Genomic DNA, 72089 nt, shown 5'->3' on the forward strand with positions numbered 1-72089 from the left:
TCAAACTCTCTCTCTCTCTCTCTCTCTCTCTCTCTCTCTCACGACACTCTCTCCTTCCAGGAACCTCTCAAGGTGGTTTGTGGTGGTCGGTTAGTCCATTAAAGGTGGTGATCGCGATTTTCCTCAATCACTCGACCAATCTAGTATTGGTGGACGGCTCCTTCGAAGCTCATGGACTAAGTAGAGGAGCAACTCTTGGGGCTCTATTCTCTCCTTGATTTGTCAATCAATTGCTACGTGGAATTCACGCTTCAAAGGTATGATTATGTGTCTTGTGTGTTATGCATGCGATCTTGGGATTAGGTGCTTCTATGAATATGATTCATATTTTTCCGCATTATAGTACCTATAAACTCCTACAGCAACTATAAAAAAACGGAAGTATAATAGATGTATAAATCGGGTTTCTAGTTGTTACCCGGACTAGACCAAAAACCCGGAATCTTGTATTAGTCGGGTCTAGTTCGATCAAATTCCGACCCGGGCCCAATTCTGCATAATGGCTAAGGCAATTTAACAAATGTAGCCCAATACCATAAAATGATTAATGGTAAAAGATGTAGGCTATACAAAATTTGAACTGAAAAGTAAAACCATCTATTAGCGGTCGGTGTAGGCGAGAGATTTCCCTAAAAATTGCATAATTGTGAATTAATTCCCTATTTGCGTCGGTCTAAAAACTTAATCCCACAATATTGTCCACATAGGATTAATAGAAGTGTTTTTTAAATTTTTTTTTTAAGGATTAACAAAAAACTGGTAACGTTGTTAGCAGTTCTTGTATTAGGTTCTTTTATTAGAAAACTCACATGTTAAAACCTAATACAAGAACCGCTAACGACGTTAGCGGTTCTATGCTGAACCTAAATAAATAAATAAAAAACAAAGCTCCTACGAATCCTTTGTGGACCATATCATAGGAATAAGGGTTTGAACCGACGTAAATAAAGAATTAATTTACAATTAAACAATTTCTAGGGAAATCGTTCCGGCGTAGGCTATGCAGTCGGTGGCATGAAGGTAATACGAAGTATGAGTTATACGGATGCAATTGGTGTGGGTCGATTGTTGATATGTACTAGATGAAGCCCGTGCGATGCACGGTTTGTTAGTATTTTTCTTACAAAATCTAGTCTGAAAAGATAATATTTGAATTTAATTAGTTTAAACTTTAAAATCTCATTCGTCAATTTTGCTTACGTGACATTTGAATAATGTAATTGTAAAAGAAATTAATAATGTCTTATTTAATTGGCTACAACTTAAATTTATAATCTTACGTGGCGCGCTAAGAAAATTAAATCCTACGTGACTCTCTAAAAACTCAGGAAAAAACTCCCCTTTATATATATATACTAGTATATATATTAGATTTGAGATTGATAAATTAGAGAGAGAAATGAATGCACATCAAAGTGGTTCAAAAAACAGTTGTGTATTGGATTGAATTAACCAACCACTGAACTGAAACCGATCTGGGAAGCCCATGAGCTTGGTCTCACTTTACTGACCCATTAATTAATTATTTATGGCTAGACTCTAGTTTAGCCATTTATCCCTACACCCCCCCTAAACGACGCGTACCACTACCCCCACACATCCCAACCTACCCCACAGTAACTTCCCTCTAAAACCACCAGTAACTTCCCACTACCCCACCCATATATATATATATATATATAATTAAAAAAAAAACTTTTCAAATGATCACATTTACTCTGCATTTTCTCTCTCATCCTCTTTCTCCAATTTCTCACTCAACCTCCATTTTCTCTCTCTACTCCATTTTTGTACATGCAATTAGCAAGTAAAATCGTCTAAAATGTCCGACATTAGAGACGAAATTGCACAATCTCGACAAATTTCAACAAGAACAAACCAAAAATCTAATGAGTAAGTATGTTTTACATGTTTAGTGTAAAATTAATTGAAAATTGCGAAACAAAACCCTAACTTTTTGGTATTTTTTCTTTTTGATGATGTTTCAGGAAAAAAAATTGAAAATCCTGGAGTTCCAGAACAATCAAAGTAAGTATTACTGATTTTTTTTGTAATTATAAGCATAATTTTATTTAAATTTGCTCATATTTAAACAAGTTACTGTTTAATTTCAATATAAACATAATTTTCCTCTATTTCTGAGACGATAATAAAAATTTAAACAAGTTACTGTTAATATTGGAATGTATGCATAATTTTGATTAAATGATCAACCAAAAACTATATAAAATATACAAAAAAACGAACTGTGGAAAAAAAATATAACGTATAGTATTGTGAAATATAATGAACAAATACAAAACAGTATATGTTCAAATTGGATTGTGTGCATATATGTGTGCATATATATGTATACATATGTTCAAATTTGTATAGTATGTGTACAACATGCAATTTATGTTTGTTTCTAAATTGTTCATTTCTAAATTTATGTGTATACATTTACTGACATATTAATTGTTCATTTCTAAATTTCATTTTGTACAAGTAGAAAACATATACTTTATTCATCTGTGTAGTAAAATGAACATTTACAAAACACTATATGGTCAAAATTCATATTATGTTATATATATCCATATATGTGTATACAAATGTTTATTGCTACAACTATACTGATCATTTATATGAACTATTCTGTACATTTGTCTAACATAGAAACATCATGTCAATTTTTATGATTTACAATATAAATTTACATTGTAGTGATGTACCATTTAAAGTGATACACTTGATGCAATTTGACAATGGAATGTTCAATCCTTATCTTATAATTCATGAGAGAAAAGAATGTTCTGAAATAGACAACAAATTGGATAGAAATGAAGTTATAAAAAAGTGGGAACCCTATTTATTAGGAGACAACCTACATCCCAAGTAAGTTGATGTACTTACAAATATTCATATATGTAATATTTAATGTACAATCATTTACTTCAATACTTAATCTCATAATTGAAATAATTTGTAAAATTTTAGTGAACCAAAAAAGTTGAAAGTGAAATTTATAATGTCAAGATCAAGGCCAGAGAAAAATCAATCAATAAGGTATAAATACTTAATAAAAATTCAATAATTTATTTTTATACAGTTACATAATCATACTTTTATGTATTAACATTCAAAAAAATTTTAGTGAACAAGAGAAGGAAACTTCAAAAATAGATGATGCATCAACAAATCAAGGGTATATTCTACCTCAATGTGTTTAATGTTCATTTATTTCTTAGTTGTCATACATAATCTAATGATTTGCATTCTCGGAAAAAAAAAACAACTGAAGAGGAAGCAAAAACTGATCACCTACAACAAGAAAAGGCTGGATCAGAATTAGTGAATACAGGGTATTTGATTCCCATAATGTTCATTTTCATATTACTTAATAAACATTTTTAATCATTTGAAATTAATTGATTTTCAGAAATCAATCACCTAAGAAAGATACAAGAGAGGTTGAACAACTACAACCAAAAAAGGATGCAGCAGGGTATTTGATCAACTAATGTTCATTTTCATATTAGTTGATAAACATTTTTAATCATTTTCAATTTTTAATTTTCAGAAATGAATCAACTGAAGATGAGCCTCCAAAAGAGGCTACAGCAAAGGATCAGCCTGCACCACAAGTGAAGGCTATAACAGAGGATGAGCCTCCAGCAGAGGAAGAGCCTCCAAAAGAGGATGAGCCTCCAAAAGAGGATGAGCCTCCAGCAGCAGTTGAAGAAACACATTCATACATAATGCAAAAGTATGAACATATATAACTTATTAAATGTTTCTATTCCACATTTACAATACTATTGATCATAAATTATCTGTTGCCAGGAAAAAAATAAAAGTGTCAACTCAGGGAATACTAAAAAAACTGACCAAAAACTGGAAAACTGCTCCTATTAGCAAGGTCATTGCTGCTAAAAAGGCCCCTGCTACAACTGTTGATACTGCTGGAAAAGTCACTGCTGCTGAAATGGCCCCAGCTACAACTACTGAAAAGTCCTCTGCTGCAGAAAAATCCCATGCAGCAAGTTCTGCCAATGCACAACAGAAGGCCCCTGCTGAAATTAAAAAAATCCTATTAGGTAATGTACATAATTGTTAAATTAAATATTAAATTTTTTTTATCAATAACACTTATACCGAAAATGTTCATTTACCAATTTGTAAATGATCAAAATGTATAGGTGGTGAAGAAATTGAGATTGAGGATGAAACAGAAGAAGAATTGGAAAGACAAAGACAAGAAGAATTGCAAAGGGATGAGGAGTTGGCAAGAATATTGAGAGGTATAAAACCTGTTGAAGAGTTAAATTTGTCTTAAAAGAGTGAAGAATCTTCACAAAATTCAAAGCAACCAAGAAGGAAAATGGTTGCAAGGAAAAATCAAAAGAAAAAAGAATTGGAAGAAAATCAGAAAAAACAGGAAGATGAACAATCACCAGCAAGAAGAACAAGAAGTAAATCACAAGGTAAATAAAATGTACAATTTCTAATATAACAATGATCATATTAAATAAAATATTACAACTATATTAATATTTATATAACAATGTTTATTTGCAGATGTTAAGTTGCCTAGCATATCAGCTATAGCAACAGTTGCTGCAGCAATTGCTGAAAACCTACCAGCAGCAACAACACCCAAAAAACCTGGGCGTCCAAGGGCTGCAGTTATTGGGAAAGCAGGCCAAAAAGGTAAAAGAACGTATCTAAAACAATAAATGTTCAATTACAATCTTACAATTTGAAAATGTTTATTTTACTTAATATAATTGATCAAATAATTAGGTGGTCAGAAAAGACCTGCTGCATCAGCCAAAGGTCCTGCAAAAAAAAAAGAAAAGTCATAGATCAAGTGCCTTATGATGAACCATCAGAGGATGAAGAACAAGAAGAAGTCCCTGCAACAAGTTCTGCTCCTGCAGAAAAGAAAATTCTTAAAAAAGTAGAACAAAAAGGTAATGTACATATTAATAAAGTTAAATGTTCAAAATACAAACTAGCAATTTACACTTTCATATATATGTTCATTTTACATATTATAATTGATCAAATGTTTAGGTGGCCAGAAGAGGTCTGCTGCATCAGCTAAAGGCCCTTTGAAGAAAACAAAAATCATTGAAGAACAATCAGAGGAGGAAAATGAAGAAGATGAGAAAAGTGATACTGATAGTGGATCAGACAGTGAGGATCCAGCTTTTGATGCTGAAAAAGAAGAAGATGAAGAAAGTGAGGAGGTGGAAGTAGTTCAGGAAAAGAAAACAACATTGAAAAAACCAAAAGCTGAAGAAAAAAGAATGGTTTTGTATGAGAGGGGACCAATAAAAAAGATTGTGAAGAGGAAAACTGAACTTTCAGTGGCTAAAAAGAAAGAAGAGGAGGAAGAAAAGAATGAAGAGGAAGTTGGAAGTTCGACAAGAGGAGGCCATGTCAAATTCATGCATTGGGTTAAGAAAATGAGTGATACACAGAAGAAATTAGTGCATGAAATAGGACTGGGGCCGTTGTTGGATATAGGACTTCCTTAGCTTGACAAACAATTCAGCCATTGGGTTTTAGATAGCTTTGAAGTCAGTAGTTGCAGTTTTGAGCTGCCTAAAGGTGAGAAAATTGAAATTGAGGTGGAAGATGTGAGAATTGTTTATGGTTTTCCAATGGGAGACATTCCCATTGTTGAAACCAAATCAGACAGAGCAAGTGAAGATTTTGGTGTATTTATGAAAAATTGGAGGTCAAAATGGCAAGGCAAAACACCATCTGTAAACCAAATTATTGCTCAATATACGAGTGATAAATTCAAAAACCAAAGGTCAGCAGAAGAAGATTTTCTCACCAACTTTTTGGTAGTTGCTGTGAATTGTTTGATGAAGTGTATTTCAAACAACCAATGCCATTTCAAGTTTCTGTTTTCTATGATGGACAAAGAAAAAATAAAAAACTTGAATTGGTGTCAGTACGTGTTTGACTCTCTCATCAGTTGCCATGTGACATGGAGAAAGAGTGGAGGAAAAGGATTCTATAATGGACCACTGCAATTTCTGATGGTAAGTTTACAAAACACAATAGTAAATTATAAAATGTTCATTTAAGTAACAATGAATGTTCATTAACAAAATGTTAAATATCTATTTCGTCTAAAATTTTAATCTTTTATATTAATTGTTCATTTGTATTATATTATATGTTCATTTATAATAATGGGTTTTGGTGCAGCTGTTCTACTTTGACAGAGTTCAAAGATTGAACAAAAAACAACCAAGAACAATTCCAATAATTTCTTGTTGGACAAGGGATATGTCACTTGAAAGGATAAAAACAGAAAATGATTTGAACTATGGATATGGAAAAGTCCTTCCAAGAATAGAAGAAAAGCCTGAAGACAATCCTAAGGTACAAAATGATCATTTATAAATTATGAAATGTTCAATATCAAAACACATAATGTCTTATATGATTTTTTTTATATGTTCTATAAATGACAGGTCTTTATGAATGAATTTGCATCAATGGTACAAGAAGTTGGTGCATCTTTGGCAAGACTTTCTACCAAATTGGTTAAGGCAAAAGAACTCTTCCCTGGGAATCAGTTGGTGAAGAAGGTAGATGAAGTGTTGGGAAAGATGGCAAGAGAACCATCAATTCTCAGCCAAGATGAAGAAATATTTGGATCAGAGGATTTTTTTAATGCCATTGCACAAATTGAGAAGGAACTGATGGAGGCAAGTGAAGCAGAAAAAAAAAAAAAAAAAAAAAAAAAACAGGAAATGAGAAGGAATATGATATAAGGAAGGCATTCAGTTTGGGTTGCAACTTAACTCCCCCAACTCCAACAACTGGTAAATATGCTTACTTAAAAACTGTCATTAATTTGAATATCCTTACTTAAAGAGTATAATATAATTAAAGAATTAAATTTTAATTTATTTGAACACAGAAGCACAGATTAACGTTGCAGCCACAACGAACTTCAACAACAACTGATGCAAATGTTTCTTCTAAGCCAGAAAAGGGTAAAGCTTTAATATCTATGTACAATTATGAAAAGTATAATGTTCATTTATAAAATAATAAGTTTGTTTAGTCTAAATATTCAAAAAAGTATATATTCAGAATAACAAATGTTCATTTACATTAACAATTTCATATATTTTAAATCAACAGAAAGAGTTGGAGGTTCAAATTCTAAAGAACCACAAGATGGAGGAAATTCAAAAAAAGGTAAAATGTTCACTTATATAGTAATAAATGAACATTTGTGATTGTAAAATATTCTTCTTTAATGATACTAAGTCTATATATGTGTGAATGCAAATTACTACAAAAAGCATTAAACAAAGGTGAAGGTTCAAAATCTGAAGCATTAGAAGAAAATGTTGAAGGAAATTCAAAGAGTGGTACAATGTTCACATATTACAAATAAATGATCAAATTATTAAGTATAATGTTCATTTCTAGTTATATAAAATTTCTTTCATGTATTTTGTTTGCAGCATCTGATTCAAAAGTTGGTGATCCCAAGACACCAACTGAAAATAGGGAAGCTGCTGGAGATATTTCTACATTCTTGAAATCTCCAGCATGTCCAAGTATGGAAGATGTCCTTGATAAATCAAACAAGAAAGGAGGAAGCATGGGGTAAACATGGAAGACCTATCTTGTTAGAAAATATAGAATTTTGAATGGACATGTAGAATAAATTTGGTTATAAAGTGTAATTATTTTGGACAGTTTTTGTTTATGAAGTTAGTAATGGATATGTATTATAAAATCAGAAGGGAATATTTTGCTTTAGGGTTGGAATGCACAATTTAAGATATGTAAATTATGTATTTTAATTTAAATGTCTTAGTAATATTTTAAGTGTTTATGGTTCAAAAAAGGAGAATAATGTTTTTTTTATTTTAATTACTCTTCATTACTAACCATGATTAATATTTCAGAGAAGACAAGAAGAAACGGTTATATGCTTCAAATGTGAAGGAAAGGTAAATGATCATTCCACATATACATGTTCTTTTTCATTAAACTGAATAATCATTTATACTATATTTATATTCAGTGAGACAAAAAAGGATTCAAAAGAAATTGAAGCAGAGAAGATTCAAATTTCCAAAAACACAACAGGACAAAGGTAAATGGTCTTTACATGTGTATAGATTTATAACGTTCATTATCAATATACTAAATGATCATTCATAATTCAATATTTATTCAGTGACAGAGAGAAGACTTTGGAAAGAAAAAAATCAAGAGAAGCTGAGAAGGCAAAAACTGAGATTGCAAAGGAAAAAGAGATAAGGTATTACTATTTGTTCTTTATATAAAGTATTTGTTCATTATTAAAAAATTCATATTTGTATTAATATATGGTCACATTAACTAGGCCACAAAGGGAAATCCCAAATGTTCCTCTTGCTTTCCGATCTCCAAACATGGTCAAGTACAAGGATTTGTTCAAAGATGAAGACACAATGAACAAACTTGTAACAGACTATGCTTATAGTGGAAAAGATCAATGGTATACATCACTTACTTCATTAAAACTTTAACATTATGTTTGTTGTAAACTCATAAAATTTAAAAAATTGATATTTTGCAGTGAGCTACTATACTATGATGGAGTGAATTTGATCAATAGGGCAGAGATGAAAACTCTTGAAGGGGATACATTAGTAGTTAACAATGTGATCGATTCATGGGCAGTCTTTCTGAATCAAAAAAGGTCAAAGAACAAGTTATACTTTTCAACATTTCCACATGTAAGTCTTTATTGAAATTACACATGTATACATTGGTGTACTAAAATGATCAATTCACTTATACTAGATGATCATTATGAATATTAAAATGATCCTGTGCATTATTTGCAGCAAATTATGTATGCAAATACAGTGTGTCCTGAAGGATCATCAATGGAGCTTAGAATTGCATACTTCAGAGAAAGAATAACAAATGAATTGAGGTTATACAAAATCAAGAGTGCAGTTGGATATCAACAAGTATTAATGAACAATATGGAATTATAATATGTTCATTTACATTAATGTGTATATATAATAATATTGTGTACTATGTACAGATTTTTTTTCCAGTGGCCATATATGCACATTTCTATCTTCTATGCATTGATCATGTCAATGAGACAATGCATATAATTGACAACAGGAAACTGCCAAAACATCAAACAATTGCAACAAAGTATGAAAACCAACCCCAATTGGTGGTAAGTATATTGTTTAATAGATATATAAATGATCAGTTTGTTTATACAAAATGATCAATATTGAAAATTAAAATGATCAATATTAATATGATCCTTTGAATTATTTTTTTTCTGTATATGTTGCAGTTAAAAGGATATGCAGAATACTTGAAAGGGTTGGGGTATGAAGATGCAGATTCTATTGAGAAATATAAGGTGGTTTTGCAAAAAATGAAGTGGAGGAGCAACGAAGATTACACCAACTGTGAGTTTTTTTTTTTTTTTTTTTTTTTTTTTTGAAGGAACACCAACTGTGAGTTTACATTATGAAACATATGGAAACTTTCACTGCTGATCCCAATGAAGAATGGGTTTGTGACCTAAAACCAAACAATGTAAGTAAATTTCAACAAAACAAAAAAAATATACTTCATGATCACTTTATAATACATAATGATCATTTATATCCCATTAATGTTCATGTTTATAATAAATTATTTTCCTGAAACAGGTGAACCAAATCAGAAAGCTCAGAGTACAATACACTGCTCAACTAATGCTGAATGAAGGAAACAGGCAGTCACAGAACAATAGAAGAGCGGCAAGAAGATTTGCACAAGCTTAATACAATATGTTCATATATAGGCATATATATGATCATACTTGCTTTCAGTATTTGTATGGACATAAGTTTTTGTTGTTGTTCAAGTAAAGACAAAATTTATTATCTTTTTAATATTTACAAATAGTAAAGTGTTACATTATAATTGCCAGTTTTAAATCATCTAATATAATTATTCCAATTTAATAATGGTTCTTACTATTTAAAATAGTAAATGATCACTTCCAAAAGCAAAAATAATCATTTATAGAACATTTAAGAATAGTTTGAAAAAAAAAAGATTCAAATTACTTAATAAATCAAAATATAAAAAACTTAGAGCACTTGAATCTCTATAAAGTTGAGACAACTAAAAATGTTGATAGTTAAACACCAAAACATAATTGCATATTGATTTACTCTCTTATTTACCATTTGTAGCCAATCTCTTAGCCACACTAGTATAAAAAAACGCTAATAACCTATCATATTTGGTTGAAATATGTGGAGAACCGCCTTGAGTACTTCTTGAAACAGTAGGAGATCCTTGAACATTCCTTGAAACACTAGGAGAAACTAGAACATTCCTTGAAACACTAGGAGAAACTTGCACATTCCTTGAATTTCCTTGAGTACTTCTTGGAACATTAGGAACATCATGCACATTTCTTGAAATACTAGGATCAACTTGAACATTTCGAGAACAGCCTTGAGTACTTCTTGGAACATTAGAAGGAACTTGAACTTTCTTCGGAACACTAGAACGAACTTGAACATTTCTTGGAGCTTTTGGAGGATTTTGAACAATGCTAGAAACTTTAGAAGGAGCTTGAGCATTGATTTGAGCATGCACAACTGTGGGAAATTGTACATTTCTTGGTTTCTTTGGTGGCAATTGAGAACTTGTTGGAACATTATCAACATCATGAGCAATTGCAGCTGTTTTACCCTAATGATCAAATTAAAATAATTAATGATCAAATTCAAAATTCATAATGACCTTATACAAAATTAAAAGGTAGATGATTAATATTTCACCTTAACAATAGAAGATATGTCTGGATCAACAGTAACGTTTGATTGCATAGAGCTATATCCATATTCCTATAATAAAATGAAAATTATAAAAACATTATAATCACAACTTAAACTATTGAAATGAACAACTACAATTACATACATAATCATTTACATAATACCTGTTCAAAGTCATTTGAAACACTATCATCTGAAGGGATATCTTCTACAATGGCAGTCTTTTTATTACCAACCTTGAAAAAAAAATTAAAAGTAAAAATGTTATATTCTAAAGAATTTGATAAAAACAGATAAAAAAAAAGAAAATAAGTTTTTACCTGAGCACTTGGATCTTCAATCACAATTAACTCATTAGGATCAGCCAAAGAATTAGCATAAGATATAGGACACCCATTCTCGTCCAATTCCTAAGGCAAAACAAAAATGTTCAATTCTTGAACATAAATGATCAATAACAAAAACATAAATGTGCATTATTACCTGAACTACTGCTTGACCTTTAGATCTTTTATAAGGAGTGTATACTGACTTTTTCTTCATCCACTGACCCCTGGCTTTGTTATAAGCCTTCTCTAAATTACTCTTAGGCCTATAATTCCTCTCTCCAATAGGTCTTGATTTTGCCGGATTCTTAAGTTCATGATCAACAATTTCAATACCTTCAACCGGTTCATTAAAATCAATAGTACCAGTAACACTCTCAATCTTTTCTTTTAAAAGATTGAAATAACATTCAACCTCTGCTCTAGCATTCAAAGAGTGTTGACAACTTGTTACCAACTTAACAAAATTCCTTAGTGTTTGTGTCCTCCAAACACTTGTAGATACTACATTGGTTTTCATTGTAGGTTCATCAAGGCCATGACTACACATAGCAGCCTTAGTCCACCTCTTACATATATAGTCATCTGGAATCTTATGAACACAATTCATATGAAAAATTCGAAGAGCATGAGAACAAAGCAAACCCATTTCACTAAACAACATGCATGTACAACATATTGCATGTGTTTCTTTATTAAAAACAACCTCGTGCTTGATCATATCTTTCCCAGGTCTCCACAAATGATAATAATATTCAGGAAAATTCACACCAGCATCCTTATGATCACAAGCAGTACCCTTAATGAACTCTTCCTCAAAAAGCACATAAGCTTGAATAGTATACAATGATCTAGCATGAACAAGAATCCCAATGTATGCAAAGGCCAAATGACGATTACCTCTGATTGTATTATAATCTCTCCCTTTTTATTTGCTTCTCCACTCTTGAACCACATCGAGAAACACTTGATAGAAATCACATAGACCTTGTGTCTTGTTAAGCCTTTGAGAAACTGATTTGTTAGTTGTCTCACTACGTTGAGATGAAAGCACACCTCCTAACCAATATTTCTTTGAAAAAGCTGGACACCACATCTCTTTGATTTTATACAAATCATTCAACCAATCAACATTTGCACAGTCATATTTCAGCAACATTCTGTAAATGAAACATGATCATTAAGCATAACAGTTATGATCATTAGAAATAAACATTTATAAAAAAAACTAAATGTTCATTTCTGTAAAAATTATTTAAGAAGCTAAACAAGTATATAGCAGAAGTACCTTTACCAATAATGCTCAAATTCTGGTGGAGTTTCACAATACTTCAGTAAATAACCAAATAAATCAGTGAAACCATCCAAAGCTCTCAACGCCCCAATGTGTTTCTTAGAATTTTGTTCAATATGCCACACACATAATCTATGATGAACACCTTTGGGGAAAATATTTCTTATCCCAGCTGCAATTGCTTGAGCTTGATCAGTCATAATAGTAATAGGACTTCTCCTTCCCATAGAAGTTAGAAAAGTATCAAATAACCTCTCAAATGATTCTATTCTTTCATTAAGTATAAATCCCATGCCAAACATCACATTATTTGCATGATGATTCATACCCACAAATGGAGCACAAATCATACCATATTTGTTAGTCCTATAAGTAGTATCAAAAACTAACAAATCACCAAAGTAATGATAATCTCTCATCATCCTTCCATCTCTCCAAAAGAAATTAACCAATGCACCATTTTCATCTTGTTCAAAATCATAATAGAAATCTGCTTCATCAATTTGTCTCTTAGCAAAAAATTTGATTAGTTGATTGATGTCACCTCCCTCAAGTTTAGCTCTCTTTTCAGCAGAAATAGCATTATAAGCATCAGGAGCTGTAAAACAAAGGTTAGGAGACCCTCCAACCTCCTTCTTCAAAGCTCTCAAAGAATCAGAAACTTTAATACCACTCAATCTAAGTGTAGAAATGAAATTAATATGTTCCTTAGAAATATCCCTTTGAGACCTTATTAAATGTCTCTTGTCAACAGGAATCATTTCATGATTATGAACCATCTCATGTCTTGTACATGTATATACACCTAAATGGTCAATACTAAACTGCACAAAAGCTAAGCAACCAGTCCTTATGTTAAGTCTCTCATACAGCCTATTATTCCTGCACTTATCATCTTTAAAACCCTCATTTGTACAAACAAATCTTTTCATAGAGAATGAATCATCTCTTCGCCTCTTACTTTTTCCAATTCTAATTCCAAAGCCCTTTCTAAATGCATATTCATTAAACATTTCATAAGCCACATCTTCAGAAGGAAATTGTTTCCCATAAAATTCAGAACTAGCTGCTTCCTCAAATACAATAGCATTCTTTTTTTCCACTGCAATATTAAAATGTAACAAATGAACACAAATAATAGCAATAATGTACAATTACAATATTGATTTTAATAAATTACAGTACAATAACCACATGTAAACTGTTAATGATCATTTATCATTACATAAATGAACATATATCAAAATGATAATAAAACATATAAATGAACATTTATGATTACATAGATAAATATAAATTACAGTAATTACACCTATGTAAGCGTAAATGTACATATAATCTAACATACATGAGCATTAATTGAATGTCAAATTTTATAAAACTATAGCCAATCATTAAAATGCAGAAATCTGGAAAAAACATCAATCGAATAACAACATTACAAAGAAAAACAATAAAATCACAACAATACATCACAAACTATAAATTAAAAAAATCATAAATAAAAATGAAATCAAAAATTATAATCGACCATAATTTTGATTTTAATTCATACAATAAGCAAAACTATAAAACCAAAAATTATAATTGAGCATTATATAAACTATAGTTCATACAATTAGCAAAACTATGAAATCAAAAATCAAAATCGAACTATTACAGGCGAAAGCAGAGCATAATCAAAATCGAATGATTGAGAGAAAAATTACTCACATTGTTTCGAAAACGAGTCGACTAAACCAACTCCAGCAGGAAAAATAGAATCACAATCACGATCAAAAGCAATTAAGCTAGAATCACAGTCACGATCAAACACAATTGAGCTAGAAATTTCCATGGAAGAAGAGAGAGAAAAATTGGGGGAAAAATAAAAAATGCAGGAGAGAGAAAATGAAATAAGTAAAAAAAAGAGAGAAATAAAATAGAAATTAGGTTAAGAAAATCATTATATAGTTGCTTGAATAGAAAGTTAACAAAAATGAAAAAAGATGAAGAAAAAAAAAAAAACAAAATTGCAGAATGATTCAATATAAAACGACGTAGTAGCATGGGGGTGTAGGAGAAGCTAGCTACCCTAGAGTCTAGGCAAAAATTTGTACCCATTAATATCTGGGGCTTTTATTTTGGGCTCTAACCCGAAGAAAATAACACGGAAGAACATAGCATTTCCCTCCTCCTACTTCTGTCTTTGAGTTCTCCATTGATGCGCACTCAACATTCACTTGACGTTCTCCACCATTGGTAAGCTGTTGTTTCCTCTTGTAATCATCATTTCATTTTCAGTGCAGTAAGTTTAGGGTTTGAAAATTATGGGCCTATTTAATAATTCAATCAAAGTTGGTTACTAATGTATTGCATTCAACTATGAAATTGGACCTCGTACGAAGTATATTTTAGCAAAACCAATGTTGTTGTCATCATTTCGAAAACAATTGATGTATAATTATATTAATACTATTGGAGTATTAGTTTGCTTTTTTTCAATTAAGAGTACATTGTTATTGCATGATAGAATTTGTGGGTTTAATTTTATCTGAAATTGGGCAATTTTGTAATCTCTCATTCATGAGTTTTTGACAATCTAGGGTTTAATTTACGGAAATTTCACCAAATGTCTTTGAGTTATTTTTTTATTCACCATATACCCATGAAAATTTTCAAATTCACCATATGCCCTTGAGTTTAATAAAAATGTCACTAAATGCCCAAATGACTAACGGATTAACTCTGTTAGTCATTAGGGATAATATTTGCCACGTGGCTTTATCTCATTGGGTTGTTATTGTAAATTATTTGATCATTAATTATTAATTAAAAAAAATACTTTGAATTTTTTTGGTAAAAAAAAAAAACCACCAGCCACTCACCTTCCCCGGCGGTGGACCAACCTTGCACGCCCAGCCACCTCCCCACCGCCACCCACTTCCCACTAGCCTTGCGTCGGCGCCACTCTCTCACCAACCCCCCGCCGGCGCCCGTTGTTTCCACTAAACCACCATACCCTCTGCCTCCCTGCCTAAGCTTGAATCGTAAACCACTTTCCGCATTCCCACCGTCGCCAAAACCCAGGCCACCACCTTGAAACCACTTTGCCGGAAACCCAAACCCCCTATCACACGACGCCGCGTCCCACCTTAGCCGAAACCACCACATCGAAACCCTAAAATTCCAAAATTGAAACCCTAAATTTAAATTTTAGGGTTTTGGCGTGGTGGTTTAGGGGGTGGAGATGGTAGTGGGAGGAGTGATTTGCGTTCGTCAATGCGGGAAGGGGGGTTTGGACGCCGATGGTGAAGAGGGGAGGGTTTTTTCGAGGAAAAGAGGGGTTTTTAGGTTCGTGGACAAGGAGGCTTAAAGGAAGGCCGCCGACGAGTACGCGGGGGGTTAAGGGAGGATTCTACGCCAGCGCGCCGATTCAGGGGCGGATTTTGCGCCGACGTGCGATGGCGGGGACAGGCGATGGTGCAGTGGGTTGGTTGGTCGCCGATAGGGGTGGGGGCAAAGGGCTGGGCTGCCATGGGGGTGGTGGTACGGTGGGGAAAGTGGATGGGGTTTGGTTTTTTTTTTTTTTTTTTTATAATTTTATTTAATTTTTTGTTAAATAAAATAATAAAAATGAACCAATTAAAATATGCCATGTGGCATAATTAGCCTTAATGACTATCGGAATTGACGTCCGTAGTCATTTGGGTATTTGATGACATTTTTGTGAAAGTCAGGAATATACGGTAAATTTAAAAATTTTCACGGATATATGGTGAATAAAAAAATAGACATTTGGTGAAATTTCCGTTTAATTTAATTTGATTGTAAAGTATAGGGTTTGAAAATCTCAACTATCAACTATCAATCCCACCAACATCAACCAAAAATGGCAGCGTCACTGCTCAAAGCCCGGCACTCCAACCACCACATCACCACCATTTTCCGCCATTCCTCCACCCTCTCCACCACCAAACCCTCGCATCACAAGGAACACAGCCAAAACCAAGTATACCTAAAACCCAGCAACATTATCGGAAGCTGGGAACCCCCGAAAAACCCTAAGGAAGCACAAGCCAAACTCGCCTTCCTTCGCCGCGACTATGCCAAGCAAGTCAAGGAGCTTCGCAAGCAGTATATCCATGAGATGGAGTTGCAGAGAGAGGAGCAGCTGCGCAAAGATGAAGCACGGAAGGTTGAGATTCTTCGCCAAAGGGAAGAGCGGAATAAGTCTAAGGCTGCTGCTGCTCAGGCTCGTGCTGTCGAGCGTAAGGCTTTTGAGGAGGAGTTTCGCAATACTTTGGTAATGTTGTTTGATTCTTAATCTCCTTGATTGTGTCGTGATTTTTGTTGTTTGTGGAATTTTAGGTGTGAGAATTAGGGTTTTGTGTGTTATTGATTTAATTGATTGTTTGGGAATTGTTTTTTGAGGATGATTTTAAGGTTAGTGATAAGAAAATGTTGTGAAATTTGGAGGATCATCCCGTTTTTTTATGATTTTGAGGATGAATTTTAGGTTAGTGATGTGAAAATGGAAGGATCATCACTATATTTCTGCGATTTTTAGTTTAATGATGCAGAAATGCCATTATATTGGGAGGATCATCACTGTGTTTCTATGATTTTGAGGATGAATTTTACGTTAGTGATGTGAAAATGCCGTGAAAATCAGAGTATCATCGCTGCTTTTTAATGATTATGTGAATGTGTTGAAGTGGTACATGACCTCAATGATGGGTCTTTAAGGTTTGATTACTTAATTAGCCGAGCAGCTTAAATTTGGTGTCAAGAATTTTTTTGAGATTGTTATTGCACAAATGAATTGAATGAATCTAAGCGAATAAATTGAATGAATGTAAGCGAATGACAAAATAGGAAAACATAGCTAGGGAGTAGAGAGTCTAGAGACTATGGAGTTGGACTCTATATCCCAAGTACGGGTTTTGTTAAACATGTTTGAAATCTAATACGGAGTAGCTTAGGTTAAAATTACGTAAAAATTACTACTCATACCACTAGGGAATATATATTCAGTTGATGAAACATGCCTCTTTGGGATGTACAGGCAACTTATGATGCCATAATGAAAACTACAGTCATTTGTGTTTTTTATTCTTATCCTTGACTTTCAACTTAGGCTTTCCTAGGTTCATGCTGGATCTAATTGGTTGGAACCAGTGCTCAAGTAGACTGGCTTAGGTCTAATCATGGTTATGAGCCCATAGTTAATGTTATATGACTGTCACAACACCTCAATAACATAGCAACGAGCAATCTATTAGCAACCCCCTTCATAAGTAAAGTGAACATTCTACCCAATGATATATTGCAGCGAGCAATCCATATAAGGTCCAAGGTAAAACCCTTCATATGTCATTTGCTAGACCTCTAAAACCTAGAATTGTAAAGATTACAGAAAAGAGTTGAAGAAGGAGGTGTTGGTCACCTTAGCACAGTAGATGTGGTAGACTGGTTTGAAAATTCAGGCTACCTATCTTTGAAAACAATATTTGTGAGGTCATTGATCTGTTTTTTTGCAGTGATGGTAAAGATTGTAGTCATTGAATTTCTTATAAATGTATTGATGATGTATTGCTTTCTGAGAACTTTGGCTTTACCCATGTCAGCCTACCAATGAACTTTGGCTTTTTAAAGGAAGCAAAACAGAGTAACGGATTAGATTATTTGAAAACGATTAATGATTGACTGATTATAGTGGAATTATTTTTTAAGGGTTTTCTCTATGAAAGGGTGAAAGGTTCTCTTGTTAATCTAGGTCAAAATGTGTAATGCGGGAGACAACCGTAATTTACAAGCCAATGCTTATTTATACTAAACTCTCAGTCTATTTATACTAAATTAACAGATTTATAAATATACCCTTAAATGTTGTTAGTATCAGGATTTAATGTATATACAAGCTTCTAATGAGTTTAAAGATCCTAGCATCATTGCTAGCTAATTAAAAGATAAACAATAAGTTGGATGGTAAAAGTGACATTCATGAATCATGAGAATGCTTTTATGATATGAAGACTTCTTCAATCTAAAGTTGGTTGTTTTCCATAACCAGAAGTATGAATGTTGGTGTATGAAGATTACTGCTAAACTTTGTTCAATTTCATAATAGATCATTTTTTGATGCCTGGAAGGTCTTGTGGTACTTCCTAAGATGGTATAAAATAAAAAAAGAAAAAGAAAAAAAAAGAGCTACATAACTAGTGTTCCATCTCAGTTTTGTTGCTAGTTAAATGGCCCGTACAGTGATGAATTTTTATAACTAGAAGCTGGTTTCCACTAAGAAATAGTAAGTTCCACTATGGTTGATGGATAGACCAGAGTGAAATTAAATGGAGCCAACATTGAAACATGTTCACATTTAGTGTGAGAGAGTAGTTGTGCATGATAGATACTTAAAACCTGTATGAGTATTCTAATTTATCATATTGGTGGTCTCACATTCGATAATTACATAAGCATTGCATTCTGTGATAAATATATATGAAATGCATTCAATGAAAATGGAATTGAGGGATTAGGTGGATGTATATTCTTCTACCTAGCTTGTTATTGTTCATCTGACTTGATAATTCTTTGTCGAATGTGTTAAACTGAATTTTATATATCTAATTCTAGACTTGAACTTCTGTAGATGAAAGAAAGAACAGAGAAGCTTGAATACTGGAGAATGAGAGAAAAATCAATAGAGGAAAAAAAGAACAATGAAAAGGAACTTATCCGTAGGCAAAGTGGGAAGTGGATTGAGGAAGGACAGATGGAGGCAATGATAATGCGAACAGTAATTGATCATCCCAAACAACTATAGATGCTGGCTAGTTTATGGGGTCATTCATGCAGGGCTGGCAGCTGTTCAACATCTCATATTGTGCTCTCATTTGTTTCGAGTCGATTGATATAGTTTGGAGTTATGTATGTTGTCTTAAAAAAGTTGCACAGTGCTACTCACACTGTTGTGATCTTGTAATCCGTCTTATTACTGAGGTGTTTCGAATCTATCTCTGATCTAGGGACACAAAATTTTCCCATAGCTGTTACAGCCTTAACTAGAGTGGCAGTCTGTCATAGAGTTTGAGCTTTTGGTGTATTTCTTTCTCCTATGATGCAATGATAATTTTGACTTAAATGGTTGTGTGCTTTTGTGATAGACGTAGTTGGCAATGATAAATTTTGTGAAGCTTGTGCTGGTAATAATTTTCCAGTTTATTGGTTTCAAGTAAAAGTAATTGTATTCTGACTTTTGGTGTTTTCAATAAGGATTAGTTTTTTTTTTTATACAGTGATGAAATACCCCAAGGTCTTGAAATCAAAAGTCTCAATGTCTCATTCACAGATATTCATTGCGATCTGTGTTCGTCCTTTGTTTTGGGGGAAGATTAGTAAAGGACATTTTTTTTTTGTGGTTGTGTGTTTGAACAAATGGCTTTTATTAACAAAATTGTGACTTTTTTATAAAACTTTTACTATTTTGCGTTGGAATGAAACTTATTTATGAAAAATCTAGTCCACATAAGCTCAGAATTACTTTTTTTTTTTACAAACCGCTACCATAAGTATTATTGGAGTACTAAAGACTAACAGCTGCAGGTAGCGGTTTGTCTCATAAATCGCTACCTTAAGTAGCAGAATGTAGCGGTTTGTCTCATAAACTGCTACCTTAAGTAGCAGAAGGCAACAGTTTCAGTACATAAACCGCTACTTGAGGTAGTGGTTTTACCATGAAAAATAAATTTTTTTTAAAAAAAATAATAATAAAATAATAAAAATAAAAAAAAAACTTACCCGAGCCTTTGTGGACAATAATTCCATAAGTTTTTATTCAGACATAAAAGTGTAAGTAAGTTTTCAAACAACCATACTTTTGTAAGTCTTTTGTCCTCAATGCCTCCTAATTTCTAGGAAATAGTCACTTCAACAGTCCTCGATGGTTATACGGGTATCCAAAGTACCATAAGGTTTTGCAATTCTTATAATAGCAATATTGAGTCATCCCTTTAATTAGAACTTGCCAAGGCAAGGAGCCAAGGATATTGAGATTTGAGAGAGGCAAGGCGTCATAATCAACCTATAACAGACTCATAGTACCAAACAAGCACATTTTTGGACCAAAATTACTTATTTTGTACCAATATTTTTTTTTTTTATTTTTTTTTTTTTTCAAAAATGTGCTTGTTTGGTATTGTGATAGGTTAATAAACCTTCTCCGGGATTTTGAATAATTGCTAATCACAAAGTTTTACTTAGGCATCTGCACCTAAGTTAAAAACATGTATATAACCAATCGAAAATCATGGACACTAGAAATCTCAAAAACCAGTGAAGCCACCACAAAATGTGAAATAAATTGCATATTCATATTGTTTAACGTCCAGACTAAAGGAGTGTATTTAATAAACTCCAGCACGCAGCACATTATATACCCCTACCTTCCTCAACTTCCGATCTTAAGATTATTAAAAAAGCCCTATTTCCTCATCACGCTTATCCGACAGTCATTTAGAGAAATGGATTCTCCATTTCTTTTAAGATATGAAGAGGATCATGTCCCATTGCAGGGTCGTCAAAATTGCAACAATGGCAATCATTGTCATGGCATCGAGAAAGCTTGAAAAGACCTGCATCAAAGAGGACAGTAAGAAATTAGTCAGTTGTAAATCTCTTAAAAAAAATTCAGACATCCAGACTTTTGAATTTATGTAACTTGCATATTTACAAAATCAATTAGAGCATCATTCTTTTATAATTTTCCTACACTCACAACATCCAAGTTATAGATTTCTAATTGCATAGAGACATCAATTCCATCAGGACCATTGGTTGAATCCAAAATTAATATCAGAGAAAACGAGCTGAAAGCAAGGCAATTTCAAGCCTTGATCTGGAACAGAAATATAGATTGCCTATTTGAGTCTCATATACATAACAAGTAATGAAGAACAAAATGTAAGCCACCATGGACGCACAAGTATAGGCCATAAAAGCCACATACCACATCTAAATAGATTTATATCTCTGTATTGTTAAAAAGATGAGTGAAAAGCAAATAGGAAAATGGCCTTCGGTTAGAGTTGTTTCCTTAACGGCATCATATTCATAGGGCTTTTCAGAATAACCTTACTCTGCTCTCTTTAAAGGATCCATTTGAAAGACTACTCGAGCATCACAACCAAGAAGAGTAATTACATCAGACCTTTACACCGAATCTTAGATCCACTTGTGATATGCACCACTCCCATTTCCAATCACAATTCCATTTTATGAGCAGGACATACAGAGGCTGTTTAGATGAGTCAAGACATGCCAAGTGTAGAAACATGAACCCATTTGAATCCTTGTGATAATTAAAGTCACTACAGGTTTCTTAGATGAACATCATATGTAATAAATTGCAAAGATCCGACTCTTCTACTTATTTCTCCTTCTGCTTACTCACTGATCATTGCCTCAAACCCACTCAACGACTTTAAGAAATTGGTGTTCGTCGAGGTTGGTAGTCTGTAATCAAAGGTTAGCCTACCAATCCTACACCAACAAATTCTAAAAATGAATGGTGTGTATTAGAAAGATAAATCGTTGATAATTCTAGACAAACTTAAAAGCCTAACTTCACTTTACATGTTACCTCTTGTAGCTCAACATCACCATCAAGGATGTAGTGAAGAGCTAGAAATCAAGCATCTAAGAAAAGATATAGAGGTCGAAATTAGTATCAGATGGATCAAATAGAATTTCTTAAAAATCACAATGATGGTTACCGAGAAGACTTATCAAATCATTGACACGACTAGGTTTGCGGAAACTTGACACAAAGCCCATTATTGCTGTATATTGACTCAACCTAGATGTTAAGCCTCGTTAAAAAGTCACAAGACATCCATGATGTAACTTCTCAATTTTAATAATAAATCTTTAAAACAAGAACTTTGACCCATTAACACAAATAATATATCACAAAGAAGCTCAAACAATGCAATCCTAAAATCTATACAATAATGTTAGATCCATAATGCTTCCACCAAGTATCACCACTACAGCATCATACATCACAGGTTGAAACTAGGAACCAATCCCCACCCCCCAAAGACCTAGATGTTAAGCCTCGTTAAAAAGTCACAAGACATCCATGATGTAACTTCTCAATTTTAATAATAAATCTTTAAAACAAGAACTTTGACCTATTAACACAAATAATGTATCACAAAGGAGCTCAAACAATGCAATCCTAAAATCTATACAATAATGTTAGATCCATAATGCTTCCACCAAGAATCACCACTACAGCATCATACATCACAGGTTGAAACTAGGAACCAATCCCCACTCCCCAAAGACTTCGGCAGAATTGGAAAATGAAATCAGTGTATCATACAAGTGATACAACCGCACAAGGAGGCAAAATAACTCAGCCACTGTCCTTCAGAAGCAACACACATCCCACAAAGTTGGTATCACAATAACCTGATTCATGTTTCACCTCTTTTTGATTTAAATACTCACAATCGCAGATCACATCAACACTTTTTCTCTCTCCAACCTCTACTTTCTCTTATTTCTTTCCTTCTATCATTCTATGATTTCTATCTGACTTAAACTTTTCTAATCCTACTATAATAACCATTTCTTGTCTTCTAGAAAACACCTACCACATCCTATACCATACCTATATCCTATCCTTATATTATGAAATAAAATGCAGAACAGAGGGAGTATACAGCAGCTCCAGATAAGATGGTGGATGAAATTGGAGAGGAAAATGTTGTTCAAGTGGTGACGGACAATGCATCCAATCATGTCAAAGCCGGCATGAATTAGTAAATAGTCTTGTCACTCTTGTGATATGTTCAATTAAATTTTACTAATTGTTTTGCTTTGTAAGTTTTTGTTTAATACTTTTTTTTCCTTTTTGTGAATTGTAGGAAAAAAAACTTGAATCTAAGAGACCTCATCTTTATTGGACTCCTTGTGCTGCTCATTGTATTGATTTGATGTTAGAAGACATTGGCAAACTACCAAGAGTTTTGAATGCACTAAAGAAGTGCATGTTCATCAATGGCTATATTTATAATCATACCTCTCTGGTGAACTTGATGAGGAAGTTCACACAACAAAGAAATTTACATAGGCCATCAATTACTAGGTTTGCAACATCTTTCATTACACTAGCTCAATTTCATAAGCAAAAGGGCAACTTGAGAAAGATGATAACCTCTCAAGAATGGAGTGCTTCCAAGTGGCAGAAGGAAGCAGGAGGAAAGAGAATTGCAACTTATATTTTGCAAGCAAGCTTTTGGAAAAATGTGGTGTATGCTCTTAAGCTAACAAGTCCCCTTGTTAAGGTGCTTAGACTTGTTGATGGTGAGAAAAAGCCTCCGATGGGATACATTTATGAAGCCATGGATAGAGCTAAAGACACTATAGCGAAGACTTTTGAATTAAGAGAAGAGAACTACATTAAGGTATTTGAGATCATTGATAAAAGGTGGGATAGTCAACTTCATCATCCTTTGCATGCGGCGGGTTTTTATCTAAATCCGGAACTTCATTATGATCATTCCGTAAATGTAAATTGTGAGGAAGTTTTGAAAGGTTTGTATGATTGTATTGAAAGGCTAGTTCCAGTTGTGGAAACTCAAGATAAAATACTTGCAGAGTTGGATGAATTTAAGAATGCTACCGGTCTCTTTGGTCGTACAATGGCAATTAGGGGAAGGAAAACCAAATCTCCGGCAGATTGGTGGTCAGCTTATGGTGCAACAACTCCTAATCTCCAAATGTTTGCCATCAAAATTCTTAGCCTCACTTGTAGTGCTACAGGTTGTGAAAAGAAATTGGGGTGTTTTTCAAAAGGTTTGTACCTTCACTTTTATTGATTTATGTAATATGATTTTATTTTATTACATTAAATAGCTTATATTATTCTATTTTTACAGCTTCATTCTAAAAAGAGGAATCGATTGGCACAAAGTCGATTAAATGACATGGTTTATGTCAAGTATAATCGAGCATTGCAACGGCGATACAAGAGGAAAGACACCATTGATCCCATTGTCTTAAATGAAATTGGTGAAAGCAATGAGTGGCTACTTGGAAGAATGGAAGAAGAGGAGGAGGAGGAGAATGATTTTGTATTTGAAGGGGAGGACTTGACTTGGAGTACAGTTAGTAAAGCCTCCGGAGCTAATGAACCTTTCTATGCTACTAGAGGAGCATCAAAAGTTGATAAAAGGAAAAGGAATTGCTAGTGGCTCCACTTCTAAACCACGTCATACAATTGTGATAGATGATGATGATAATGAGAATTATGATGATGAGATGGAAGAGGATGTAAGTGGAGATGAGGCTTATCAAGAAGAGGAGGATGTGTATGATGATTCATCGGATGAGGAGATGGATTACTAGTGTCTTAGTATGCCATATAACAAGCTTGAAGACCTACTATGTTTGCTTTTCTTTCTACTTGATTTACTTTTTATGTTGAATGTGTGATTTGCTTTTTAGTTAGAGAGTTTCATGCCATTAGCGCCTTTTAAGGGTATCTTGTAGTTCCTTTGTTAATTTATGCATTTATAATATGTTATTTTGATTATTTAAGGCTTATATCTTGGTCTAGAAGTAAATTATAAGGTTTTGGGCACTTAAGGTGCGCCTCGTATCCAGAGGCGCGCGCCTCCACTTTGCGCCTCGCGCCTAGGCTCTGGGGACCCTTTGCGTCTCGGTGCGCCTCTCGCTTTTTAAAACCAAGTATTTTCCATGTGCATCATATTAGTTTCATTCAAATGATTGCATTTTTTTTCTTTCCTTATCCTATCAGCTAAGTTATTGGCTTCTACCATGGCACCAGCACCAGTCAAAGCTGAGTACAAAAACTCACAGCACACCACTCCAGGATCCAATTAGCATCACTTTATTATTGTTCATGGTAAGTGATCTAAGTGATAAACTACCAAGGCATTGTAGATTTATACATACCCATTCTAATGAAGCCCCAAGATGCCAGTAAAAGACTACCACATTGTGTTACTCACCCAACTCGTAAAGGATATGAGGAGTTGTAAGAGGTTGAGATGTACACAGCCTAATCTAACTAGCTGTTCATTAGGAATGTTTCCAACAATAACATCCACATGCATAGCTATAATTCAAGATTTGTAAATCAAGATTTCATACACGACGCACCAGTAATTCAAAAGGCCAAACTCCTAGTTGCACTCCTTATTTTCCAGCAATTTTTTCGAAGCTGATCTCATGATGCATGTTGTGATATATAAATATTGCAGTATATGGGCCAAGAACAAGAATAGAATTTCAAAAAAAGAGTAAAATAGCATCAATGCTTGCCCCAATGATGAAGCCCTACCAGAACTCAATAATCACCTCCGACTCGTGTCTGCTGGATAACTTCCTAGAACTCGCAAAAGAGTAGCAAATTCCTGCCATGAGAGATGATGGTTAAATAATAATAATAATAATAATAATAATAATAATAATAATAATAATAATAATAATAACAATAATAATAATAATAATAATAATAATAATAATAATAATAATAACAATAATAACAATAATAATAATAATAATAACAATAACAATAACAATAATAATAAATAATTATGGCCACGTTTAGGTGAAAGATATAAGAGACATTACCCCAAGATGCCTAAGGGCATTTTGCGCATTGGGATCAGCCATAGATGCTTCAAAATCCAAATAAAAAAGATAGTCAAAACACCTGGTAAAATTACAGTTAAAACAACAATTATATCACATCCATGTCCGAGTCATTCCACTTAAAACGCAAAAGAGAAAATGGAAAAAAACAAAACAAAAAAAAAAGTTGCAAAATATACTTCGAAGAACCATTGTTGCTATTTCGCAGTGGCCGACTCTCAATCTGGCACAAGAAAGCCAACAAAAAAAAAAAAGAAAATGTTACGGAGTATTAATTACCAAGCTAACATAATAAAAGTGATTAACCCTAGAGCATTCTGTGTACTGTCACACCGTGTTCACAACCATACTGAAAGAAATTTTTTATTTAAAAAAAAAAAAAAGACAATCAATTGTCTATCCTAGATAATTAAAAGAAACATTAATCTTTACAAAAATAAAGATACCTTTGTCAGATTAATGTGCCTCAGAGCAAAAACAGCTAGAGCCTTAAAAAGTGCACCAGGACCCTCTGTGTGCGAGAAAACAATGCTTGTCTACAGTTGAAAATAATACTTCCATTAGCTAATTACTCAGCATATTCAACAGAAAAGAGCAGGAAGGTAATTATGAAAGTTTGATCAAGGTTGATCAATGTTAAAATTTAACTTTCAAAGGGCTTACCTTAAAGGGCCTATCACTTCCTGGAATTATGGGTTCCCTTGCTAACATTAGAAATCTAGTAACATTATCAGAATCATCCTACAAAAGGAACATTGGTCATCCAAGACATTCATGAGAATCCCGCAAAGTTGGCTCAACTAGAAGTTGTTACAAACCTGTATATCTTCAGCAAGTACATTTAAGCCGTAGATCCTTGCAGCAGCAGCACTTGCAACTGCACCTGCATCTTTAAGTTTGTTGAATGCAACAAACTATAAGTAGAGATAAGCAAAAATTAAAGAGGTTACACCTTGTTATATACTTCTTCCGTTCTTATTTAATCGCAACGTTGTGGATTTCATGCTCGCCAATGCACATTTTATGATTTTATTATCTTAAATTGTATTCTAGTAAAAATTATAAAAAGTTAATATTTTAAAAGTATACTTCGAGACAAATCTAACAAAATCCCACAATAGTATTTTTTCCAACGTATAATCACAAGAGACAATCAAAAGGAGTATGTTTGTGTGTGTGAAAAGTGTAAAATTCTACATGTTGTGATTAAAAAAGAACGAAGGATGTATTTATTTGAAACTTAATGCTAAAAAATTAAACTCTGATTCAATTAGCAGACTACTGAAGAAAAGCATAACAAAAAGAAGTTTCAACTTGCTAGGTAGACAATCCTTTAACTCATTAACACTTACCCCTAAATACAACATTAAAAAAGGTTGTAAATCCATTGAACTAAAATTGTGCTAATGAACCCAGAAGCCCATGACCATTGTGAAGTGAATTTTAGCCAAGATGTCATGTAACTCAAGTTATTAGAGAGGTCTTTGAGAGGGAGAGAGCATATTATTTCTTCTATAATTTTCTGAAAATTTATTAAATCCATTAAATTTAATAAGATGGTATCATCCCTTACCCTATGGAGTAGGTCATGTCGAATAAACCACATATATATGTTGTTCATCTTCTTTACATTTATTTTAGGCAAAATTGGCCTAACACTCTGAACTATGGCCAGGGTGCACCCAAGTACTTTGCGTAGTAGCCAAAACACCACAAACTAATGACTTGGGTGCAAAGCGTACCTTTAGTGAGTTTTCTGGCTACTATTCTCGCCCAGTGAATTAAATTTTTATTTTTTGATTTGCGCGCTGAAAAATGTCCTATTAAGGTTTCAGGGGTCATTTTGGGCTTCAAGTTAAAGGACCAAATTGACCTCAGAATAAGCAAAAAAAACAGTGTAAATGACTCAATTCGGCTATAAAAACAATGACACACAAATCGAGATATTTTTATAATACGCAAAACGAGTTATTTACATTAGTTTTTTGCTTATACCGAGTTCAATTTGGACCCTTAAGGGCCAAAATGACCCTCGAAACTTAACGAGAAAATTTTCGGCACGCAAATCAAAAAATAAAATTTACTCTGCGTGGCTCCGGCGAGAATGGTGGCCAGAAAACTCACTAAAGGTGCGTTTTGCACCCAAGTCATTAGTTTGTGGTGTTGGGTGCACTTCAAAAGTAGTTCAATGAGACCAATTTTGCCTTTATTTTATCATGTTTCTGTTCTATATATATTGCTAGTTCTGCACAAATTAATCAATCAATCTGCCTTAATTTCATAACATATTCCAGAAGAGTGATCAAATGATTGATTTATTTCAATTTCATTGTGAAGTCTTATTTTCTCACAATTATTTAAAGCTCGAAACTACCACTACTTCTATCTTGTTTTCCCTAATCCATAGCATTAAATTGAAGCTTTAATATACAAGGGTTGACTAAGGGGAAAAATTAGATGAATTCAAATAGTGTGTTTAGAACTTGATACTGCTTTAAAAAACTTACTACAAGTGTGACATTTATGCAATCCTTGATTTTACCATTTTTTTTATTTAAAGAGAAAACAATGGAAATATAAATCTGTTGAATGGCGTGGAAATCGTATAGTTATTTGGAGCATTTCGATTGACATAGTATACCTTGCAAAACCAATGGAACAGCTATGGAAAACTAAGGGAATCTAAAATACTGATGTTTGCTTACATCTTCAATTTCCACAATAACAATCCAAAACTTAACATTTTCATTATATATTTAAACAAGGGAAAATTAATCCCTTTGTCCAAGTTTGCTTACATCATAGCCATTTGCATATACTTCCTCCGTTACGCATTATGTGCAACAATTTCCAAAAACGGAAGTTACACATTATGTGCAACAAAGTAAAAATTTCCATTTATAGTAAATATTTTTGTGTAAAATGACCCATGTGCCCTTACTTAAGTTCAATAACACACATTAAATTAATAAGATTATATGTTATTATTATATTAAACTAAATTAATTCATTTATGATTAAATCCCTAATCTTAATCTCTCTCCTCCCTCAAAAACCTATCCACCACCATCATCACCAAGTGTTCTCTCACCTCCACCACAACCACCACCACAACAACCATCACCACCACAACCACAACTACTTTTCACTCTCTTCTCTCACTGCCATGACCTCAGCCCACCTCCGGGCCGAAATGCCCACTCAGCCGGCCACCCATAACCTCGAACTCCCACTCCATAGCTGCCGCCCTGAAATTCCCGGAAAATTTCCGACCAGCCACATCGAACCAAAAGCCGTCTCTCTTTCTTTATTCTTCTGTGGAAACCACCGTCGATCGAGTCACTAGCCCTATTTTCCCTCGTCAAAGTCGTAGCCGACTCTTTTTCCCCTTTTAATAGCCACCAATCATCCTCAAAACTAAAACCCTAAAAATTGATCAGGTTTTGTTGTGGCTAAGAATTGGTTGAGGTTGGTTTTCGGTGGTTATGGAGGGGTTTCAGATCTTGGTTGTGGCTGCAATTTGGGTGGGTTGGGGTTTCAAATCTTGGTCGTGTACGAGTTGCGGTGTTGATGCGAGTTGTCTGGAGTGGGTTTTGGGTGGTTATGGTGATGAGACGGGATGAGGTGGTGGTGGTGGTTTCGGGGTGTGGATAGATGTGGGTGGTGGTGGATGTTGCTGCTGGTGGGTGGTGGGCGTGGTGGATGCTGCTGCTGGTGGGTGGTGGGCGTGGTGGATGTTGCTGCTGGTGGGTGGTGGGCGTAGTGGATGTTGCTGCTGGTGGGTGGTGGGCGTGGTGGATGTTGCTGCTGATGGGTGTGGTGGTGGTGGTTGATTAATTTTCCCCCTTTCTCTCTCCTACCCTTAATCACAAACCCTTTACTTTGTTAATCAACTATTAACAAATTTTGTCTTGGGAAACGTGCAACAAGGTTTGTTGCACAAGAATGTGTAACGGAGGAAGTATATATCATGTGACTCCATATTGTAGAAAAAAAAAACATCTATAAGCAACATACACCAAAGTGTATACATTAATGAAGGTCAATTAAATATTTTATCCTTATATACTCTTTAAAGGGTCATCTAGGTTAAGAAAGAATTTCACCTTTGCTGCACCAGCAGTATCATCCACAGCTTCTCTGGTCACTCCAAACTTAGCTAATGTGTGCTCGCACTGAGCAAGAGCCTACATAAATTTCTTTTAAAATTCAGCCACATATCATAAACTAAGATACCTCACATTTGTATTGGGAAATACCTGGGGATGGCTTAACACCCTTTTCAATTCGTCAATCTTGACACCAGGGTTCGCCAACAAGCAATGCCGAATTGGAAGCTTCACCTCTCCCACTATATGCAACCTGTGCCTCAGCAAAAGATCATAATTTCTGTGGATGCTACCCCCAAGAGAATTCTCAATAGGTAAAACTGCTCGATCAACAAGCCAGCGCTCAAGAGCCTGCAGCAAAGGATGCAAGTCATTAAAAAAAGACAGTTTGTTGAAACCCATAAACACTATAAAGTTATGCCTTAAATCCAATTAGTAACAGCACAGCACAAGTTGAACTCGTTGAAGTGTAAGGGAACAGTAATAACAAACAAATCATGATTTTCTATTCTTTCATCAAAAACCGTAAAATTTAACCTTGACCAAAAAAAAAAAAAATAAATAAATAAATAATTGCCAACTATTGAATCCCAATTTAGGAACAGAGGATAGAACATGGCACTCTTGAAAATCAGTCTATCTACTCAACCCCTAACCTTTCTAATTTCAAGGCATATCATACTTGAAGCAGCAAGAAGGACATCAAAGAGAAAAGTAAAACATGAAAGCACCAAACTAGGACAAATCTAGGTGTTCTATACTTTATTACTGTATGACCCTAGCTAAGACTAAACCCACTTTACTCATCTCACCAACAATAGTCCCTATTGATAGATTCCAATGGTGAGTTAATATATTCAAACAGCATTGGCATCCTACTTGGAGGTTCTTTGTGATGTACAAGAGTATTTCCCATGCATATAATGAGCACTTCAACATAAAGCGAAGGATTTATGGAGACACAGATGCATATATTCAAAGTACATACAACTAAGAATTCCCTCTTTATATTTAAATAAAACAGCATGAATGTACTTCGTAGTAACATAAACCCTGGTTCATTTTCAATAACAAAGCAATATAGCATGTAATTATTTCAGAATCAATGAGGCAAAAGACTCACTTCAAAAGCTGTGTCAAATTGATCACAAGGAACTGCTTCACAATTTGGATAAGCAGTCTCCGCAGCCAGCTCACTATATGCACCATTAACCCCCTACAGTTGCAGAAGCCCACCAAATCAGTACAAATGTAATTTCTTGCTATGACATATTATGTACAGAGACAAAAGTGATAAACAAGAAATTATCCAAAAACTCATATAAAAGCTATGCATTGATAAACTCAAGTGGAAGTTTTTTTTTTTTTTTTTGAAGCAACAAGTAGAAGATTATAAATATTTAAAAAATTACATCATCAGGAGAAGAGAAAAAAAAAAAACACCTATTTATTAGGGTTCGTTTGGCATCGTTGTGGTTTTCTGTTTTTTGGTTTTCAAACTCATATGATATATGTCATATAATAGAACAAAAATTAGACAAACACATTAAAAATCATGATAATATTGAAAATTGGCAACAGAAAAGTGAAAACACCTTTTTCTTGTTTCCTTTTTTGGTTTTTTGTTTTAAAAAAAAAACTAAAAACTGAAAACAAAAAACAATGTTAAACAAGCCCTAAAGTTTAGCTTTGTGCACCCGGTTATTTCATCATTACACAATTGAAAGAGGTAAAAGTCAAGCAGTGTGTCTACTTAAATGTCATCTTCAACCAGTCCTCCAATATCCAGCTTCATGGCATTCAAATACAGTGATAAACCAGTATAGACGTTTAACACATGGCTAAATACAAAATCCCCACTGATGCGAGAGCATTCAACTTACCCATTATTACATGTTGAATTAGAATTAAGAGCTTTGGGCATGGCTTTTCTTGCATAGTAAATTAGTAATGTTGATTTTGAAGAAATGGATTAAAATGACTACATGAGTAATCCAATCTACGTAGGAGCTGTTTGTTCAGGTGGTATATCAATTTAAATTAGTTTCCTAGTTGATAAAATGTGATCATTTATTAATGAATAGTGGGTATTGATTTTGATACCCAGAGTAAATAAAGGTGTTGAGGAGCTTTGTAATCTATGTTACTTGGACTCGGGTACCCATGTCCGACATTGATACGTGTCCAAGTGTCCGACCCGGCTATTTTTTTAAAAAAAAAAATCAATGATTTTTAACTAAAATGAAGTGTCCAAGTGTCCCACTCATGTGCGAGTGTCGAGGTTCCGACACGGGTAAGTGAGGTGAAATGAAGAGTCCGAGTAACATAGCCTGTAATCAATTGGCCATGAAGTCCATTATATTGATGCATGGAGCTGAATAGCTCAAGTCTAACTATGTGTCCTAAAAAGTTAAATTATTCCAGAAACCTGACTAACAGCGGTAATCTTAGATACGTGACAAATGAGTTGACACCAAAGATACAACCTCAAAACCGTTCCAAAAGCTTGGCGCAAAGAAGCTTTCTAATACAAAATATATACTTGTACATAAAATGCTTTTGGAGGAGTGTTTTGGCAGCAATTTCCTATAAAATTTAGAAGTAGATATTTTCACAACTCACTTCAAGTAAGAAAGTGGTACTTTTAGCACATGTCTTGTCCTAAAACCAAAATATCAAATCAACATCTTTAAGTACACTTCCACTATGGAAATCCAATCAGGGCATTCACAATTAAGCCTTAATAAGTGCAGAAAAGGATATGGGAAGACAAGCAATTTATAAGCATCCCAAAGAAATCCACAAAAACATCCTATGCAACTAATTATATGATTTGAAAATCAATCCTTTAAAGTTTAACCACCATCCAAGACCCAGCATTCACCTTAAAACCCACAACAAACTAATTTTTATTTTGCAAATAAGCTATAATAGACTTCCAAATTACACTTTTAAAAGCACAAGAGAGCTTTTGGGTCCATCAGCCTAACCACTTAGCATCACATTTTGATGGTCCCAATCCGTATCTTACTAGCGATGACAAACTTCTTCCTACATCACCCAATGAAAACTCTTTGGGTCCATTTTCCACACCACCAAATCTCTCTCCAATTTCTCCATATTCCCCAACTTCATGCCACACTAACGGGGAATAGATAAAGTTATTAAAAACATGGAAAATATACACACTAAACAAGCAACTCTTTAACAAGGGCAGCTTCCACCTTTAAGAAGTGTTTAGTTTCCAGCCTATATAACTCTAATCAATAAAGTGCCAGTATATACAAAGATACCAACATTCTCCCACATAAATTCATCATCAAAGTTCTCCAAAATACAATAAAATCATCACCAACTTCTCAAAAACACAATCGAATCATAACCAACCTCTCAAAAACATCAAATCATCACCAATACCTCAGGAAAAAAAAAACGCAGTCAATGACTTCTTTTTGAAGAGAGAAAAGAAAAAATCAACCCCATGTATATTCATCATGTGATAATGTAATATATATATAAAAAAATCTGAAAGAAAATAATTTATTATCCAAATCATTGATAGAAAGGAATTGTATTGTCAATTTGTCACTACTCTCACTAGTAGCTAAGTATGTTCTTTTACAGTCCATGATCATTACCATTCTCTACTAATAACAACAATGCTCTATGCATTTAAGCGTCTAAATACATCTTTGACCAAGTAACACTTACGAATCAGGGCACGATTTCATTGTTAATTCATTAAAGCCTCTTAATAAATATTTGACCAAATAACACATATGAACCAAGGCACGATTTCATTGTCATTACATTGTCAATATATTAAAGCCTCTAACTACATCTTCGACCAAGTTACACTTAGGAACGATTTCATTGTCATTATATTGTTAATTCACTTGTTCCAAAACATACCAAAATAAAAAAATTTAAAAACAAAAACCCAGAATACCTGGTAGGCAACACGAAGACAGGACCCATCAGATTTTGAAGCAACACTGGACGTCAATGGCTCTGCAATACCAACGTAAATATGTAAAACTAACTATAAATTAACCAGCAATATCAAATATAGCAAAATTAAGAACAACCGAAATAAATAAATAAATAAATAAATCACAAAAAAAATCACAAAAAAAAAATCACAAATTTTTTTTTAAAAAAAACCAGAAAAATTGAAAAGGAAGACATACTAGGAAGGGGGTTAGCGGCGTCGTTGGCAGAGGAGGGAGAACCATCAGGAAACTTCTGGGACAAAATAGCCTGAGAAATGTAATTAGAAGAAGGAGGAGGAAGAGATGAAGCAATGAGATTACGGCGTCTCGGAAAATTGAGGGAGCAGCGGTGGTTGTGGTGGCGGTGGTTGGGTGGCGTAATTTGAAGGCGGAATTGCGATGATCTGGAACACACGGCGTCTAACATCTTTGAAATGGAACTTGCGACAATTGCGAATGAGTGAGGGAATGAAGGGAATAAAAGAAGTTCACTGTGCCAGTGTACAAGTGTAGCTACGGAGTATTACCAAGGGTCCGAGAGACCAAGACTCGGAGGCGTTGTGTTAGAATAAATTAGCTTGGCATTTTCATTTTGGCAAGTATTTTTCAAGCAAATTTATAAACAAAAATCGTTTATTGAATAGCATTTGTAATTAAATCAACAAAAAATATCAATCAGCATGACATTTTTTTGAAAATAAATCTACACTTATGAAAGCCCATTTAACAAAAAGTTATATCTCCGTAATCAGAGGTTCTTCAGTGCGGCAAGTCACATGGTGCGGCACGGTTACTTGTATTTTAGGGTTACTTGTATTCTGGGGTTACTTGTATGAGTTACTTGTATGGTGTTACTTGTATTATGAGGTTACTTGTATTGGATACTTGTATCGTGGGGTTACTTGTATGTGTTACTTGTATTCTGAGTAACTCCAGACCAAAATCTCATACCAAACCAGTAACACCCTACAAGTAACCCCTGATCAAAACCAATAACAGTCATACAAGTAACCCTAGAATACAAGTAACACCTGACAAAACCAGTAACACCCTACAAGTAACCCCGACCAAAACCTGTAACACCCATACAAGTAACCCTAGAATACAAGTAACACCTGACAAAACCAGTAACACCCTACAAGTAACCCCGACCAAAACCTGTAACACCCATACAAGTAACCCTAGAATACAAGTAACACCTGACAAAACCAGTAACACCCTACAAGTAACCCCGACCAAAACCAATAACACCCATACAAGTAACCCCAGAATACAAGTAACACCTACAAGTAACCCCTGACAAAACTAGTAACACCCTATAAGTAACCCCGACCAAAACCAGTAACACCCATACAAGTAACCCCAGAATACAAGTAATACTTACAAGTAACCTCTGACAAAACCAGTAACACCCTACAAGTAACCCTTGCCGCGCCACATACAAAAATTTATATTCCGTAATTTATTTATGAAAATGCCACTAGATAATTATATTTTTTTTCCTTATAACCATGAGTCCACAATCGTTACATACTTGTATTGAAAAAATGTATACTTTGCACAAGTTTATCATCTTGATAACCACTCTCTAACTCACACTGTAAATAAGTTGCCTATGGAAAAACTACTAATACCAATATACCATTTGCAGTCTGATGATGTTAGCAATGTCATAATGTTAGCGATTTAACCTAAATTTTCTGTAAAATACTACAATTATACCTTATTAACCAACTTTTTTAAAGTACACATTAAAAAATTAAGTGTTAAAAGTAAGGGCTATATTGGGTATTTGCACTGTAAACGCATATGTTTTGTTTTTTAAAATGTATATGGTGTAATGCTTATGAAACTTCCTAAAAAAAAATAAGTGGTGTAATTAGTATATTAAGTTTAGATAAGTTCTATTCACCTTATTTTCATTTACTTGAGGTATAATAAGCTTAGATAAGTTCTAAGTTCTAATAAAAGTTATCCAAGTATAAATTTAACTTAAATAAGTTTTGATAAGGTATGATAAGTTCAGATAAGTTCTAATAAGAGATAAGATAAGATAAGTGAAAATCAGATAATAGAACACACCCTAATTGAAACGTTTCGAAACGTTTCTCATATGCTCATATGCCAATACTACATTATTACTAAGGATATCTTTAATTATCAATAAGTAAAAATTATAAAAATGGAGTATAAATACAATAAATTATTAATTGAGATGATTATAACAAGAATAGATTTATTCTAATATAAAAATCACAAATATTACTCAAAGTACAGTATATTAGATAAATAATGTAAAAAGTCAAAATATTTCACTTATTTAAATACGAAGTGAGTATCAGATAACATAAAGGAACATTACTCCCTCCGTCCCCGATTGATAGTCACTTTTAAAGAAAAATCACGGGAATCAAGGAAAATTAAAAAAAGTACATTGAAAAAGTAAATTCACATTGAGTATGCAAAAAAGTAGAGAGAGAAAGTAATTAAAGTACATACATTGAAAAGTTAAATTTACACAAATATTTTTGCAAATGTTAAAGAATTTTGGTAAAAGAAATAATATTAATAGACTTGAAAAAAATAAATGTGACTAATATTTTAGGTGCCAAAAAAAATAGCATAAGTGACTATCAACTGGAGATAGAGGAGTATTATTTAGAAAAATTTAAAACCTCAACGACAACTGACACCCAAACAGATGGGAAAAAGACTGACACAGTCGTAATCCAGTAATTTACACATGCTACAGAGTACAAACCAACCGTGCAGATTACCTTTATAAGTAAGACTCATACAGTCATAAATCATTTTTGTGTGTCTGCTTAACAATCCCAATTCACACACCCACCCACCCACCCACCATCTTCATCCACCCCAGAACATTCAATGGCTGATCCGTCGTCCCAACTTCCTCTGCTTCGTGTTGCTTATCAGGTCTTTCTTTCTTACCTTTTTTTAGTGCTCATTTCCAATTATATGTGCCTACTTTCAGTTATCACTTTCATTACTTACTTTTAATAGTACAATTTCAATTTATGTTTTCCCGGCTTGTGGTAATCATGCTGTCGCGTGTAGGATCTAATTTGCACTTTACCCTCGGAGAATAAATAAGATACCAGTATGTGGTTTCAAAATTTTGAAAAAGTTTGCTGATTTTCAGATTTTTTAAAAAATATATTACATCCGTTGTAAATTATTTGCAATGATTAGATATTTTCTACTCACACTACAAATTGTTGCAAATAATTTGAAACGCAGGTATCTAAATGAGAAGTTATTTCACTGAGAAATAAGAACTGTAGTATCTAATCTGTGGCTCTTCCTGAGTAGAATAAATATAAATATATAATTGTGCTACCAAAATTGTGGAGTTTGACTAAAATGTTGTCAAAATTTACATTAAAGTTTTGACAATTCTATTAAAAAAATATAAAAAAATAAAATTAAAGAGGTTTTCACTCGAATGTTGTTAAGTTTATAGGGAGATTTCGACAAGAATGCTGTATAAATATATAATGGAGTTGCTTCATCAAGAAATTAAAATGGAGTTACCTGATCAAGAAATTTTGACAGGTGTTTCGGATATAAAGTCTCTGATTAATTTTTGAATCGAACTTGCATTTACAGGGAGTTCCTGGTGCATACAGTCAGCTTGCTGCTGAGAGGGCGTATCCAAATTGTGAAGCTGTACCTTGTGAGCAATTCGAGACTGTTTTCGAAGTACATTGTTAAAACTATTGGTTTAATGAATGAATGATTGTCTATATTATCTTTTAACAATGATTTTGGCATTTTTGAGAGGCAATTCGTTAAATACCATTTACAATTGCATACATGTTAAGAGCTGATTAGAGCTTTAAACTTGACTACTTGAGTTATAGGTTAATTTCCCGTTCCCCTATTGAAGCCGGAAGTAAAAATAATCTATAATGCCTTCGTTTATCAGTTAGAAAACGAGGGTTTTAGACTTTTAGTTAGCGACTTTAAAGAAATTTAAGATAGGTGAATAAGATGATTTCATTGTCAGATCATTACAATTCTAATTGACTAATTCATATCTAAACTGACCAACTTCTTATCTACTGTGAAGCAGCAGATGGTTGTTGTGTATTGGGTTAAGGGTTAATAAGAAAGTCTATGTTAATTTTGGGGTTGTCGTTGTGTACATTTGACCCATGTTGGGAGTCTCTTTAGAAGTTCAGCCAAGTGTTATATTGATGTTAGAGATGAAAGAGTGTGTACCTATTTATCTATTATACTTCGGTTCAATCTTGTGATGTTTCGAGGCACTTAGTAGTTTAGCTTGTTATCAGTCATATACGTTCAATACTTCAATTTGCTCGCATTGATTGAAATTCTGTCATGCATAATCAAAATATATTTCTAAAAAATGATGTAACAAAGTTAGAGTGGTACTAATCTAATAAATGACTTTGTATCTATGATATTTAGAATCTACCTCCTGTTCATTTGGCAAAGTTTGACTGGGGGCTTGAAGACAGTGATTATAGAAACTAGGCAGTTGGCACCAAGGAGAAATTGAAAAGATTTAATTTCTCAAAACTTTTGGTTTATGTAACTATGGACGTTTTGTCTATTGATTAATGAACTAGCTTGCATTTTCTTTCAAAAAAAAAAAAAAGTTATTGAGAAATTATGACTCACATAACTATTTTGGTCTTTCCTTTGTATGGAATTATGGTGTATGTATTTTGCCGTTTTTAGAATTTCAGAGCTTAATTCGGTTCCAGTCTGCTATCCGGTTAGCTGTTAAAGCACCAGAAGAACTGAATAAACAATGGATTACAACTTCAATATCCAGCATTCCAAGTCAAATGCAGTTTTACTATTGACGGCATTGATTGATAGGAACCAAACTTCCTCTTGTTGCTGTCTGCATGCTTTTGATCGCAATAAACTTGAAAGAAAACCTCTGCTTATCTATCAATTATTTGCAACTTTACATCTTACTAGACTGGGTGGTGTCACAAATTGCTTTTGTCCTGCATAAACAAGAATTAGTCAAAACAAATTAATTTGTACACGGTCAAAAAAAGGGGGTTGCAAACTAATTTCTCTATATATTCCATGTTTTAAGACATAGAGTTTATTGTGTAAAACCATAAGCTCATAACATATGTATTTGCCTGAGGTCTGCATTTTTGGCTACAGGCTGTTGAGAAGGGGCTTGTTGATCGAGCTGTTTTACCTATTGAGAATTCTCTAGGGGGTAGCATTCATAGGAATTATGATCTTATGTTGCGGCATAAACTTCATATAGTTGGTGAAATAAAAGTTGTTATTCGGCATTGCTTATTAGCCAATCATGGTGTAAAACTTGAAGACCTGAAACGAGTGTTAAGCCATCCGCAGGTATTTAGATCTTATACTAATCCATGTCTTTCTTAGATATGATATTTGCGTCAATTTAAATCAAAAAAATTGAATTTGTAGGCTCTTGCTCAATGTGAGAATACATTGACCAAGTTTGGTTTAATTAGAGAAGTTGCTGATGACACTGCTGGTTCAGCACAAGTAAGTTTTTGCTTTAGCTTGTTTAAGATTTTTTGTCCTTTTTCCTTACTCCTTTTATTTCGCAGTAATTATCAAATATACTATTTGTGATGATTGAGGAAAGTGTGAGACTAGTTTGATTAATGAGAAAAGTGTGAGAGCAACCCAACTGATAGAATTGGTCCGATAGTTTTTTAAAACTTTTTTTTTTTATTAAGGGTTGAACAAGGTGGTTGTTTAATGGATGGAATATTGATTTATAGTTTTTTAACTTGATGACTGATGGAAGGTCACCTTAGCTAGGTCCAACAGATGGGAAGTATCTTTTTTGTCACCTAAAGTATGTGAAACTTTCAGTCCAATGAATTAATAACCTTATAACAGCTGCAAAGCTAATGTTTTATTGCCATCAAAGTTGACAACTCCAGTGAATTAATCGTTATGAGGCATAGGTGCCTCTGCCTCAGCTAGGCAAGCAATCTAACTGAATTAGTGCATCCTAATGGCTTATACTATGACCCTGATTGTGACTTTTACTAAACATTTACACCATTTAAAATGTGACTATGATGCGGTATATATTGTTTTATTTGTAGTACATTGCAAACCAGCAGCTCAAAGATGCAGGTGCAGTTGCTAGTGCCACAGCTGCAAAAATCTACGGACTAAATGTACTAGCTGAAAACATTCAGGTGAATATATTAAAGCTTTGAATTGGGATGAGCCTCAATGAAAAGTACCCTAAGTAACTCTACACCTATTTGTCACTTGATTTCTTCTACAGGATTATTCTAATAACATCACTCGATTCTTGATGCTAGCAAGGGAGCCAATAACTCCATCAGATGTTCGACCATTTAAGGTATCAGAGATGATAAAAAGTAACATGTACCATAATTCAGGCATGATTTTGTTTATATATGTATGAGATTTGATGAATATGCCTGTCAGACAAGTATTGTTTTTGCACTGGATGAGGGTCCTGGAGCACTATTTCAAGCACTTGCTGCATTTTCTTTGAGGCAAATCAACCTCACAAAGGTGTGTTTTCCCATTTACCAATGTATCTCAACTACTGACTACCATTACTTGAGCTATAGTTATGTTTTAACACGGTAATTTGCATTAATCTTTCAACCAGATTGAAAGTCGTCCAAATCGAGCTAGCAAAAATGGATCACTAAAGTATGTACAGTAACATTGCCTTTTACTAAGCACATGTTTCACATACTGCGGTACCTTCAAAATCATCAAGCTGAAGATCGTTGTTTTTGCCCCCCACCCCTTTTTTTCTCCTTCTATACTTTTTCAGGTGCTTCAACTATCTTTTCTATTTGGATTTTGAAGCATCAATGGAAGATAAAGCTGCTCAGAATGCTGTCAGAAATATTGAGGTAGTTCTTTTGGGGAATATGGGAGAAAGATCTCTGTTTACTAATTTCGTGTGTGTGCGCATGTGTATTTCATTTAAATGGTTGTTGCTCTTTTTTAACAGGAGTTTGCTTCATCGCTGAGAATATTGGGCAGTTATCCATCAGATATTGGCATGTCATAATTATATTGACAACAGGTAATTCTTCCATTATAATACTTTTACATTTCTCAAGATTGAGATAATGAAATTTAAAGTGATTTTATTACTAGCATATGTTGAGGTTCTTACCTTACCTCTCATATCAACCTTCTTTACCAAGCTCAAAGTCAAAAGATCCAAATAGAAAGATGGACTTTACCAAGGCTAGACCTCTGTAAAGTGCAAATAGAAGGCTTTAAGGTTGGCCGTCAAATGTTTTTTGTCTAGAAATGAGTGCGTGAATGAGACGCCTTATGTGGTGAAACTTCATGTGTTGGGGGTTTTAAGATTTTTAACTTTATATACCATTCTTGCTACCATAAATTTGGTATTGCATCCTCTTTTCTGCTTTGAGATGTTTGAATGTATACATTGGCATTTAAGACTTCATAAGCTTGAGTCTTAGCATGGTAAAGTGATTTCTCTTTGGAGGGTTAGATTGGATTCAGGTTCATATTTATCGAAAAGATCATAATTATGGAGAACAATGAATGCCTAGACTCTACAATATGCATAAATTTGGAGAAATTAGGTTCTAGAGGGGGATATGTGTATTAAGGGATTGATGTAGCTAAGAGTATTAAAGATCATATTTAGCAAAAAGTTATAATTGTTGATTGTATAAACATGAAGTAGGGCCTTGGGGGTGGGAATTGAAATAGATACTGAAATTTGTTCCTGTCTTTTTGTTTAGAGTTGGTACTTGGAAGCGAAGGCAAAGACATGTAAAAAAAGAGATTGAGGACATGACTTTTATCAGTGAGCAAGATATGAGGACACATCCTTTTATGTAAAGCATTACAGGGATGAAACTGATATTTTATGCTGGATCGGTTGGAGCATAACCATATATCTTCATTGGATTGAATTTAGTATGAGACACATTTCGAAGAGAATCGAAGGATGCCTTATTCTGGAATTTGATGCATTTGCTGCTTTTTGTTACTTGTGAATAGTTTAACTGGTTAAAGATGATTTGCCTCTGGCATAATTTTTGTCTGTAAAATGTTCTACAAGCTGCAAGTTATCCGAAGTCTTTTTAACATTTTATGAAATCAATTTTGAATGGTGAATGATCATGCCCGTTGAATGTTTTGATAGAGAGTCCATATAGTCAATATGTCAGCCCATCTTTTACAGAGAAGATGAGTTTTGGGTTTGTTAGACTCACTGAACCCTGGGAAAAATGTGCTGAAATGTACACAATGCTCTACTGATGAATATTGATGATGTTCCTAAACCAATCCACTGCATGCCTAATTGGTGAATCATATTGTGGCGGTTGCATTTGTATAAGGACTAAGGAGGGGCCTGAGTTACGACCATGGGCATGCACTTGGGACTGTGTGGAGCTACATGTGAAGCTAGCTGTGGTCAATTATGATGAACATACTTTGTGTCTTGTTCACAATCAAGTCAATTAGTACTTTTGTGATAATAGCTTTAGGCAAGACTGGAGGTGTAATATTGACTATATATCATCGTCAACTAGGCGTGTGACTTGAGATTGTTTGCATTTGCTTATTGTAGTTACTGAATTGACCGCTACGTGACTGACTACTCTCTAATGTACATAAAGTGTTGTTCATTGAGGAAAAAATTCTATGCATGTCGAGCCAGTATGTTACATTTTGGCTGATTTCTTCTTCCTCCAATATGTCACCCATGTTATGGCACTGGACTACTTTTCAGTATTGCTCTTATGTGAAACTTTCCATCTTTTCGATCTCTGTTACTTATTTCAGCATCATGTAAAACTCTTACAACAATCAGCTATAGATTAAAGGGCTTCGCCTTTCCTGAATGAGGTTTTCTATTGTCACCTCAGAACTCTTAAAAAGAAACAGTTAAATCTTGATTTAGATACAGTTATAGCTAGGGATCAGAGGACAGGGTTACTGGTCATCTGGATTACTATAAACTCTTCTGCAAAGCTGGAAGACAAGAAAAATATAGTGTAATTAGCTGGTGCAGAGAAAGTAGGAAACTCAGAGAAGAGATGAGAGGGGGGTAGAGGCAGAAACATGTTTATTGGATATTTGATTACTGTCTGAACCACTGGAGCATCATAAGGTAGTTTGAAGGGGGAACACTGCTCATTGAATTCTGTCGAAAACACACGGAACATGAAACACTTCCTTTATTACTTCATTACTTGCTATTGCTTCATTACATTATTACTACTGCTGCCTTAAAATTCTTTCCCCAACGTAACTATGCTGTGTGCGTGCAGCTGGGGTTGGTGACTCCAAAATGGACTTTACTTTGACTAGGGGTTAATACACATCTTGACCTTTTTAAGACTCTTCTACGCACTGGTTGCTAGCTCCCGAGTGGTTATAAAGATGAATGGAATATAAGTACAATGAAGTTAATTATGTTATTGGTTGATTAGTATACTCCAATTGCTAGATTAACATGCACTACCTTCTGTGGCTACTATATATTGTGTGCTATTCACGCTAGGATTGCTAAGTTTGACATCGGTTTAGGAACTCCTCCGACCTCACACAACCCTGTCTGTTGAAGCAAAAAGGTTTTGATGATGAGGAACTTAAACTAAAAGCAAACTCATCTAATAAAGATTATCTAGTGTGTGATTAGTAAGGTGCAGAATAATCTTGGTGATTGAAGAACCATCTGAATCTAAGAAGACATGAAGAAGATCTTTATTGAAGAAGTTAAATAAATCAGAGGAAGAGTTCTCTAACAAGAACTAAGTTTCCTAACAGGAACGTTCCCTAACAGGAACTTGAAGACTAGCAGTTAAGTTCTTTGGTGGAACTTGATATGCTTGGAGCCCAAGTAATTCATCTGATCAGAGTGCGGCGCAGCAATAATTGTTAAAGTTTTATTCTTAGAAATTATTGTTAATATGGTAAGTAGGTTAGTGCACGAAATTTATTAGAAACGTGATAAGCTTGCTTGGTAAATAAAATAAATATGGAAAATAATAAAAGATAGATTTTAGGAAAAGATTTTCTAAAAAGATTATTTTTCTCTAAAGTCGGTTTATTAAGAAAGATAAGTTTTCTTTATAAATATCTTTTATACTTATTTTCGGAAAAGATTTTATTCTACTTGATTTACTAAAACCGTGTTTAATAAAGATAAGTTAAGTTAACATATTTATCTTTTTAGAAAACCTACTTTCTATACAAGTGTTATTTGTATAAATAGTAGAGAGCAAAAATGATTTAGGTTTTTGTGAGTTTATGCGTGGAGAAATCACAGTGCTTTAAACGAGTAAGTTTACCAAGATTTTAACTTATCATATTAGTTTCTGATTTCGTGCATTGCTTACCTATCATAATAGGCGTCTTATATTTGTATTGGTTGGGTTATTTGGGTGATTTTATAGTTTGTGTTATATACAGTTTTGTGTAAACTTCTTGGTGAGGCTGTGAGTTTTGTACTGGGGTAGTACGAGTGTTTTGTACTTTGGTAGTACGAGTAGTACTTTGGTGGTACGAGTGAATCTAAGTGTGGTGCTTAGATTGGGTAGTATAGGGTCCTATCAAGTAACAAGTCCAGTGAGGAACTTGTGAAATAAAGGTCTGTGTCTAATAGGTTGTAACTTGGTGTTTGCCCTATTATAGTGAAGTATTTTGTGTTTGAAATCCCTAAGGTAGGGTCGAGGTTTTACTTCCAGTTGGGCCCTGGAAGGTTTCCTCGTAAAATCTGTGTGTTTGCTTAAGTTCCTATACGCATTGTTTATTTATCCGCAAAAAGTAGTCATTAGGAACTCTATACAATTCACCCCCCCCTCTTGTATTAATCGTCTCAACTAACACTGTCCTTCCTCGTTTGTTTTCGAAAGTGTTTTAGTACCGTAAACTTGGCTTCCCATTAATAAAAGCTAGTTTATATTTTTTTAGTCTTTTGAAATCTGTATAGAAGTTCCTGCACTTATTTGTATGCCTGACAAGATAATCTTTTTGCTTATTGTGTTGTAGCTGTAGGAGTTTATAGGTACTACGCAGCGGAAAAACATGAATCATATTCATACAGTACCTAATTCCAAGATCTAATGCATAACACATAAAGAACATATAATCGTACCTTTGAAGTGTGATTCCACGTGCGATCGAGCAAGAACAATGGGAGATAAAGAACCTCAAGTGTGATTCCTCTACTTAGTCCACGGGCACAGATTAAGACCTTCACTAATGTTAGTTAGTTGCAATTGAACCCTTCAATTGACCTTCTACGGAGAAGAGCGAGCAACGAACCACCATTGTAGACACCCATTTGTGTCTCCCCAAAACCAAACCCGGTGATGAGTACCTTTCGCGTCGAATCATAATCGAATGAAGTGAAAGTGTGGAAAGTCTAGTGTTGCGGATAATTTTTATTTCTTTTCTCTTCTCTCTGTTTTTGAAAACTTATTTTAAGAAAACAGTCAATCCAGTTTGTTTGGTACATGATATGGGTCCAATAGTAGTGTAGTTGGATGGGGTTTGCAAAGACCTTTCCAACGATATATTATGAGCCCAATTCCGATGAATATTGAGGAAGTTATGGCCAATTTACCAAACTGGGCCCGGTTTGAGCTTTATATACGGCCCAATGATCTAGGGGAGGGCCTAATATGATTTATCATTCCTAATGCAATTAGGAATGGTTTTAGTCTTCTAGATTCTTCTAGAAGGTTCTTTTCATTCCTAATTCAATTAGCATTGATAAATTGACTTTTGTTGATTTTTCAGAGTTTTAATCAAAATCAAATAGCATTTTTCAAGGAAATTATATGATTTTATCCTCCAGTACGGCAAACTTATCTGAATTTCAAAAACGCGTTAAAATTAGGCTTGGCGCCTAACCCCAGGCCTTGGCGCCTGGAACCAGGCCTGGCGCTAGGGTTGGTGTCTGGCGCCAGCTAGCCAGGGTTGGCGCCAGCTCTGTTTTTTGTGCGTCAGACTCTGTTTTGTTTAATTTATCTTTTTGACTGATTTTCTCTATAAATATCGTATTAAAAAACTCCGTTTTCTTCATTCATTCACCTACAATCAGTTTTCATTCGCAATCATTGATTCATTCATCATCAATTCTCATCTACATTCATCTACAATCAGTTTTAATTAGCATTCATCAATTCTTTCTTTTTTTCTCAAAACTTTGTTTTTCATACAAAATTCCGCATTCACAAGATCTAGAAACACCTAGCCATATTCGAAGTTGCCTTCGCCCTAGACGTGAAAGGTTTAATTTCTGAGGGTTTGGTCCCAAATATCTCTTTCAATTATTTAATTTAATTGTTTTGTTTTATTATTTTCCTTGAAGTTACTAACGTGTGTATTTTGTTATTAGAAAGAGGTACGAGGCATCCAAGTAAGTACTTTAATGGTTTATTGATGTAGAAATCATGTTTATATTGTTATTATGATATTCCTAGTATCATGTCTAGGGTAATTTTAATTTTAAATATGATTGTTATGATGCCTTTTATTCTCTTCCTAATATTTATGATTGTTAGTATCATGTTAGGGTTAAAGATTTGATTTTTATTGCTTAGTGACATGCTAGGGTTTGTTATTAATCTTGTTAGTATCATGCCTAGGATCTTGCTATTATTATTATGCTTTAATATTAACATGAAAATGATTATGATTATAATTGTTATAATTTATGATGATTATGATTATAATTTAGTTATTATTATTATTATTATTTCGATGATGATTATTTTATTTATGATTATTATTGTTATGATCATAATTTTATTCATGATATTATAATCATGTTGCTTGATATTTATTTTTATTGCTTGATTACGCCTTTTATTGCATGTTTAAAGGGAATTTGTACTTGTAATCATGCTTAATAAGATAATTAATAATCTTGTTAGGGTTAATGTGATTATAATTCAAGTGATCGCCAATAATAGTTTATTTGTGCATTAATATTCAACCAACGTAGATAAATAGATTTAGGGTTAATCCTATTGATTGCATGTTAATTAAAAAGCGCACATGAATACGATCAGAATAAAGTAGAGGCCTATTATTAGGGCAGGTTCAATCTCTTTTAGGTTGGATTTGTACCTTCATCCCCGAACCCTTATTTGGTTCATGACTTTATGGAGTTGACGATCTCTTGGATCGTTAAGGGGTGTAACCTTCACCTCGTGAACGGTTTACAAGTTCCTAAAAACTTGTTGGCGACTTTTTTGCTCTATCTTCTTCCCTTTTGGACGCCACCGTACTTTAGTGTATGATCACAGTGGGGTTCAAGCTAGTGGGATTTAACGGCTTGAAATTATTCCCTATAGTTTTTGGCGACTTCACTGGGGAAATCCCAACTCCTGCCCACAAGGAGAAAGCACTCATATGCTTTGACTTTAACGTCATGGGATTACTGTTTGGGCGAGAAAAGAATGAGCCAATTTATGAAGAAGATAACTCCTTGCCCATTCAAACAGTCCTACAAAGTGAAAGCTTCGACCCCTCGAAGCTAATTACTCCAGCTGAAGGATCACTACAAGGGTGGCGCAAGACTATCAAGGTAACTACTCCAAGCGGAAGAAAGATATCAATCACGACAGGACAGGGACCGATGTTTGAGGAGTCGTCTGAGTCAGAGTCTGAGTCGGAGTCTCTCCCTCTAGAGTTTTCTAAGCCACCTTCCCCTCTTATTTCTTCTCCTAGGATAGTTAGGGATCCAGTCCCTGAGGACATATCACTCTTTGATGTAATGATATTAGAGTATAATAATATTTCTCATTCTCCTTACTTCTTGTGTTCTTCCCTAACCCAAGATGACGAGCATTGCTTAGCTAACGATGAAAAAGACAAAGAAATTATTAAAGCAATGGAAACACTCGAAAAGAAAACACCGGTAATTGAAGAAACTGAAATAGTTGATATCTCAAATGATTCAACTCATAAAAAGAGAAGTTAAAATCGGATTAACATTGAATAAGCAAGAAAGAACCGATTTAATTAACTTACTTAAAGAATTTATCGATGTATTTGCTTGGTCATATGAAGACATGCCAGGCATTAATAGAGAAATAGCTCAACACACCAAACCACTAATTCCAGGAATGAAACCTGTAAAACAAAAGTTACGTCGAATGAAACCCGACGTAGCACTTAAAATAAAAGAAGAAGTTCAAAAACAGATAACCGCAGGTTTCATCAAGGTATCCAAATACCCCGAATGGGTCGCCAACGTTTTCCCAGTTCCGAAGAAAGACGGAAGGGTAAGGATGTGTGTCGACTATCGAGATCTAAATAAGGCAAGTCCAAAGGACGACTTCCCTTTGCCACACATCGATATTCTGGTAGATAACACGACAAATCACGCGCTTCTTTCTTTTATGGATGGATACGCAGGTTACAACCAGATTCTCATGGCAGAAGAAGACATGGAGAAAACAATCTTTATAACACCATGGGGCACTTACTGCTACACGGTAATGCCATTCGGGTTGAAAAACGCGGGTGCTACTTACCAACGTGCAGCAACTGCCTTACTCCATGACATGATGCACAAAGAAGTCAGTATATGTCGACGACATGATTGTAAAATCAAAAGACCATCCAGGCCATCAAGTAGCCTTAAGGAAATTTTTCAAAAGGCTAAGAAAATATAATATGAGGTTGAATCCATCTAAGTGTGCTTTTGGAGTCACTTCAGGCAAGCTCTTGGGTTACGTCATAAGCTCTAGAGGAATAGAGGTAGACCCAACCAAGATCAAAGCAATCATGTCCATGCCACCGCCCAAGACCGAGAAATAGATTCGAGGATTTATTGGCCGGTTGCAATACATAAGTAGGTTCATATCAAAACTGACGACGATATGTGAACCAATCTTCAAAAAACTCAAGAAGAATGTACCAGTAATATGGGATGACGAGTGTCAAAAAGCCTTTGAAAAGATCAAAGCCTATCTCTCAAATTCCCCCGTATTAGCACCAGCACTCCCCGGAATACCTCTTAGGTTATATTTGACGGTTACCAAAGAGACAATGGGAGCTATGCTAGCACAAGAGGTAGAAGGCAAAGAGAACGCAATTTACTATTTAAGCAAAAAGATGCTCGAATACGAAGCACGCTACACACCGCTTGAGAAATTGTGCCTCGCCTTGGTGTGGGCCACAACTAAGTTAAGACATTACATGCTAGTGCACACCGTCTTCGTAGTCTCCCGATTAGATCCACTCAAGTACCTATTCGAGAAATCTACACTCAATGAACGCATATCAAGATGGATAGTCAATCTAGCCCAGTTTGATGTTAGATTTATGCCACAAAAAGCTATCAAAGGATCCGTGGTGTCAGACTTTCTAGCAGATTTTCCAATAGAAGACTCGACGCCAATGCAAGACAATGAATTTCCAGATGAAGACCTAATGGTTACTGAAGATGATACTTGGACCTTGTATTTCGACGGAGCCTCAAACCAAAAGGGATGTGGCGTTGGAGTACTACTATTATCACCTAAAGAGGAGCATGTTCCAATCTCCATAAAGCTTGATTTCGACGTTACCAACAATGCCGCTGAATATGAAGCATGCGTGGTAGGCCTTGAAACAGCTTTGGCATTGGGAGTAAGGAAGTTAAGGATATTCGGAGACTCTTCTTTGATCATCAATCAGATATCTAAGAGGTGGAAAGTAAGGAGCGAAAGTCTAGCCCCTTACCAAACCTATTTGGAAACTCTTACCGATCAGTTAGAGAAGGTAGAATACACATATCTACCTAGAGAAGAAAATCAATTTGCTGATGCCTTGGCAAGATTAGCCTCAATGGTTAGGATTCCCACGGAAATCGAGCAAATGCCTCTAACTATTGAAAAAAGGCACAAACCAACATACATCCAGGCCATAGAAGATGACGAAGTAGTCCCAGGCGAAGAAGAAGAAGAAGAAGAAGAACCATGGTACACGGACATACTCAATTATGTCACCAATGGAGAATACCCTCCTCATGCTGACAAAAGAGCAAAACGAGCATGAAGGCTTTTGGCTTCTCAATATGTACTCATAGACAACGAGCTGCATAAAAGGGTACCTAAAGGTCGAGCTCTCCTATGTGTAGGAAAGAAGGATGCACAAAGAGCAATGAGAATAGTCTACGAAGGAATCTGTGGAACACATATAAATGGCAAAATGTTAGTCCAGAAAATAATGCGAGAAGGATATTATTGGACTACAATGAATAGGGATTGCCATCAATACGTAAAAAGATGCCCTAAGTGCCAAATTTATGCCAATTTACAACATGTTCCTCCATCTTTGCTCTACACCTACACATCGCCATGGCCATTCTCTACATGGGGAATCGACATCATTGGAAAAATCACTCCCCCAGGAACAGGAGGCCACGAATTTATCCTAGTAGCAATCGACTACTTCACAAAGTGGGTCGAAGCGCAATCGTACGCTAAACTCACTGCAAAACATGTAGCACTCTTTATCGAGAGAAATATTATTTGTCGATACGGAGTCCCACATGAAATGATAAGTGACAATGGAACTCACTTTCAGGCCGAATATGAAGAGTTGCTACAAAAATATGGCATTCAACATCATCATTCTTCCCCTTATAGACCTCAAGCAAATGGAGCAGTCGAGGCAGCTAATAAAAATTTAAAGACTATCATCGAGAAAATGACGGAGAATTATAAGGATTGGCCTGACAAGCTTCACTTCGCATTGTGGGGATATCGCACGTCAATCCGTATATCAACAGGAAATACGCCATTTTCCTTGGTATATGGAATGGATGCCGTACAACCTGTCGAACTAGAAATACCATCTCTACGCATTACGTTGGAGAGTAAACTCGATGAAGTTGAATGGACTAGGGCAAGATATGAAGAATTGATTCTACTCGATGAGAAACGACTAGAAGCTCTACATCACACTCAGTGTTACCAGACTCGTATGGCTAGGCATTTTAATAAGAAGGTCAAGATAAGAAATATCAAAGTAGGAGACTTGGTGTTAAAAGCATTAAGGAAAAATGTTTTAGATCCAAGGGGTAAATTTAGACCTAATTGGTCTGGACCCTACATTGTCAAAACAATCCTGTCAGGAGGTGCAGCAAAATTAACTGATATGGATGGCAATGGATTCTCAAACATGACAAATCTTGACCAACTTAAGAAATACTACCCATAATTACTTGAGTAGGATACTCAAGAGAGCTACGTTCGGCCTGATTCCTTAAGAAAGGATACGTAGGCAACCCTTTACGGGTGCGACCACTTTATTCTTCGACATCCCCGCGTTCCAGAATTAAGTAAAAATTTAACAGAAGATCGGCGAATCATCGGCGTCACAGAGAAGAACCTGGCGCCAGCCAACAATCATCAGCGCCAGTCGATGATATTGGCGCCTGGCGCCAGACTTCAATGACAGGCGCCAATTGCAAATAAGCAGCACCAATATGGAAATAAATTCTGGGCGAAGTTCGGTGTTTTTCGGAAAATTTTCGACTTCGGTACTCGAAGAATTTCTGGAAAATTAATTTTTTTTCGATTTTCATTGCTTTAATAAAATAAATTTAAAGTAAATAATTTAATTGAAAGCTCAAATGTCATTAATAAAATAAAATAACATTATTGATGGAATTTAAATAAAGCTGAAATAAATTAACTTTAAATAAAAATAATAATCTAAGTCTAATAAATTTAAAGCTAAGCAATGCTCCTAATCTTTCTTTTCCTTTCTAGCCCTTTTCCAATTTTTGTCTGATTCCTCCTCCTCATCCATAACTTTAGCTAGTAGGCATCCTTTAGAGGACCTACATTCAATTTTGGAGTAGATGGTCTCCCCTTCAGCTAACACTCCAGCTTCTTTTCCACCCAAGCCTTTTTATCTGTGGTGTTAGCTTTCCTTTTCCCTTTATCTTTGGTAGCACCTTTCTTCCTAGGCATTGCAGGTGTTTTGAATTCAATTCTTGCACCTAAGCGTTCCTTGGCGGGAATCACCCTGTCACCTAGACGATTCTTCACATCAGTTCTACCCTGATCCTTTGAAGACTTCTTCAGTAACCACTTCTTTACATCATTGGGCAAAGAAGGAGGAACCTTTTGGGTAATTACTTCCCATAAAGGTCTAGCGCTCCAATAAGCATCAAATCTATCTACTTCTTGAGATACAGGGTACTCATAGGGAGGACGAAGATCCCCGGAAGGAATATTCTGAAGCAAGCCGTATTGTCTTTTTACCCTGCAGGGGTAATAATAAGTTACACGAGACAAGCTTGGAAGACGGCAGAAATGTTGCTTGTTAACACCAACCATCCTTTCTATTTTCCACCATGGGACGACCCACCTGATAGCAAAATCACGTGATTCGAAGACTTTTCTCCACTCGTGGCGCCCAATTTTAGGGATGCGCTTCTTCCTTCTCACGAAGCAATTGGGAGTATACTTCTCAATATCGTCCGGAGGGCTAATTAATCCTAACCTCTCCATTAGCCACATCTGTAAAAAAAATTGCAATGCAAATAAATTATTATTACAATACAAAAATATATTTTTTGATTTCTGTAATTAAAAATATTATTTTTCTACCTGTAATAAAATTGGAGAACCGCGAAAAGGTGCTTTTGGGTCCCTTTTCAGTTCATCAAGACTAATCATAGTCTCTCCAACTATCAATGGCATTGGATTTCTCCCTGATTCAATTTGTTCTAAAATAGTGGTTATAATTGATTGGCCTTCATTATTTTTACCACTACTAAGAAAAAATTGATTAAGCATGCAAAATAGGAACGCCCTTCTTCTATATATATGAAAAGATTCAGAAAGAGGTTTATCAAAATAATGGCATGCAAATTCTTTCAAATTAACTATGTTGCCATCTACTATTTTTGATAAATCCCTTTCTTTTAAATTAAAGAAGCGCTCAAAATCCTTATAATAATATGCACCTACTCTAGGAATTGCTATAAGGTCTACTGCAGGGAAGCCTAATATAGCACCAAATTCCTCCTGCAAAGGGCTAATCTCATCATACCCTATTCTGAAGTAATGAGTATCGATATTCCAAAATTCTAGAGCGGTATGTATGAAATCTAAGTCAAGATCTACCCCTTTGATGCCATAAATTCCCCCCAAGTGACACAAATCTAATTCTTTTCTCTCCCTAGCATTAAGAGATCGACACCATTCATGAGTATATTGGGTGAAGGTTTTGGTGACTAAAGACATAGTTAATATTTCTAAAGCAAAGAATATTTTAATTCGCTGGAATTATGAGAAGAATCGGCTGGGCAGGGGGCTATTTATGCACAAATTGCGAGAAGTTTTAATCAGAATGAAATACGACATCAGCGTCAATTGGCGTCCAAATCCCGTAATTGGCGCCAGCCGCCAACGCTTGGCGCCACACGCTAAGTGTAGCGCTTGGCGCCACGCGCCATATAGTGGCGCCAGCTGGCGCCAAGTTGTCACAGCAGGCGCGTGATTAACCTGTGTTTTTAATACTAAACCCGAGTCGACTAATGACTTTATGGCTCCGATTATCTTTCCTAAGCATCTTCTTTTTTATCCTTTTTCTTAATTAATTAAAATAGCTATTATTTTTTTATTATATTATTCTTTCTTTTGGACTTTATTTAAATTCCAAACACCCGACATTTCATTTGGCTTTTTTCCTTTTTTATTTTTTCTTTTGGGGGAGAGAGTCGGATACCCTCCATCAAATAATAAAAATGACGGAATTTTTGCGCAAAATTGTTTGTCACACTTCACACACTAACATACACATAATAATAACAAACAAAATAAATTCATAATAGCATAAATATACAAAATGTGTCTACAAATAATGAGTCTAAGGCAAAGTTCTATAAAAAAGTCAAAATAAAATATACATAGGAACAAACTACGACGCTGGAGGACTCAATATAGGACCACTCCACCATCTCTAGCTCCAGCTCCAGTCTCCGTGGGAGGAGGAAGACTCAATATAAGACCACTCCACCCAGGATCAACCTGAGGCTGAGGCTGCGGAGGCTGCTGCGATGACGAGCTTACCTCGTACATCCCGCCACCTCTGAAAGCCGAGGTAGCCTCTCCTACCGGTGCGGCATGAGCACCCTCAGAAGAAGATCCCGAGCCCTCTGCAACGTCAGCACGGGAAGCCTCGGAGCGACCACCTCTACCCCCTAACGAAGTACGACGACGTCTCGAGCTGGACCTCGCCGGATCCCTCCGCCCCTCAGGTCTCGCGCGGGTGTGAGAAGCGATAGGCTGACCCTGCAAAAAGAATTAAATCAGAAACAAGGCAAAATTGAAGCGGTAATGCAAGGAAATATATAAAGAAAGGCTACCTCTCGGGTGACGTCATCCCGACGGCAAGTGGCCGCATTCCTCATCCGGACGAGCTGGCTCCGGAAGGCATCTATACATCGTGCCATCGCCGAAACCACCTCACGTGAAAACTATCAGAGAAATAAGTCAGTAAACATGCATGATATATGGACAAAAACAAAAAAATTGTGGGTAACTAGGCTTACTCTGGTGGCGAGGAATCGACCGCTCTACGAAGCGCTCACCCTCGGGAGCTGGAGAAATCATCTCCTCAATCGGCCCGTACATCCCCTGATAGTGGATGGACATACGGGGTGGCACGAACTCAGCAGCACCGTCCTGATAAGACAAAAAAGTCAGTAAAACATTACTTGGGGGCTACTTCATGGAAAGTAAAGAACTGAAAAATCTTACCCTCACATCCTCAGCTGGTACGGGGGCTGGAGCTAACAAAGGTAGTAGCTACTCAGCATAGCACCGCCCGAGGATCACATAGGACCGCTAAGGGGTACCAGCTCCCTCAGACATGCCCGACAAACGCGCGTCATTGAACATATGACGTGGTGGAGGAGTTTGAACGACGAAGACATCAGAGGAATACTGTCTAGCAACCCTCTCTCCTAAGTACGCGATCGCTCCATAAGTCCCCAAGAAATAGCAACGCTCAGTGGAATACTGCGCAGCTAACCCAGGGACTGTCCAACCACCCCACGACCGGTACACCACCTCAGGACCCTACAACGATGATATGAATTTTGATGGATATAACCTTCAATCGCAGTTGAAAGGTTTGGAATCTTGAGTTTCGGTCAAGAAACGCTAAGCAACACGAGCTTAAAACCTAAACTAGGCCAAGAATACACAAGCACAAGCTTACGTAAAACTTTCAAATCAATCAATCATACTTTTCGTTAAACACCATCACGTATTTATAAGCTAAATAGTTAGCCTAAAAATCGGTAAAACAAATTCTAATCTAACTAGGAAACTAACTCTAACTTGTAAAGATAATATTTTGCAAATATGATCTTTAAAGTTAAGCTTATCTTATACTAACTGAATTAAACTAACAAAAATATCCTAATAAATTCGGTCATCTAATAATAAACTAAAAATAACAATAAAAATAATTATAATAACAATATTGATGCCTTGGAACCGCATCATACTCCCCCTCTTGAAAAAAACTTGTCCCAAGTTTTAGCAAATCATGGAACCAAGATATCATCCAAATTAATCGAACATGAGCTAAAAGAATATGTCTCCATCCAACCACGTCATGCTTATATTTTACACCAATGAATGCACCACAAACTTCAATTGAATGCTCCAAAATTTTAATTGATGACACACCTTTGTCAATGCAATCAATATAATGGAAATAATACGTGAAAATATTTGTATCCCAATTATCACCATAAAAGGAAGTTGTAGAAATTTGACTTTTTGCTACCAACTTAGATAGTTCAAATGTAACCTCCTCGTCAACAAAACTAGACAAATATACACTTTTGTGCTCCATAATTTCTTTTTCTTCTACTAGTTGTTTATGAGATTGCTCTAAAATTGGATTTGTAAGATTATCACTCGGTAAAGATACAATCTTTTCCTCGTATATAGCCTCAACAATTGGTTGCTCTAGTTTCTCTTTCTCATAAGACATATCTTGTACACCACATCTCACGTCACGAATTTGAAAACGAGCATCAATTCTATCCAAACATTCATTCATTTTCTTGATTTCCATCATAAATGCTTCAAACCAACTTTTATTTTCCATGTTTATGTGGATGAGAAAACACACAAAACCAGTCCAGAAATTGATCGAAAGTACGAGGACCAAAACCCAATGAAAACACCTCGAAAAATTCTGAAATTTTGTATACTGCTAGCCCTATCTGTCTAAAATACTCGACCAAAAATTCAGAAAAAAATTCCCAGCCAAGTAATCGCAGTTTATTTTTTTCTCAACAATGGCAGATTAATTTGATTTTTGACCAGGTGTAAAGAACGAACCCAGTTTAATAGCTATGCTTCTTGAAAAATTCTCAAATTTTGCAGGTGAAAACTAGACAAAAAATTAACCAATTTGAAAAAACGAAACACCTCAAAATCTTTAGAAACAAAGGAGAACCAAGTCGATCAATATGACATTCGAAACTGAGTTTTTTGACACAAATTGTCAAACTCGTCCCTCGTCAAACAGCAGCTACACCAATTTGATATGAATTTTGATGGATATAACCTTCAATCGCAGTTGAAAGGTTTGGAATCTTGAGTCTCGGTCAAGAAATGCTAAGCAACACGAGCTTAAAACCTAAACTAGGCCAAGAATACACAAGCACAAGCTTACGTAAAACTTTATAAATTTCAAATCAATCAATCATACTTTTCGTTAAACACCATCACGTATTTATAAGCTAAATAATTAGCCTAAAAATCGGTAAAACAAATTCTAATCTAACTAGGAAACTAACTCTAACTTGTAAAGATAATATTTTGCAAATATGATTTTTAAAGTTAAGCTTATCTTATACTAACCGAATTAAACTAACAAAAATATCCTAATAAATTCGATCATCTAATAATAAACTAAAAATAACAATAAAAATAATTATAATAACAATATTGATGCCTTGGAACCGCATCAAACGAACATCAATCAGGCGGAAGTATACTTAAAACATCGCGAAAAAGCAAAAAAACAATAAAAGTCGTACCGCGATAATCCAGTTCCGGACATGTGTAGTGGACATGTCCACATGGTGGCCGCCGCAAGAGGCGCTCACTGGAAATCCCCGCGGCGATGGTCTCGCCGGCGCGGCAGAAGGAAAATACTCGTAGAACCAGATCTACAAAGAGCTAAAAGTGTGAGTAAGTGCTAAACTAATATGCAGAGCTAAACTTTATAGGGAATAATGTTTACCTCTACGACCTTCCAAAAGGCAGACAAAGCAACGTTTGTCCCAAAGGACCGGTGTCGACACGAGTCCCTCAGCGCACGAACAAAGTCAGCATAGGCCAAGCTGGCCCATTCATAAGTTCCGATCCGGTAAAGATCACGGACAACAGGGAGATAGTAAAGCAACGCCCTACTACCCTTGTCAGGGGAGAATGTCCCTGACAACAACATTAGCACAAAGATGCGCACCCGCTGCTCTTGGGTGGTCGCATCGTCATCAAGAGCCACTGCCAGCGTCGAGCGGCGAATTCCTCTAGCGCTAAACTGAGTCGTCTCGACCTCAGCTCGGGCCCGAATAGCGATCGGCCCCAACAGCTCCTTGACCTCCGAAGAAAAGACGTCGATTCCACTATCAAACGACAGTGGCACAGAGGTAAACTCCAGTCCTGTGATGAGACTGAAGTCCGTAGGGGTGACCATCATCTCGCCCCAGGGGAAATGGAAGGTGTTGGTAGTGTCCCAGAAGAACTCCACCAAAGCGCGCACTACATGATGACCCCTGCTGGAGGTGACCATAGCCTCAGAGGTCTCGAACAGAGTAGCTAGCCCGCAAGACTCCTGACAGGGTAAAGTCATATCCCCTAATAAAAAATAATTACCTAAATCACTAACTAAGGTAGATAGGGAAGTAGGGTCGAACTCCACAGGGAAACAGGTCTTTTTAATTCTAATTAATTATTATACTCTAAATTATCTAAGTAACCAATGTTTTTAAGTATGAATTCTATACTACGAAGAATAAGTTTAGGGAGAAAAGAATCAATAATAAGGAAGCCTAGGGTCACAGGTTCACCAATAATTAATATTCTGGGATAGAACGAAGTAATTAATAATTAACAACGCACAGATAATATGATTAACAGGCTCTCGCAATTTATTAATCAACATAGATCTAACAGGCTCTCGCAATTTACTAGACCTAAGTTCCTATTAAAAATAGCCTTTAATATTAAATCAACATCTGCTCGATTCATCAATTTAATATTGCTAAACATCCACAATCAAATTACATCTGCTCGATTCATAATCTAATTGCAAAGAATTAAAACAATTCAATAGGAAATTATCATGCAATATCAACAATCAATAATAACAAACTATCCCTTCATATTAATTATGGATCCCCATAAACCCTAGAATGGAACTACTCACTAATCATCATAACTAAACCAATCAAGTAAATAATTTAAAGCATAATCAAGAAAACAATTAAAATAGCTGAAATTAAAAAGGGAAGAAATTGTACCAAAAATAATCTGGAATTAAAGGGAGTATTAAGAATAAGAGTTTAGAGAGAATTTAAGAGAGAGAAAAATACTAAGTAGAGAGAGAAAGTCTAAGAAAAGAGGTAAGTAATTATTCCGTACAAAAAACGTATATAAACCTCTCCTAAAACAAGAATTAAAACTAAACTTAAATCAGGTCCTAAGAAAACACGCGCCCGATCGGGCGAAGGGCCGCCCGATCGGGCCCGCCTTTTTTTACAACGCCTTCACTGATGTGCCGCGCCCGATCGAGCTAAGCTCACCCGATCGGGCGCGCCTTTTCCTTGAGGGCACTTATGCGCGCAGCCGCCCAATCGGGCGTATGTTTGCCCGATCGGGCCCGGTCTTCTTCTTCGAGGCTTGGACTTCGATTGGGCTAGATTTCTCGGTCCAATCCATATTTCCTCTCGGGTCTCGAATACTTGGTCCAAATGCCTCGTGATCCTAATTATCGAGCCCTTAATCACCGTCTCTCACCGATCTTGGGCTCCAAAAGTGGTCGTGTCCTTCTAGCTTCCGTAGTCGATCCAATAAAGCCCGGGAAAATGCTCCAAGAGTGCAATTTCCTGTAAAATACAACTAAAACTACGAAAACACTAGAACACACAAATTAGTAATAAAAGTGGCCCGAAAGAGCCAAAAACACTACTAATAACGACCACGGGACGGGGATAAAACTCTATATAAAATAGACATATCAACTCCCATAGGAGTCTCGTCTCAAGATCCCTAGCGATGTACATCCTGTACAAATCACCCAAACCATCACAGCCGGAGCCGTGATGCCGCGTCCTCCCGGGCACGATGCCCTGTCTCACTCTCTCAGAAATATGGTGGACGGGGGCGAAGAACAGGGTCCGCTCATCCCACTCCGGAAGTCGACCAAGCGAAGTGGAAGGCGTGACGTCATCCTCTATGGGCTCATGTTCCCGTCTAGTGTTTCGGGACCGTGAACCCGAGCCTCGTTGTCTAGCCATGCTACATTGTGCGAAAACATCGTAAATTAAAGTTCAATAGTATCTAAGGTTCGCCTAGCCGCATGATACTATGTTCGCAAAAACAGAGTACGTAGTACTAAAACAGAGCACAAATTCAAATTGAGCATAACGACATTTTTCAAGCAATCAAACAATTTCTTGCAACACTATAGTAATTATTGTGACAAATTGGACAAGAATTGCTAGCAAAAACATCAAGAACGAGTCACATTGTTCTTCACGACCCTAAGAGGTCCAACAATGGCAAATTGCTAATTTCTTCACCAAATTGAGTCAAACAAGTCTCAAATTACTCCCAAGGCAATATATAAACATAATCACGCAATTTCATGGCATAAAACTTGACAAACAAAGCAAATTGAGCATTATAAATTTCGAATTTTCATGAAATTTATGAATAAACATGCCAAAAATTCATGAAAACCGATGTGAGTTTGAAGAAAACTTACATAGATCGGGAAAATAGATGAAAAGAGCTTTGATTTGCAACAAATTTGAGCAAATTCGGTTGAGAAACGAGCAAGAACCGAGCAATTGAAGTTTTCGGATTTTTTTCGAGCAAAATCGTGACGAGCAGCCAGCAAAATGAAGAGGAAAGGGGTATTTAAGGAAATCCCCGTGCTGGCGCCAAGCCCTATGCATTGGCGTCACAATTTGGCTTGGCGCCTGGCGCTGATGGCTTTTTAGTGGCGCCAGATCACCCGGCCCCTGGTGGGGTTAATCTACCTTTTCTGCAACATATTTTTGGGTTCCTTGGTACGCCAGTTAGCCCCTATAAGCAATTTGACATAATTTAGTAATCGACTTGATTACGTAAAGTGATCGACCTGGTGAAAGATCGTCTCACTTAGCTTAAAGCGCCTAAGCATTGGCTCATTAACAAAAAGCACCGATATATAAGTTCAAAAGCAAAAGGGCACCGATGTACAGCTTCAAAGCAACAGAAGCGCCGACGTACATGCATAGCGAGGGCAAAGTTCAGGCGAACTTTTAAAGATCGACAGGCGTGGATCTTCGGTAATTTTCTTTGGAAAATTATCGCATCAAATGAGGATGACTTCAAGAGAGGATATCTTCGACATCATTCCCTAGCTTATGGAGAGTTTTCACAAACAACTGCAGGTAATTTCGGGCGAAGTTGTCTTCGATCATATTCCCTTAGGCATGGAAGATGGTCATAACGTGGATGGAGATCGTTTCAAGAGAAATAATCTTCGATAGTATTCCCTTGGACGTGGAATATTATCAATGCGGATGAGGATTGTTTCAAGAGAAATAATCTTCGATAGTATTCCCTTGGACGTGGAGTATTATCAAAGCGGAGGAGGATAGTTTCAGGCGAGGCAATCTTTTATATTGGAAGCAGTTACGGGCGTAGCAGTTTTCAAGCGGGATATCATTCTCTAGCTTGTAGAAGGTCATCAAAACAATCGGTTACTTTCAGAGACATGTGCTCGACGGTGCAAGATACACGTTTCTTAACTCTTTTATCTGTTTAACTAATGCTAGTTTTGCAGGTTTCGGCGTTACTAGAGTGATTTAGGATCGCAGAACGTTCTGAATCATTCTCCGTCCCTATCGATACTTTGGCTTTCGTTTTTGAAACCTGCGTTTCTCCAAAATCAGTCAAAGTGGGGGCTTCTGTAGACACCCATTTGTGTCTCCCCAAAACCAAATCCGGTGATGAGTACCTTTTGCGTCGAATCATAATCGAATGAAGTGAAAGTGTGGAAAGTCTAGTGTTGCGGATAGTTTTTATTTCTTTTCTCTTCTCTCTGTTTTTGAAAACTTATTTTAAGAAAACAGTCAATCTAGTTTTTTTGGTCCATGATATGGGTCCAATAGTAGTGTAGTTGGATGGGGTTTAAAAAGACCTTTTCAACGATATATTATGAGCCCAATTCCGATGAATATTGAGGAAGTTATGGCCAATTTACCAAACTGGGCTCGGTTTGAGCTTTATATACGACCCAATGATCTAGGGGAGGACCTAATATGATTTATCATTCCTAATGCAATTAGGAATGGTTTTAGTCTTTTAGATTTTTCTAGAAGGTTCTTTTCATTCCTAATTCAATTAGCATTGATAAATTGACTTTTGTTGACTTTTCAGAGTTTTAATCAAAATCAAATAGCATTTTTCAAGTAAATTATATGATTTTATCCTCCAGTACGGCAAACTTATCTGAATTTCAAAAACGCGTTAAAATTAGGCTTGGCGCCTAACCCCAGGCATGGCGCCCGGCGCTAGTGTTGGTGCCTGGCGCCAGCTAGCCAGGGTTGGCGCCAACTCTGTTTTTTGTGCGTCAAACTCTGTTTTGTTTAATTTATCTTTTTGGCTGATTTTCTTTATAAATATCGTATTAAAAAACTCCGTTTTCTTCATTCATTCACCTACAATCAGTTTTCATTCGCAATCATTGATTCATTCATCATCAATTCTCATCTACATTCATCTACAACCAGTTTTAATTAGCATTCATCAATTCTTTCTTTTTTTCTCAAAACTTTGTTTTTCATACAAAATTCCGCATTCACAAGATCTAGAAACACCTAGCCATATTCGAAGTTGCCTTCGCCTTAGACGTGAAAGGTTTAATTTCTGAGGGTTTGGTCTCAAATATCTCTTTCAATTATTTAATTTAATTGTTTTGTTTTATTATTTTCCTTGAAGTTACTAACGTGTGTATTTTGTTATTAGAAAGAGGTACGAGACATCCAAGTAAGTACTTTAATGGTTTATTGATGTAGAAATCATGTTTATATTGTTATTATGATATTCCTAGTATCATGTCTAGGGTAATTTTAATTTTAAATATGATTATTATGATGCCTTTTATTCTCTTCCTAATATTTATGATTGTTAGTATCATGTTAGGGTTAAAGATTTGATTTTTATTGCTTAGTGACATGCTAGGGTTTGTTATTAATCTTGTTAGTATCATGCCTAGGATCTTGCTATTATTATTATGCTTTAATATTAACATGAACATGATTATGATTATAATTGTTATAATTTATGATGATTATGATTATAATTTAGTTATTATTATTATTATTATTTCGATGATGATTATTTTATTTATGATTATTATTGTTATGATTATAATTTTATTCATGATATTATAATCATGTTGCTTGATATTTATTTTTATTGCTTGATTACGCCTTTTATTGCATGTTTAAAGGGAATTTGTACTTGTAATCATGCTTAATAAGATAATTAATAATCTTGTTAGGGTTAATGTGATTATAATTCAAGTGATCGCCAATAATAGTTTATTTGTGCATTAATATTCAACCAACGTAGATAAATAGGTTTAGGGTTAATCCTATTGATTGCATGTTAATTAAAAAGCGCACATGAATACGATCAGAATAAAGTAGAGGCCTATTATTAGGGCAGATTCAATCTCTTTTAGGTTGGATTTGTACCTTCATCCCCGAACCCTTATTTGGTTCATGACCTTATGGAGTTGACGATCTCTTGGATCGTTAAGGGGTGTAACCTTCACCTCGTGAACGGTTTACAAGTTCCTAAAAACTTGTTGGCGACTTTTTTGCTCTATCTTCTTCCCTTTTGGACGCCACCGTACTTTGGTGTATGATCACAGTGGGGTTCAAGCTAGTGGGATTTAACGGCTTGAAATTATTCCCTACAACCATGAACCACCCCGAACCACCACACGCGCCACCAAGGGTGGCCGGCCGTACGGATGAAGGGAGGTTAGAGATAGCCGTGAGTTAGATAAAGGAATTAGGGTTTTGGGATAGGTTGCCTTGATGTCAAAATACACTGTGTGTGAATTATGACTGCTTCACTGCAACCCTGGGCATGGATATTATTTATATATCCTATCTCTAAATAAGAGCCTATGTCAAAATCCCAAAACCTAATTCTCATCTAACTATGCTAGCCCAATCCATTTCATGATTAGTTAATTGCTCATGAGGCCCATTAATGGGCCTCTTACTTGCTTAACCCAATACCCTTGTTGTGTGACCACATAGGATCCATTCTAGTAGGTTTTGGACTATTTGACTAGCCCAAAGATCATTGATCATAGTCTAGCAACAGATAATGACGACCCAAAAGAACGAACTTATTGATCCTTGATATATCTAGTAATTGCACTTATCGAAGACACAATTCCTTCCATCTCCCACTTGTCTGAGACAAGTGCGCAATATTCAAATTCCTTAAGTCAATGTGTGTTGATTTGATAATATGATTGCATCTCATGTCGTGATCATATTAATCTACAAATCTTTTCTTGAAAACTGAGTTAGAATTACAAAACAAATGATTACTATGTAATCCATTTGAGCACGACCATGCATTTTCTGAATTCTCCCTCTTCAAGGGGCCAAGACACATTCCTAATTAAATAGGTAGACTCAATCCAATCTTGTGGCAACCAAGGCTCCCACTCAAATCATGAGGTAACCAGGAAATACCCTTTATAATCTCCAGTTACGGGAAGACGTTTGAATGTACACAGTTACATCAATCATTGAATGAAATCAATGTTCCACTCATGTCAAAGGAATCCACTAATATATCCGGAAGTTCTATACTTGAACTTCAAAGTAGGTCTATAGTTCGATCATGCATCATTCATGCATACCCATGTGATTGGCCGAGCTTTACTACGCTCCTATAGCCCATGAAACTGCGCAATCCAATCAATCTTACATGCTAGTCCAATTTATGAAATCATTTATGTCCACTTTAATGATTCCGAACTAGGAACTTAAATAATGTATGAATTTAGTTCACCTGTGGGGTTTCATTCACCAGGTTATTTAAATAAATTAACCTGATGAGCCCATCAATCCATAATTATTTTGGACATTTTATTTAATCTTGAAACCACTATTAAATAAGATTGAAACTTTGTTTCAATTGATAAACATAATTCTGCAAATGAATGTATTATACATGTAACTTGTTTTTCTCCAAAAACAAATACAACTTCTAATTACATCATTTGCCTCAATCCAGTTTCATTAGCATGTTTCTCATGCTTTGGAAATGGAAGGGGTTTACTAAGTAGAGTTCATGAGACAATCTCATAAACATGAATTTTGCAATTTTTAAATCTTATAATCATTTTCATCTCCATACACTAAGAATTTTTCTTCGCCCTTTCTCAAGGAACTCTGGAATTTCTAATTTGTATTCCAACGTTATATTGGATTTCGATTGAAATCTATCATCACTTGTTCTAAAAACACGTGAATCAAATAGACGAGTATAGCCCATGGCATGTATGTTGCATCCTTTGAGAATTGCATCAACCTTTCTCAAAGTATTGAATCATTAAGCAATGTGTCATGTTACATGGGATTGAAACTCCTTTCAATATAATGTTGAACATTATAAGAATCTTATCAATATAAGCTTCTTAACCAAACTCAAACATCCATCAAAACCTATCTCTATAGATTTTGAATCCCAAATGTACTCATCATTCTCTTCAAGATTTTTCATACAAAATGCACTATCCATCACTTGACTCTTCAAGCAATGAATAATTTGCTCTTTATACTAGACCAAGAAGACTTCATAGCTCCCACTAAACATCTTGTACACACAAGACCTTTTCTTCATTTTACAAGAACATCAAACAATTTAATTAACTCACAAAATTAAGAACACTAACTCCATGATGCTAAGCATTCTTAGGATTATTGGATCTTTAAACTTTTGATTGTATCATATACAAATCTTATTTCATGAACAATTTCAAGAAAGTGTTTTGAAATCCATCTACCAAATCTATAAGGTAGAAATCACTAAAATATCTTTAATAGATCTTTGCAACATGACTTATGTAAAGTTTTCGTCGTAGTCATAGTCATACTATGAATTAGTTGAATCCTTTAACAAGTCTTTGCTTAGTTAAAGAACATTTTTCTTTCTTATCTGTTTTTATTATAATGGGTCTTACCCAATCAGGCAAATTATTCAAGTTTCATACACTTGCTTACAGACTTAGAATCTATTTCAGATTTCCTGGTTTTAAACCACTTGGAGTCATAACTTGTCAAATCATCTTTATTACTTGCATAATCATCATGTTCCAAAATGAATATTTTAGAACTCTTAGTCAATATGAAATCATATTTCTTTGACTAAGTTTTACATATGCTAGTCATAATTGTGGGTTTTGTATGCAACAATTGAAACTCATACAACAACTTTGTTTAGCTTTCAATGAGAAACGACAATAGAGGATGTGCACTTGAATGTACTACCTTCGACACATAGTTATTATTCCCATTACACTTAATGAGACCACGCGTTGTCATTTGTAACACGAGGTGAATCATGCTCATATTGTTGCTTTGATTCGATTACTTCTCAAATTTCTTCAAGATTTTCGAAATCACTTTTCTTGAACTCTTTCAAGGTTCTCAAACTTTTCGAGATTCTTATACTCCCACTTGCCTTTAGAGGAGGCACATTTAGCATAGGGTGAACCAATCATGGTTTGAACCACGTTTATTTGTTGCTTTTCTCAAACTCTTTTGAGATTTATACTACTCCCACTTGACCTTTTGGAACAATTTCCATAAGGGCACCTACTTGAGCAACAAACATTTTGTGCTAAGTATGATTTTTGTAGTAGTACCCCGTGCTCTGTATAGGAATCAAACGTGCATCAAACGATTTAATACATCTCTTATTCCTTGCTTTGTAGAAAGACTTAATAAGAACTTTTCTTATCCATATCACATATGAAACCTTTGCTACATTTTGATTTGACTTATGTTTCTTTGTTTAGTTTTGTAGCTTATCTTAAAAGTATATCCCTTGAACAATGGTTGGAAGATAGGTAATTTTCATCCATTATCAAAATATATCTTATATAGATTGATAGCTCCCTTCATAAACACTTCACAAGGTTTTCTTTCGGAGTTTGTCGTAAAACCATTTCACAACTCTTGGATGTTCATCAAGGTCTTGACTTAAATTCTCATTATTACGATCATATCGCAATACTTTGAATGTGTTGCAAAGTATATGTCATGACTTAAATTTTCAAAATTACAATCATATTGTAAAGTAATCATTATCTTGTCAAGTTGATACTGAACTTCATACTGAACATTTTGAACTTTTTCAAAATTTTCACTCTTATGCTTCAACTAAGCACAAGTAGTGATCGTACCACAAATGAGAAGTTTCATTGTCCGTCTCTAGCCTTTAAACCTTTGGTTTTCCTACATCTATATGTATTCGACCTCGAGTTCGCATCATCATTTCTCTAAATGGTGACTTTCCAAATTTTCAAATTAGAATGATAATTACATATATCAATGGATTCATAACCCAACGATATTGAAAATCCATCCCTTTGGATCTTCCGCATGCAATGTTCATTTTTTTTATTCGAATTAATTGACATATTAGAGACAATTTATATATATAAAAATGGTTTAATTATTTCTATCATATAGAATTTTAAACCTATTTAGCAATTCAAAACACATTTTGACTCAATGAAGCATAGAATAACATTTACTCCATGGTTTTTTGAATCTGCAATGCTTAGTCATTACTAACATTGATTAGTATTTCGATAATGGCAAGAATAAATAACATTTATTTAATTCTAGCCAATAACAAGGTAAGGTGAAATATAGGTTCTACTTGTAAAGTTGCAACTTTTGCTTCCAGACTTGTAGATTCTACTTGTGAAGTAGCAACATTTGCTTCTAAACTTGTAGATTTATTTCTCCTTTAGCCATTTTTCTTCATTTAGTTCAACCTCATTTTCAATGAGAGAGAACTAAACAAGACATCACATGTCCAAGAAGTAGCAATATGCTAAATCAATTTCTATAATATACTTTTAAATTGGAACATTTCCATTCTTTTACCTTCCAACTGTTATGAGGTAGTTTTTAATCAATTGGAATTGGTCCATTTAATTTGAAACATTTGTTGTTCATAACAACTCTTAGCATGTAAGTAGTTCTAGGTTTGAGAAGTAGCAACTTGTTTGCATTTCTTGGCCTATAACTTCTTAATGCAATCCTCATATATTCCTAAACCTTTCCCATTTGAGCCACTTAGAACATTTCTCTTAGGTTCAAAATGATACTTTGCTTAACTGCTTTAAGCATATTTCATGATTTTGCTAAGTATTATTCAACCATTATTCATATTAGAGTTTAATAAACCATTTTAACTCTATATGAAATGGATGAAGAATAATGTCATTTGATCAACTTTTGATCATAAAGATTTCCAATCACTTTCTTATATTCAATCATATTGAAGATAAGAGATTTTATTAGACTTCTATACTTGTCTTTTAGAGGGTTTGTACCTCCCATCTCATCATATCCCTTGAAACACTTTTCAAAATGAAGATGTGTTGGCATTTTACTCAAACATTTTGAATAAAACCAACCTTAGACATGTGACATGGGTTTCTAAAACTTGCCTTTTAGAACCATTTTGGCAAAATTGGAAATAGGTTTATGGATTATCTTTTAACCTTTTGAGAACGTTTCTCAACTTTATTTTCAATCGAGGAGATTATATATAATAATAAAATTAGAACGACATGTTACTTATAAGTAAACGCAAAATTCAATTATGTTTAATAAAATTTAAAGTACCATAATAAGCGAATTAATTTTGGCAAATTTAAAACATTTATTCAATTTTAATTGATCCTGGCCTATTGAATAAAATGATTCCAAGATCTTTTATTTGTGCAATAATTGACCGGACTTTAGCCCTACCATCAACCATTACATTTTCAAGGTGAGTAAACTCTTTACTGATTACAACTCTTTGTAACTCTTGGTTGAATAATTAATCATCACATGTTTAATTATTACCCTTAGCTTCAAGGTTCTAAACTCTTTAGGTAACCTTGTTGAGTATAACTAATCAAAATTGTAAAATTTGTTTTACCCCCACTCCCCTAAGATATAATATGACACCCAAGTTTAGCATGACCCATCATAAATATCGAAGGTTTCATCGGGTTTTTGATTGGAAAAGCTACCTCAATATTACTGGGACCTAGATTCATTATGTTGTGATTAATAGTGAACTCTAGCGCATCATCACAAAACATCAATAAAATCTAACATGCATAATAAACTGAATGCATAAACAAGACATAGCATGACCCCTAATCCTAAGAAAACTAATAAAGTAAATGTTCCCACTTGAATCATCATGGATCTCATCCACGTTGCTCCTTTGGGCCTTCACTTCATGGGTTTCTTGGATTAACTACAACTTGTAATTTTACTCTATTCTATCTACTACTTAAATAAAATGAAATAAAATTATAAAAATATTTTATCGGTACGTAGACCGTACTTAGATTACAAAAATACATCACGATGCGCAGATCGTATTTAGCAATCTACTAGGCCATACTAGTCATTATATAGCAGTAAATAATATCATATATTATATAGTGCCACATAATAAATCACTCATCATGCTTTCCTAAACATGAATCATATTCATACAGTACCTAATTCCAAGATCTAATGCATAACACATAAAGAACATATAATCGTACCTTTGAAGTGTGATTCCACGTGCGATCGAGCAAGAACCATGGGAGATAAAGAACCTCAAGTGTGATTCCTCTACTTAGTCCACGGGCACAGATTAAGACCTCCACCAATGCTAGTTAGTTGCAATTGAACCCTTCAATTGACCTTCTACGGAGAAGAGCGAGCAACGAACCACCATGAACCACCCCGAACCACCACACGCGCCACCAAGGGTGGCCGGCCGTATGGACGAGGGGAGGAGAGAGATAGCCATGAGTTAGACAGAGGAATTAGGGTTTTGGGATTGGTTGCCTTGATGTCAAAATACACTGTGTGTGAATTATGACTGCTTCACTACAACCCTGGGCATGGATATTATTTATAGATCCTATCTCTAAATAAGAGCCTATGTCAAAAGCCCAAAACCTAATTCTCATCTAACTATGCTAGCCCAATCCATTTCATGATTAGTTAATTGCTCATGAGGCCCATTAATGGGCCTCTTACTTGCTTAACCCAATACCCTTGTTGTGTGACCTCATAGGATCCATTCTAGTAGGATTTGGACTATTTGACTAGCCCAAAGATCATTGATCATAGTCTAGCAACAGATAATGACGACCCAAAAGAACGAACTTATTATCTCCATAATAGTGATCCTTGATATATCTAGTAATTGCACTTATCGAAGACACAATTCCTTCAGTAATAATGACTACTACTACTAATACTACTAGGGGTGTGCATAATTGGACCTGGACCGTAAAACCGACCGGAACCGACCGGACCGGATGATTCCGGGTCGGTCTTCGATCCTTAGAAATTGGTGATTCCGGGTTTCCGGTCCAGTCCAGGTAAAACCCGGAATATTACGGTCTGGACCGGAAACCCGTGAAAAAGGAGATTTTTTTTAAAAAATTTATTTTCTAAAAACCCTAAGTCTCTAACAGCCTAATTTCAATTTATCACGCCTCTTTCCTCTTCTTACTCCTCTTCTCCTCTTTCTGTGCTGCTTTGCCTCCGATCTCAGCTGCGGCACGCCGACATCACCTTCATCTCCACCGGTTGACGCGACTTCCAGCCTCCAGGTATCTCCTCTTCTCCTCGTCTGTCGGTCCAAACCACGTGACTCCTTAAAATGGGTATGGTGATGTGGTTTTGAACGGCGGACAGTGTAGTGGTTGCGCGGTGGTTGTGCGGGTGTGGTGGTGGTGGTTATGATGGTAGGGGTTGTTAAGGTCGGCTGGTTAGAATGGTAAGAGGATTAATGAGAGGAAGATGAAGAAGAAAGGAGGCATGGAGTAATGTGGGCATGAAAATGGGATTGAAGGAAAGAGGATTTAATCTTGATTTACAGAAGAAGGGAGGGGAGTGTGGTTTTGAGGAGAGAGAAAGAGTGAAAGGAGTCACATGAAGGTAAGGGGAAGGTGATGACAAAAGGAGAGGAAAGAGAAGAGGGAACACAAATTTTGAAAACGGAGGAATTTTACCTGGATACATGAACACAGAAAAATGGATCAAGTCGGTCCAAACGGTCTAAAACCGGACCGGACCGTAATAAACAGGTCCAGACCGGAACCGGACCGGTAGATTACGGTCTGGTCCCTAAATTGGTGACGACTACTACTACTATTACTACTACTACTACTACTACTACTACTACTACTACTACTACTACTACTACTATTGTTATTGTTATTCTTATTGTTGTTGTTATTGTTGTTGTTATTAGGGGTGAGCACAATCGGGTACCCGGTTGATTTTGACAGACCCGGTATTGGAACTGGTTGCACCGGGTCCTGTATACTTGGATCTGGTCTTGGAACCGGTGGGTTCCAATTCCAAATCCGGGTACCCGGTTTCTGTTTTCCTTGTTTTACTTGCTATTTTTACTGATTTTGTTTTTTTTTTGTTTTTTTTTTGGCAAGCTATTTTCACTGAAATTTTAACCTGCTATTTGAACCTCTATTGTCTAGTGTCTACATCTTGCTTCATGTAATCTCTAAACTTATACATTAAATCAGTATACATTAAGAGTATATATATTAAATCACAACCAAAATTAGAGAAATAAAATATAAAAATTAGAGAAATACCATATCAATTATTTCCAATAATGTCATTCACTTGTGTGATACCACTATCACCCAATTCTGAAAAATAGTAAACAAGATAAGTAATAAACTTTGTAAGAGAAATAAAATATAAAAATAGATAAGTGGATGATAAATAGTAGTACTACCTTCTTCATACTTCTCGACATCCTCTAAAAACCGCTCAATATCCACACAAATATTAGATGTTCTAAGCCAATCTTAAGCATACACTAAAGCTTCCACCGTCTTTGGCCCCAAACTACTACGAAATTGATCAAGTACTCGGCCGCATGTACTAAATGCGGACTCACTAGAAACGGTAGAAACTTGAATAGCTAAAATGTCTTGAGCCATTGTTGCTAACACCTTGTATTTCTCACTTTTTTCTTCCACCATTGCAAAATATCAAACATATCCCCATCAACCCTTTTCTCCCTAACTTCTTCAAGATAGTTATCCAACTCACTTTTTTCAATAACCCCTCCTCCACCGTCTTCCTCATCAAACTCATCATAAAACTTTTTCATTTGCTCATTATTTAGTCCTTTTGAGCTTTTTTGACCATCAACATTCATACTAGAATGATTAAAATCATGAGGATCATTCTTGAGAGAAGAGGCAAAAATAGCATCATTATA

The 72089-nt window shown here is 35.2% G+C and overlaps 3 protein-coding genes and 1 pseudogene across 6 annotated transcripts; 3 read left to right on the forward strand and 1 right to left on the reverse strand.

The window, feature by feature from the left end:
* Positions 1–16247: 16247 nt before the first annotated feature.
* LOC145558407 (uncharacterized) lies at positions 16248–19649 on the forward strand. The gene is made up of 2 exons (XM_081619639.1): positions 16248–16740; positions 19090–19649. The coding sequence occupies exons 1-2, from the start codon at positions 16327–16329 to the stop codon at positions 19261–19263; spliced, it is 588 nt and encodes a 195-aa protein (XP_081475765.1). The 5' UTR covers positions 16248–16326; the 3' UTR covers positions 19264–19649.
* A 1114-nt stretch (positions 19650–20763) lies between these two features.
* On the reverse strand, positions 20764–34779 carry LOC145558408 (arogenate dehydratase 2-like). Of its 3 annotated transcripts, none has more exons than XR_014092461.1 (12): positions 34426–34779; positions 34185–34246; positions 31359–31451; positions 30386–30586; positions 30233–30313; positions 26945–27040; positions 26790–26867; positions 26573–26662; positions 26306–26349; positions 26106–26152; positions 25813–25885; positions 20764–21070 (listed from the first exon to the last, which is right to left on the reverse strand). XR_014092461.1 is itself a non-coding variant. In XM_081619640.1 (12 exons), the coding sequence occupies exons 1-11, from the start codon at positions 34652–34654 to the stop codon at positions 25826–25828; spliced, it is 1116 nt and encodes a 371-aa protein (XP_081475766.1). In that variant the 5' UTR covers positions 34655–34777; the 3' UTR covers positions 20764–21070; positions 25813–25825. The 3 variants fall into 3 exon arrangements, 1 of the variants encoding a protein (XP_081475766.1); XR_014092460.1 differs by having other exon boundaries at positions 25632–25885; positions 26106–26187; positions 34426–34777; XM_081619640.1 differs by having other exon boundaries at positions 26106–26187; positions 34426–34777.
* LOC145557460 (uncharacterized) lies at positions 23418–24854 on the forward strand (annotated as a pseudogene).
* Positions 34780–37035: 2256 nt separating the features above from the next.
* LOC145558409 (arogenate dehydratase 2-like) lies at positions 37036–42915 on the forward strand. 2 transcript variants are annotated; one of them, XM_081619641.1, is made up of 11 exons: positions 37036–37164; positions 37858–37950; positions 39403–39603; positions 39685–39765; positions 40341–40436; positions 40529–40606; positions 40696–40785; positions 40886–40929; positions 41057–41138; positions 41240–41314; positions 42012–42915. In XM_081619641.1, the coding sequence occupies exons 1-10, from the start codon at positions 37117–37119 to the stop codon at positions 41297–41299; spliced, it is 873 nt and encodes a 290-aa protein (XP_081475767.1). In that variant the 5' UTR covers positions 37036–37116; the 3' UTR covers positions 41300–41314; positions 42012–42915. The 2 variants fall into 2 exon arrangements, with proteins under 2 accessions (XP_081475767.1, XP_081475768.1); XM_081619642.1 differs by lacking the exon at positions 40341–40436.
* Positions 42916–72089: the final 29174 nt, after the last annotated feature.

The sequence above is a fragment of the Chenopodium album genome, chromosome 9 (genome assembly GCF_948465745.1).
Source record: "Chenopodium album chromosome 9, dcCheAlbu1.1, whole genome shotgun sequence".
In the NCBI taxonomy this organism is placed as follows: Eukaryota; Viridiplantae; Streptophyta; class Magnoliopsida; order Caryophyllales; family Amaranthaceae; genus Chenopodium; species Chenopodium album.

Coding starts and splice junctions, on each gene's coding strand:
- LOC145558407 (XM_081619639.1), top strand. CDS start 16,327: ATGGCAGCGTCACTGCTCAAAGCCCGGCACTCCAACCACCACATCACC. Junction 16,741..19,089: donor AGGAGTTTCGCAATACTTTG/GTAATGTTGTTT, acceptor GAACTTCTGTAG/ATGAAAGAAAGAACAGAGAA.
- LOC145558408 (XM_081619640.1), bottom strand. CDS start 34,654: ATGTTAGACGCCGTGTGTTCCAGATCATCGCAATTCCGCCTTCAAATT. Junction 30,587..31,358: donor AATTTGACACAGCTTTTGAA/GTGAGTCTTTTG, acceptor CCTTTGCTGCAG/GCTCTTGAGCGCTGGCTTGT. Junction 27,041..30,232: donor ATACTGCTGGTGCAGCAAAG/GTGAAATTCTTT, acceptor CTCTACTTATAG/TTTGTTGCATTCAACAAACT.
- LOC145558409 (XM_081619641.1), top strand. CDS start 37,117: ATGGCTGATCCGTCGTCCCAACTTCCTCTGCTTCGTGTTGCTTATCAG. Junction 37,165..37,857: donor TGCTTCGTGTTGCTTATCAG/GTCTTTCTTTCT, acceptor TTGCATTTACAG/GGAGTTCCTGGTGCATACAG. Junction 39,766..40,340: donor ACACTGCTGGTTCAGCACAA/GTAAGTTTTTGC, acceptor TTTTATTTGTAG/TACATTGCAAACCAGCAGCT.